We start from the raw sequence: 72089 nt of genomic DNA on the forward strand, positions 1-72089 counted from the left end.
ATCATTGCAGTGGCAGGTGTTGGCATTTAGGAGAAAAGTTTTAAGTTTGGATTTAAAAGGATTATGTTAGAAATGATTTATATGTTAAGGGGGAGTTAGTCCCATATGTGGGAAATAGGATCTATATTGGAACATCGAAGTTTCAAAACTTTGAATGTTCTAATATCAAACCCTATTCAGCAAAAGCTGAAAACATCTAAGATACAGAACAGTGAATTTTTCTTAGGGAAAAATTTCACTGTTCCAAAACACATACACACAACACAAACACACCAAACAAACAGCAATCCACACACATATACCTAAAATCTTACACCTAACCCTACACTAAACTATACACACACCATTAACTATCCACTTACCTTAACCCAAACCCTAACCCTAACCCTAAGGTCCATCACTATCGCACACTCACCTCACCCGCGCCCTAACCCTAACTCACCAACCCCGCCCTAACCCTCACATCCACACAATCGCACACTTACCTGACCCATGCCCTAACCCTAACTCACCTAACCCGCCCTAACCCTCATGTCCACACAATCGCACACATACCTAACCCGCACCCTAACCCTTACTAACCTAACCCGAACTCAATCGCACATTTACCTGAACCCAATCCGTAACTTTCCACCACAGCGCTGAAAATACCGAAGTAACAGAAACGGACAAACAAATTCTTTCCCTGGATAAAAATTTGGTTTTCTGTTGCTTTAATATTTTCAGCTTTCGCTGAATAAGGTTCGATATTAGAACATTCAAAGGTTTGAAACTTCGATGTTCTAAAATAGACCCTGGGAAATACTATATTTGTAAAGAAGTTTACCAATGCTTTTGTTTGGTTTATAAGTGTCCAGAAGGAGCTGCTCAGGGCTGTGGAGAGTTCTGGGAGGGGTATAATGTGATATTAGTGAGGAAAGAGCAGGACAGCAAAGAGTAGAGTATGAGTCATTTGCAGCTGGGAGTGAAGCAGATGCTAGGGGAAGTCAAGCCACTGGAGTTGTTTTAGTGCATGGCAGTGATGAGATCTGTAGGGATGGTTACTAGCAAATCTTGCAACACTTTAGTATGATTGACAGAGTTTAGCCAAAAGGGTATGTTGTAGATATGAAAAGATGGGGGAGGCATAAAGTAGACATGGAAGGAGGAAGGCTTGAAATAGTTTCTGCCTAGAGTCAGGGGCTAGGTATTTTTTATGTCTATACAGTAGGCTGAGCTTTTGATTGGTATTTTTGATACAGTGCTGAATATGAGTATCAAATTTTGATTGGTCATCGATAACACCAAGAAATTTAGTATGTTGGTCAGGTTGTATGATGGTATTGTCGAGAGAAGAAATGTTGAAGGCTGTTTTGAGGTTAAGGAGGGTTTTTGGAAAAAAGATTAATAGTAGCTTTGTTTTGTGGGATTTAGAATTAGTTGGTTGTTGGTTAGCCATTTTTCTACAGATAGGAAGCTATGTTGAATAGTAGAGAGGAGGTTAGAGAAACTGTCAGAACAGGTAATAAAGGTAGAGTTCTCTGCATATTGTGTCAGGGAGGATGGTGTACAGAAAGTATGCAGTTGGTTTGTAAAAATAAAGAGTAGAGGGCCAAGAATTGAGCCTTGAGGTACCCCAGTTTGGACTGGTAAGTAAGGGAAGCGGGTAGCCTGCCATCTTACTGACTGTTGTCTATTAGCAAGATAGCTAGTGAACCATTTAATAGTAGAGGGAGATAAGTTGAGTTGCAATAGTTTATCAAGAAGTTTGGCGTGTGATACAGTATTGAATGCTTTAGAAAGGTCAAGAAAGAGGCAAGAAACCAGTAAATTTTTGTACATGGCTTTGGCAACTGTTTGAGTAAAGGACAGCAGGGCAGTAGATGTACTATGATGGGGTCTGAACCCATGTTGCATAGAGGTTAGGAGATTATTTTCTAGAAGGTACTTAAGCTGTCTGTGAATGGATTTTTCAACATGCAGGAAATTCTCCAGGAATAGATGCCATTCGGGTGGAAGTTTGGAAACACTGGAAACTAGGAGGGAAGAAAGTGATAAATATTTGAAGGGTTTTGTTTAACATTATTTTAAAAGAAAGAGCGGCATCAACATCCTAACAAAAAGCTTAGGTGGCTATACTACCTAAAGATGGTAAAAACCCATCAGATCCAACTTCATATAGGCCCATTTCAATTTTAAACCCTGATTATAAAGTGTTTATATCTAAAATGACTAAAAGAATGGCAAATTTGATGCCAAAATTGATAGATATGGATCAGTGTGGTTTTGTGGAGAAGCAGGAAACATTTGACATTAATAGAATAAAAATGATCCAGAGGGGAAGTAGAATGCAAGAGACTACTCTTGTTGTTTGTTGGTAGTGGGTTTTGATGCAAAGAAAGCATTCACAGAGTAAGCTGGGATTTTCTGAGTAGGACAACGGAAGGATTTGCATTTCTTGTTATGCTAATAAGGTTAATTAGAAGAATATATGAGGGATTGCAGGCAAAATTTAAAGTGAGAGGGTTCTAAGAAGTTGAGTCTCAAAAGAAGAACCAGGCAGGGGCATCCTCTTTCCCCTTTGCTGTTTGTTTCATATTCAAAACCACTGGAAAAGAAAATAAGGAACTCAGAAATTGAAGGATATAATTGGTATGGCATGCAAGAAAATTTGGCTTTAGTTTCAGTTGATATTTTTATACCCAATGGAACCAGCAAAGGACATCTCAGTGTTATGGAACATTCTGAGAATGGTCTGTTTTTTTTCAGGATATAAAATTAATGAAGATAAAGCAAAGGTTAAACTATAAACTATGTGCCCACAAATTAATATATTCAACAATAGCCATATTTATGAAGACATGATAAAATGAAGTATTTAAGAGTTTGGATTTAAAAGAATTCCATCATGGCAGCTAAGCTTATTTGGGAACAGACTAAAGAAAAGATAATACGGAAAACTGGAATATGTTGCCTGCGGATATGAATAGTAAGATGCAAGCAATAAAAATGCTTTTAGTTCCTTTAGGTTTGGTCAGGCATATTTTTATTAACTAGAGGAGACGCTGTGGATAATGATTAATAAATAATTGAAGGTTTTTATCTGAGAGGGTAAGAGGGCAAGTGTCATGTGGAATAAGCTGACCCTCCCAATAGAATGAGGTGATTCTGGATTACCTGATTTGAAAGATATTTTACAGCCACACGGTTAAGGCTCTTATACAGAACACAAGCAGAAAGTTACAATTCAAAGTGGAAAGGGATGATAATAAAGCAGGGGAGTAATTCAAGAAATAAGGAAAGAGTGGGATTTTAGACCCAGATCTTTAAGGAGAATAACAACAGCCATAGAGAATATTTTATTCATAAAGTAGCAGAAAGTATACTAAGAAGTAAGCCAAAAGAGGGAATGGACAGAGAAGATTCAACCAATAGGGATTAATTAGGGGTGCACAGGACAGGCAAGAGGGGGATGGAATTTACTGGACGAAGCTGGCAAAGAAACCAAGGTATTGGGAACAGATAATTAGAGTGGGAAAGTTAATAGAATGGGAAGAGGCCAAGAAGACATTTGAATCACAGGCTAGTGATTGCTTTTCTTACCAGGGGTTGATATTAGAGTATAGACAGAGAGAAAGGGATATGGGAACCCTAAATGAAAGACCTGCCCTGGCTGAGTTTTGAATGTAGAACAGAAACTGCTGTTAAAAAAAGGATAAGTAGGACGACATATAAAAAGCTGCATAATAATTACTTTATAGGACTTAATCAGAGGAGGTCAGAAAAGATTGGGAAGAGAAATTAGATAAACAATTCACAATGAAACAATGGGTAGACATATTTGTGGCTCCCAAATATACAACAAAGTCTACAAGATTTAGAATTTTTGTTTGGTAGTGTTTGCATAGATACTTTTATTCCCCAAGCAGACTTCACATAGAATTTTCCTCCAGAAGATGGAAAATGTTGGAGGTGTAATAGGGATGAAAAGGGTACCTGGGAGCATATGTTCTCAGAGTATAATCAGTTGGCAGACTGAAAATTCCTTACAGAGCAATCTGTCAGGAATAATGGGTGAACAAATGTGTAACTAAGTTAATGATTTCTTGAGCTGGGATACAGGATGTGAATTACCTAGACATAGAAAGGTGTTAAGTTTAATTCTGGTGGGTGACAATAAAGCAATTGCTAGAACATGGAAATCAAAATCTAACCTAACTATACTTAAAGTTGTGAATATTGTAACATAGACAAAAAGAACAGGAAGTGGGATCTTTAGAAAAGGATAGGAGTAAATTACACACAAAAATGGAAATTGTTGGAACAATACATGCAGAGAAATATTTTCTAGGAGGAATGAGGTTTAAGAGAAGGCAGTAATGATGATTATATAATATGGAACTTATATGTGATGTATGCACAATGTCTGTAAATGTGAACTTGTTAATAAGATTTGATTATTTTTATATAAATGTAAGCTCACCTATGTCACAAGTAACAATTCAATAAAGGTGTTTTTTTAAGAGATGAAGTATTTAAAAGTATGGATTAAAAAGGCTTTTGTTATGGCAGTTAAGGATATCTGGGAAGAGACTAAACAAAAGATAATACTAAAACAGAGAAACTGGGAGCTTTTGTTTATGGCTATGTCTAATAAGATATGAGCAGTGAAAATATGATTAATGCCTCTAGTTTTATAAACAGGTCAGGCATATTTTTATCAACCGGAGAAGTTATGGTAATAATTTATAAAGAGTTGAAGGAATTTATCTGGGAGGAGAAGAGGGTAAGAGTTAAGTGGGGGATAAGTTGATCCTCTGAATAAAACAAGGTGATTTACGTTTACCTGATTTGTAAGGATATTTTAGAGCTAGGAATTTAAGACTCATTTACACAACTCAAGCAGAAGATTATAATTCAAAGTGGAACAGGATGATGATGGGGGAAGGGTTCAAGAAATAAGGGAAAATGGGATTTTGGATCCAGATCCTTGAGAAGAATAACAACAACCATACAGAATATTATAGGTTTAGAAGTAAGTACTATGGTAGCTGCCCTTTTCAAGCCATTTTGAGCTTAGCCAGTTTCCCATTTTGTGCTCGAAATAACCTCTCCCATTTGGTATAGACTGGCCTTACTCATCCCTTGGTTGATAATTATATATTACCCCTAATGAGAATAAATGGGATCATGCTATAGATAATTGGAGTGAAACCATGCATGGGATAAAGCATTTAGGAGCTGTCTCTGTCTTTAGTACAGAGGGAAGTCCTAAGGTAAATTTTCTGTTTCCCTTCCAAAGATTCAAGTTGTGCTTAAATACAGATAGGGAGGAACTTTGTTTTATATTGATGGGGAATCTGTTCCACAGCAGCATTATCCTCTGTGAGATATACCTGGCCCTCCAAACCATTCTGTTGATGTTGTAGAAGAGGTTCAGATCTATAGACCAAGTATTCTGATGCCATACGACTAAGTCCATCAGTATCCATAAAGTTGCAGAAAGTATTGTAAGAACTAAGCCAACATGGGAATGGAGAAACACATTTTGCCAGTAAGGATGACTACAAGCAGAGGTACAAAAAATAGGCAAGAGAGAGCTGGAATTTACTGGAGAAAACTGGCAAAGAAACCAAGGTATTGGCAACAAATAACTAGGGATGGAAAGGTAATAGAAATGGATGAGGCCAAGCTGAAGTCTGGACTGAAGCTTAGAGACTGCCTTCCCTACTAGGGATTGATATTAGACTATAGGTATTGAAAAACAGATAGAGGCATCCTAAATGAAAGAACTGCTCTGGTACAGTTTTTAGTCAAGTCTACAACAAAAGCTTCTGTTATAATGGGATAATTAGCAGGACATGTAAATATTACACTATAACTGCATGAATCAGTCAGTAGAAGTTAGAGAAGACTGAGAAGAGAGACTGGAAAAGCAATTTACAAGAGAAGAATTGGAGGCCATATGTATGGCTCTTAAGCATGCAAAAAGTCCAGAAGGTTTAGGATTTTTACATGGAACTGTCTGCATAGGTATTTTTATACCCCCAGTAGAACTCAAAAGATTTTATCTTGGGTCGATAGCAAACGTTGGAAGTCAGACAGGGAAGAAACAGATAACTGGGAGCATGTTTTCTGGCAGTATAATGAGCTGGCAGATTTTCAAATTTCCCTACAGCATACTGTGCCAGAAACATTGGAGGACCAAATGGCTACAGTGAAGGAATAGATTCTTTTGAGCTGGGACATAGGATCTGAATTGCACAGACACAGTAAGTCCTTATTAAGTTTACTTATATTGGCTGCCAAAAAAGCAATTACCTGTACTAGAAAATGGAAATCAAAAATCTAAGCCAATTGTATTTGAAATGTTGGATATTTTGAAAGAGATAAACTTTAAATGGGATCTTTAGAAAAGGGAAGGAACAAATCACACAAATAAATTGAATTTGTGGGAACAATACATGCAAGATAATGTTCAGCAGGTATTGAGAAGTTTATGTAATGTTGGACTAAATGAGAGTTCTTAAAAAAAAGAAACATATATGTAATATATAATGTATTTAAATGAAAATGAAAAAAATATTAATATGATTTATTGTGTCTATGTCTCAAGTGATAATTAAAAAAAGCCGTTTAAACATAAATAAATATTACTGCCAAGCTCTAATGATAAAATTGGCTAAATGATGGAGTGCAAATGTTACACCAGACAATGCCATGGTGCTGACTGATCTTGCATTGCTATGGCATAAACTGAAAACAGTGTGGGTAGAGCCAACAAAGTTTAGTTGTGTAAGTAAACTTACCATAACAGTAGCTGTTCAAATGATCACTGCTGCAGTAGCCTTAGGTATATGGAGTCATATCCTGCCTAGGATTAACAGCCAGCCAGCTTCCAAAGCTTTAAGGCACCTTCCACATGCTCAAACAACTCAAGCTGAGCTGAGGAAAATGCCAGGTTTGGGCACCAAGCCCTTCAAAGCTTTAATGTCAATGGAGAAAGGGAGGCGGAGTCCTGAAAGGTCAATGCTAGGAACAAAGCATAAGTGTCTACAGCTTGCATCAACAACACAGCAAAAAAAATATAGTACATTTTCATGACAATCAATAAAAACACATATTCTTATTTAAAGTATACTTTCCTACACAGGAAAGTACGTTTAAACATTAAAAATTATACATGGAAGGTTATTTCCCACAGGAAACTTATTTGGCCAGCAATGGAACAGCACAAGTGACCATCAAACCTCAAAAGCCTGCAGAGGAGAGCTCTCTTTGGTGGCAGGAGAGCACTTGGGTGCTTGGCTGACAAACATTTCTTTTATTCAGCTCAACTCGAGTAGATTACCATAGCTTCAAACAACCTGGAGGAGGAAGGGGAAGGGTCCAGCACCACTGGAGAATGGTCCTAGCAATTTGGTTGACTTCTTTGAGAGGGTCACGAAAGATCTAGATGAGGGAAAGACAGTGCATACCGCCTACTTTGACCTAGCCAAGGCATTTGATACAATATGCCACTCAGTCCCATCTGGGACTTGTCCCTTACACCAAGAGAGGTATGGCCAGCTGGATCAATGACAGGACACATACTGTTAAAGTGGATGACTTCACCTCTAGCAATAGACCAGTCACCAGTGGTGTGCCGCATAGTTCTGTTTTGGCCCATTTGCTGTTTAGAATTTATTTTTCAGAAGTCCAAGCAAAAGTGGATGGCCTGTGGCTGACCAAGTTCATTGATGATTGCTAACTGGGAGCAATCACTGAGATCCTCAATGATGCTAATATACTGCAGAAAGGGATAACACAGACAAATGATTGGTGTGAAAGTTACAGATTAAAGTTAAATGCAAAAAAAAAATGCATAATTATTCACTCTGGGAAAGTTAACATCCCTGCTAATTACATTATAGACAGCACCCCTCTTAAATGTATACCCAGTGGTATGTGATCTGGGTACTCAGGTTGAAAGCAAACTGAACATTGACCACCATGTATCCACAGTGGTAAGGAAAGCCTTCTGTGTGGCACATCTCATAAGCAAAGGTATCATCCAGATCTAAGGATGTTATAATTCCATTATACTTGGCCCTCATCAGACCAATAACTGAGTACAATTCTCCCATTTGCATGCATCTCACCAGACACCTGCAACAGCTATAGAGATCATACAGGTTTCTCACCAAGAAAATACAAAGCACACAAAACAAGTCCTACACAGAAAGACTGAAAGCTCTGTCCCTTCATTCTGTCTCCTACAGGCTGCTAAGGGGTGACCTATGCCTGGCTTACAGAGCAGTCTCTGACCCGGCCCTGATGGAAAAGCTTCACATTTGTAAAAAAAAAAAAAAAATTTTGTGAGGGTCACTCGCTTCAGGGATCCTAACCTAGCCTCTAACATGAACGAATCATGCTGGAGAGATAGCTATATCTCCCAGTGACTACCCCTTCTTTGGAACAAGCTTCCAGTTCATGTAAAGCAGAGTTCCTCCCTGACCCTCTTCAAGAGCAATCTAGATCAATGGACGGGTGGCCATAAATTCATACCTGGGGTGGCATCTGTATCCCTCATGGACAGAGGCAGTCATTATTAATTATCATAGACTCACTCCTCTGCAAATTTCACTCACCACCTGCTGACAATTGGGGCAACTTGGAATAAATATGTGTAAGAGCTGCAGGGCTGTTAGCCTAGTAGTTTCCTATGAATCTATGACTCCAGCTGATAGAGCTTTCTAAATGTATGTACAGAGGACCACGTTGCTGCTTCTAAAATGCTTCTAGAGTCCAACCCTTTCCAAAAAAGCAATAGATGAAGCCAAGACCTTGGTAGAATGAGCCCTAACCCTGATTTAAATGCTTTTACTGTGATGGGAATAACAAAATGCAATAACCTGAGACAATCATTTGGAAATAGTCTGTTTTGACACACTTTGTCTCTTCTTACCTTCACAAGAAATGAACAACTGATCAGAAGATCTGAAAGATTTTATCCTATCAAGATAATATCCATCTTAAGTGTGGACATCCAAGACATAAAGTATCCTTTCTCTCTCTGTCATTTGTAGGCTCTGGAAAGAAAACAGAGAGATGGATAGTTTGGCTTAAAGTAAACTTGGATTCTATTTTAAGCATAAAAGAAGGACTAGTTCTCAGAAGAACCCTGTCAATGTAAAAGATGAGATAAGGCTGACACATAAAAAGAGCTTGCAACTCAGATACTCTTCTTGCAGAGGTCACAGCAAGCAGCAAAACTGTTGTCCATGTTAAGACCCTCAAGTCAGTCAGATGAGCTGCTTCAATGCATGTTCACTCGAGAATGCATCGAATGTGGAGAAACATGGGCAGACATGCTGAAATGACCTATAAATGAATTTTGATGGAGTAGTGAAAAGACCAAAGGATAGGAAGTAACTCACATAAATGTTGTATAACTAGAGAAACACTAGCCCTGAATGGGTGCTGGTCATGTATTTGCTACCAACTAGAAACCGTTTTCCATGTGCTAATATATGATTTTCTAGTCACAAGCTTTCTTGTCTACATTAGTACCTACTGCATGATGCAGCAAACAGGTGCCTAAAGGGAATTAGCACCCTATCATCCAAGCCGTCAGCTGAAGTTGACTGGAGTCAGGATGTATCAATCACCCCTAATTGTATGCACTGTTGGAGATGCTGGGTGAGTGGATTGGTGTGATGAGGGAGATGATTTTCCTGAGCTATGATACAGAATTGGAATTGCCTAGATATGGTAAGGCCTTGCTGTGTCTAATTATGGTGGCTGCCAAAAAAGCAATTACTAGAAAATAAAATCAAAATGTAAACCAACTATATTAGAAGTAGTGAATATAGTAACAGAGATAAAACAACTGGAACTGAGATCTGTAGAAAAGGGTAGGAGCAAACTACATAGGAAAAAAATGGGAATTCTGTGTACAATACATAGAGGGGAGGAATGAGGTTTAAAATAAGGCAGGACTTAAATGAGCTCTGTAAAGTTTGACTGAAAATGATCTGGTGGATTATAAGTGATGTATAATGTTTGCAACTGGGAGTGTGTCAGTATGATTTGTGATGTAAAATGCTTGCAACCAGGATTGCATCGGTGTGGTTTGTTTTCATTCATATAAACGTCTGATTGCTTATGTCATAAGTGATGGTTTAATAAAGATGTTTCTTGTTTAAAAAAGGGGTCAGGAATTGAATAATTCATGTAATGCTGCTTAGGTTATATGATAAATAGCAGTATATGTGAAGTATAATGTTTGTTAATGTTAATTTGTAAATACAGTTTGATTACTTTTGTATAAATGTATATTTGCCTATGTCACAAGTAATAATTCAGTAATGGTGTTTAAAAAAACACTGATGATTTACCGAAAAAAGAGAACCACTGTTGCCTGGTCCAGAAAGGAGTCACCACAATGATCTTGGGGAAGCCTTCTGACTTGTCAGAACTAGCTTGGATATCAGGAGAAAGGGTGGAAAGGCATGCAAAAACATTCATGTCCAAACAAAAGAAATGTCATCTGTCTTTCATATCTTCTCAAATGAAGTCTTGGAGCAGAATCTTGCCAGCTGATTGTTCAAAGAGGAGGCCAATAGGTCTACTTGAGGAACTCCCACAGATCCATCAAATCTTGCAAGACCCCCTGATGTAGTTTCCATTAGTGAAGGTCTTCCCTTGTCCTGCTCAGCTTGTCTGCCACAGTTTTACTGTCACAGAATGCAGTATGTCTGTAGAGTGAGACTGTGCTATGAAGCTACATCCCAAGCTAACATGGCTAATCTACAAAGGGAATATGATCTGATTTCCCCTTGATTGTTGGTGTACCACATGACTGTCTGTAACAACTTGAAGAGATCCTGATGACCAAATATGACTCAGACAGTTGAGTGTCTCAATCACTGCAAACATCTCTTTTATATTTTTGTGTTTGTGTCTGTCCTTGGTGACCCCCCACACCTTGCACTTTTATCCTTTTTATCTCCAAGCAAAGTCTGTCAATTCTGTGGTGACTAACTGATTTCAAACAGGGAGGGAGAAGGGGAGACCTGGATTTAGGGATATTCACTGTCTCCACCAAGTGATTTCTCTTCTGACAAATCCCAACACCAGGACTTGAAAAAACAATGGATGTTGGTGCAGGGACCAAAGAGGCTTCAGATATCCTTGTATCTTTCTCATGAGGAATCTTGCCACATGTATCATGAAAATCATAGATGCCATGAGACACAAAATCCTGAGGCATTCCCTTGCATTGAAGACTAAGTGGAAAATCTTAGAAACATATGTTAATGTAAATCAAGATTTACTTTTTCCTGTAGAAGAAAAGCTCTTTGAATCAAGGTGTCAAGCTGACATCCCAGGAACACAGTCTTGTGTGAAAGAGTCAAAAATACTTTTCTATGTTCTCCTGTAATTCCAGCTTGTGTAAGAGATCCTTCACCAAATGAGAGATTCTTGACAGTTTGAAAAAGACATTGCCAAGATAAGTAAGTTGCCTAAATATGGAAAAATGTGAATACCCTTTGGCCTGCAATAAGCTATATCTGGAATGAGACACTCAGTGAATATTCTTGGTTTTGTGGATAGTAAAACTATAAGGCAGAGAACTAATAATGGGATCCACGCGCACAAACCATAAGAAATGCCTGAAGGATGGCTGAATAGGGATGTGATGATAAACATATTGTAAATCTAGTGTTACCAGGAAACTTAAATAAGGAAGAAGAGATAACATTATGTAAAGTGACAGAATTTTGAACTTGGGCACTGTCACAAGCATGTTTAGGAAAGAAAGATTCAGAGCTGGTCTCCAAGCACTTTCTTTCTTTGGCACTAATAACATTCTTGAATAAAAACCTTTCCTAACCTGGGAAGAAGGAACCAGTGCTATCCATGAGACAGCATGTGTTGAAAGATAGAGGGAAATAAAGGAGCCTGGTCTGGTAGATGAGGAATTACTCCTCCATTGGAAAGGAGGGATTTCCTCCTACTGCAATCTATACCCTTGATGAATGATCTTAGGTACCCATTTTGCCTCAGATTATCTATTATCAATGAAAAAAGTAGAGATTCAGATGTTATGGAGGAGAAAAGGTCCCTTAAATAGTCCTTTTGACTTTTTGGACTGTCCTTGGTTTTGGAGGGGTTCCTAAATTCTTTTTGGACACCCTCTGCCATTTCTACTTAAAAGTCTAAATACCCACATTTTGTTGACACTATTTATTTTGTTTTCTGTCAAAACTGTAGGAAGGGTTAGAGAATCCCTTACAATTTTTGAAAAAGGAGGGCTGAAAAATCTTGGAAATTCCCTGTATAATCTTACCCCTTTCATCCTACTTTTTGATAACCTCTGCAGTAGCAGGGCCAAAAACTAAATCTCTATCGAAAGAAGCATTTAAAATATAACTGTTCATATCATCTGGGCGATTCTGAGAATGCAGCCAGGAAAACCTCCTCAAAACAGTGTCAGTGGCCATAGCCCTGGAAGAAGTGCTAAATTAGCCATAAATGTAAATAATCTGTAAATAATCAGTTGTGACTTGTAAAATGGAAGAAATTAAATTATTTATGTCAGATTTTTCTCACAAGGAGAAACTGAAGACAAAACATTCCTCATACTTTTCCAATTAGTCAGAATAAACTTTAACATATAAGCCTGACTATTCAAAATTCTGAATAACAAAGTTGCAGAAGCATACAATGTTTTCCAATACGTATCTTCACATTTTTGTCAAAAAGAGTAGGATTGGAGTTTTACAAAAGTTATGCACTTACCATAATGACAGATTTGTGTTGCCTGCTTCCATACTTCCTAAATGGATAGGTTATTAGTTCCATCCAGGATTTGTCTTCAGCTTTGGATCCAAAGCTCAGGCTCCTTCCCATACCCACAATCCTCTGCCAGTGGTGAATTACCTCAGATGGAGTTTGCCCATACCTTACAATAAAAATTTGTATACCTTCTTATAAAAAAAAAAAAAAAAAAAAAACACATCAAAGAAGAAAACTGTTATCTGACCTAAAGCTTGAAGAGTATCTGACCAAGCCATGGGAGCTATCAGTCCAGTCACTCCAGGAATAAAAAAAAAAAAACAATTGGATGGGGGGGAGGTGGGAGGGAAGTTGAGGAAGGATGGAAGCAGACAAATTAGAGCTATCTTCATGGTAAGTACATAACTTTCTTATCTCATGTTGTCTCTTACATCCATTCTTCATTGGATGGGTCAGAGACCCCAGCTACCATAAACCCTGGGCAGTTTCATAGAAGGATATTCTAGACAAACCAAAGGAAGCTCTAAACCTGGATTATAAATACAACATGTAATGAGATATGAAAGTATGGACATTAGACCAAGTAGATGCAGCAGAAATGTTGTCAAGTGATACCCTGGAGAAGAAGGCAGTGGAGTTAGTCACTGATCCAGCTGAATGAGATTTAGGTGGTTTAGGTAAAGATAATCCCTTCTCCTTATAGACATGTGAAATCCATTCAGATAACCAGTGAGAAAGAGTCATTTTAGACTCTTCCTTTCCTAATTTGGCTGGAGGAAAAGAGAGAAAGAACTAATCAGTCTTTCTAACTTTTTTTAGTGCAATACAAATAAAAATGAAGTTGACAGTGCACATCCAGTAGGTGCAACATGTGCTCTCCTTAACTGGCAAATCTTAGGAAGAAAACAGGAAGTCTGATAGACTGATCCACCTTAGGGAGAAAATAAGGACTTGATCTTAGAAGAACTCTGTTCTAAGGGAAGAACAAATATGGAGGTTTACAAGAAAGGACATAAACATACATTCATGATAACCTTCCAGCAGAGATGACTGCAACAAAAAAATTGAGTTTCTAAGCCAAATATTTTAAGTCAGCTGTAGCTGCCAGTTCAAAATGGGATCTGGTTAAGATCTTTAGAAAAATGGTAATATCCCAAGGGGACACAGGATCCCTAACGAGAGGCCAAAAAAGGACGGTACCCTTTAGGAAAGCCTTGAACAATCTAAGGGAAGTGATAAGTGACTGATTTTCCACAGCATGAAAACTGGAAATGGCTTCTTCTTGAACTTTGACAGTAAAGTAGCTAGCTCTGCAGTGGAAAAGAGAAGACAAGAAGTCTGTGATTGCTGCAAGAAGGATGGAAAAATGATCCAAATTCCTTCTGGAAGCCCAAACTGCAAAATCTCTTCCATTTACTCGTATAAATCTTCCTTGTAGATGATTTCTGTGCAGAAGAAAAAAAATGTGAAAGACTTGGAGTGAAAGCCTGGACTATCAAATCATCAATGGAACTGGAGAAAACATGCAGTCGACTTGAGGGTTTGTATGCCTGGGTGTGGCATTCCAACTGGGTGACAGAGAAAGCCTGAAGCAGGGTCCAACACCCAAGGTGGGTGGGGGGTGATTCAGATGAGACCAGAGGAAGAGAAACCACAAGATGAGGCCAAAAAGGAGCAATGAGGATTATCATAGCCTTCTTCACATTACCTTCTGCAGAGACTTAAGTATGATAGAGTGGGAGGATCTGCATAAAAGAGACAGGGATTATATCAAAGTATCTGCTGCATTTGGTGTTGGTGGGAAAGCAAAGAGATCACAGCATGATCGACCCCAGTGGCTGAAAATCTGACCCACTGTCGAAGTGAGGAACCACTCATGAGGGAGGAAGCTAAATCTGTTCAACCTGTCTGCCAAAACAGTGGCCATCCCCAGTATGTGTACTGTTATCAGAAAGGATTGAGAAGACATCGCCCATTGCCAAACTGTCATGGCTTCACCCCATAATAGGTAACAGTGTGTTCATACCTGTTTGCTGATGTACAAGACTAGTGACATACTGTCAGTCTAGATGGAGATCAGACCTCTGGGACGGAAGTCCTTGAAGGCCTGCAGTGCTAGGTTAACTGCCCTCATCTCCAAGATGATGATCTGAAAACAGGCCTCCTCAGAAAATTATCCCATCCCCCTAGTTGGGAAGCATCTGTAGTCACTATAACCTGGGGTGAAGGAAGAATAAAAGGTCATTCCTGAGATCCTTTTGGAGATTCTAGCCACCACTGAATATGTTTTGCAAATTTTTAAGAGACACTGGAAAACTGAGCTGTCAGAGTCCACTGAAGCACACTCACAGGAAATCTGGCTATGACAACAAAGATAATGGTGGATGTCATCAAGCTGAGAGTATGCAAAATTAACCTTGATGGTGGCTTCTGATGGGAAAGTACTGCTATTGTTTGTTGCTGAAGTGTGAAGATCCTGGGTTTAGTTAGCCTGACATCCTGCAACTTGATGTCCAGGTGTGCTGCGATAAACTTTATGGCTTGAACATGTTGAAGTTTGGAGTTGGTGGAGTTCACAGTTATCCCTAGTTATGACCAAAGATGGAGAAGAAGTCTATGGCTTGGATTGGCTAATGCTGCTGCCTTTTGCTGAGAGGGTGGAACATATGAGCAATTTTCTTGAACAAGGGTTATTAAGAAAAAAAGGGGACAGTGCAGCCTCTAGTTATAATTCTTTCCATCCAAGTATCTTGTGTGATGAGCATCCAGGCTGTAGGGTGCAGGAATAAGCATCCCCCAGCTGCCTCCATAGTGCTGTAGTCTGGCAACTGTTCAGGAGTACTTAAAAGGCCTATCAGATAAGGGACTCCAAAGCCTTGACTTTTCAGACCGCCTCTATTTCAGGGACAATGTCCACCATTATTGTTCCCCCCTCTACCTCTGGGGGTGCATATCACCGGGTTCAGGCACCTAGGCAGTGAGTCTTTTCCCTGTGGGACATTTGGTTGAGGATACACAGCTGAAGTGACATTCAGCTGCAGCAAACTATGGCTGTTTGCAAATTTCCTGTGGGAAAAGAGAAGAATGTAGTGCCAAGCCCACAACTTCAATAACCAAATCCACAGGGAGAAAATAATGTCCATGGCCCCAAGGTAACATGTGACAGCAGGCAGTATGGCAGGCATCAGCAGCAGGCTGGCCAGTGGGCATGTCAGTGGCAGCAAAATGCAGTGAACAATGGGCAACACCTTTATAATTGGTGTGTGTGGGCCGCTACCCCCTTCACAGTGTCTAGGGGAACATTATCTAGAATGCATGCTGGAGCATAAATGTGACTACAGTAGCATGGAAGATTTCCTCCATGCTGCAGCACACTTCTACATGTTGTAGTTACATAAGCATGTACTGTACACTGAGCACAACACGTGTTACTTCTTCTGCCCCATGCACTTGTTATTAAAGCTGTGGGTATGGTAGTGTGTGCTCCTCTTAGCCTATGTGGAGTTTGCAAACAGCCATACGTCTCTGCAGCTCAATGTCATTTTAGCCACATGTCCCCGACCAAATGTTTGCTGATGTGCCCAGGTGCCTGAACCCTATATCACCAGAAGTGTCAGGTGCAAAACCTTGGGATTTTCAGAAACATAGCTTTTTCCCTCCCTACAGCAGACAAGATTTTTCTTTCTTCCTCATTTCTGGATTGCATTTCTTTAACTTTCAATCTGAATAGAGAAAAACTATCATAGGAGGCATTAATAAAGGATGTTGTAAAGTGCTCCACAAAGTCCAATCATGCTGTCTAACCACTATTTCAGTCCCAGCAGATCTCAATGTGCCCTCTGTCCCATTATAAATGAGGCACATAGACACATTCAAAAGGGAATGAAGGATAGCCAATTGAGTGTCAACAGACTTTTCCTCCACAGATAAAGACCCTGAGAAGGATTTGGAATGCTCATTTCTCAAATCCCTCTGGAAGCAAGTAATGTGTGCCAAATAGTTCAGCACCTTAAGAACTAAGGTCACTGAAGCATAAATTCACTTCCAAAATCTGTCCAATGCTGTGGACTCCCTGTTAGCGAGATGGACAGAGGAGGTTTCCTCAGATAACTCCTTCTTTGTGGCTGCTGCCACCACCCTGGAATCTATGGCAAGATCCTTGCACCAAAAGGGGTGATCTTTAGAGGATACCAAAAACTTATACAGCTTGTGTATAATAGGTTTGGCTATGTTTGGTTCCTTAAATGCCTATTTAGAGAGCAAGTCTACCATCTTGTCTGCAGGAAGGACCACTCAAGAGGTAGATGATGCCAGTCCTGAAAGCCTCAAGAAATACTGAGTCCTCCTGGGAGGGGGCTTTGGTGGACCACCCCTATCTTTCTAAGTAGTTCCAGGATTTCACCAAACGAGACATTCTCAAAGCTTCAGAGTTGAGCAAGCCCCAACCCCTGGTCCAACACCAACATCTCAACTCCAACATCCATTAGGATACAAGCCACCTGAAGCTGATTGGAACAGAGATATGGACAGAGTTGATGAAGTCCAAGTCTTCGGATCCAGTGCAGACAAAATGCTGGGACATGCTCAATTCCAAAAGCCTAAAGTCTGAGGACTGGATTGGGGAAAGAGCAATGATATGATGAGGGGATGGACCCACACCTACAGCACCAAAAGGGGTCAGAGCTAGGAGAACCACCAACTATATTTGGGTCCAGATGAGCTTCCTCATCATCCTATCCCCATCTGCCTTGGAAAGTATCCTGTAGAACTGCAAGAATTGAAGAGAAGCAGTGGAACAGGGTCCAGTTAAGCAAAGCTCTTTCCTGAAAGAAAGGGGATCTTAGCCTTGCTCTGGGGAGAAGCATGGTTCCAGCAAGTGATGAGTGCTGGATCCAAGTAAAATAGGATATGACAGTGGAGCTGGATCTGAAAGTTTTGGAATCAACAGTGCTGGAGCTGAAAATGCTGAACTGTGCAGGGACTAGACCCTTAGCCCTTTCTTTTTCTTCTCTTTTGGCTTTACTGAACTCTTCTCTTCCTTGGTTTTGTAAGAAGACTTCTTCAGAGCAGGGGAGGTAGCAGAAGTATCATATGGGAGGGAAACCTCTCCCTTAGTGGCAGTGAGAAGTCCCTTAATGACCAACGTATTCCTCCTTTCTACTAAAGTCCAGAGAGCCAGAGGCAGTACAGATAGGGCACTGTTCATCTAGCTGAGCAGTCCCTAGACAGTAAGTGCACTTGACATATATATTGGAATTATGAATCTTATGGCCATAGGCCACACATATTTTGAATCCAAAATGCTCTTCTGCCATGCTGTCAATAAAAAGTGAAACAATACACAAGCAAACACAGTGAAAGGGGAAAAAAACTACTTCATCTAGAAAAACTAATACAACAATAACTGCCAAAAATCATGACAAAGTTAAGCAGCTACAACAGAAAGCTACATTCAAAAATTACATTTTTTTCTTTTTTCTTTTGACTAAAAGGAGAAAAAACAGGTAACAAGAATACAGTGAAAAATACAGGAAGAGGATAACCCTTACAAATCTACAAAATATTAGAAAATATTAGAAAAAAACTATCACTTAGCTGAAAACCAGCCTGAGTAAAAGAGATTGTTTCCAATGCAAATAACCGGAAACAAAATCTGAGATAATTCATTAGTGACCAGGGATTATGGAGAAGGGGAGGAGTCTGAACTTTGGGTCTAAAGTCTTGAGAGTGGCTGAAGTCAGGTCTTAGACAAATCCCATATCAAATCCACTGAGGAAAGGATGGAAAAGGCAACATCAGATCTAAGTCTTTAGCAACAATAGGCTTAACTAAAACTACAGCTGCTGGGTTAGATTTTGGAAGAGTATATAAAAACATAAAAGACTGAGGAACTTTATACATTCTATCTGTTCTTTTAGGTCAGCAGGCTGACTATCAGGAAAAATAAAAGTTATGTGCTCACCATAACTATGCATATCTGTGTTGTCCATTTTCATTCTTCCTCAACGAATGGGTCTCAGATCTGACCCTAGATCTGGCTCAGCTGCACATCTTTTAGACTTCTGGATCTGACAATCAAGCTCCTCCCTTTACCCATAATTCCTCAGAATCCTGTAATACCTCAGACCGAGTTTTCTGCTAAAACGGAAAGATTTTTTTTATAGCCCACATAAAAGATAAAGGAAGAATAGAGGCTCAAACATGAACAGTGGTTCCAATATTTCTATCAGGTCACTCCCAGAAGAAAGGGAGAAGGGGGAAAGGGGGGTTGAGGAAAAAATGAAAATGGACAATACAGATGCATTGTTATGGTGACTACATAACTTTTATATCTGATGTTGTCATTTTCATTCTTTCCTTAATGATTGGAACAGAGTCCTTAGCTGTGATACCCTTGGGTGACCTCCATGGAAGAATATTCTGGAGTACTGCAGAACCAAAGGCAGCTGTGCTTCTGGAAATGAGATCCAACTTTTAATGAGCAATAACAGTATGGGCATTGGACCAAAATACAGCAGTGCAGATATCATCAGTAGAAGCTCTGGACCAGAAAGCAGATGAAGTAGACATGGATCTAGTGGAATGAGCTTTTGGAGGTCTCAGCAAAGGCAAACCTCATTGAGAATAAACAAATGAAATGAAATTTGTTAACCATTTTGCTAAGGTAACTTTGAAAACTGGTTTTCCCATTCTGTTGGAGTTAAAGGAGATGAACAACTGATCAGTTTTCCTAAAAACCTTTGTCATATGAAGATAAAAACAAAGCTGTCTATGCACATCTAAGAGATGAAGCATGTATTCACCTTTATTAGAAAAACTTGGAAAGAACACAGGTAAATTGATGACTTGATTGATGTTCAGCTCTGAGGCTACTTTTGGCAGAAAGGGTGAATTAGTACATAAAGTGACTCTATCTTTGTGGAAAATCAAGTGAGGTGATTTTGAGGAGAGTGCCAGAAGGTAGAGTTCAGAAACTATACTTGCTGAAGTGATGGCCACTAGAAAGATTGACTTCCAAGAAAGAAACTTGAGATCCGACTTGGCCAAAGACTCAAAGGGAGGCTGAGTCAACTCCGCAATCACAGAATAAGATCACAGGGTGGAGTATGGTCTTAAATTGGATAATCAGATCTGGACTGAGGTCCAATGTCCAAGGAGGACATAGAAGATAAGACCAAAGGAAAGAGAACCACACTTGATAAGGCCAAATAAAGGGCAATGAAAATAATCTTGCTCTTCAACCAAAGTGCTTTCTGAAGAAATTTGAGGATTAGAGGCAAGGGGGAATAAGCATAAAGAAGGAGCGCCAAACCTGAACTAGACCATTTCTCTGTGATACTCAGGGGGGAGGGATTAGGGAAAAGAACTTGCCGCACTTGTTGTTGAGGGGAGAGGCAAATATATTGCAGCGCTAAGCACCCCATGAAAATGAGGGTGTCAGGCATGACTTCTGAAGATTTGACTTGAACCTTTAGTGGGAGAGTAAGGTCGAGACCTTCTCTAGCTATTCCAAACATCTAGATACAAACACTCCACAGATCAGTAAATCATCCAAGTAAGGAAATATGTGAATGTCAAGAGTCCAGCAGTGAGCCACTACCAGAGAAAAGTATTTGGTAAACCCTTGAGGTGCAGTGGATAGCCCAAAGGGCAATGCAGAGAACTGATAGTGTGAGCCAGACATAACATATCTCAGATATTTCCTGAAGCTGTCAGTAATGGGGATATGGTGATACACATCCTTCAAGCCTAGGGTCACCATGAAGCAGCAGTGCGACAAAAGAGGAAGCACTGCCTGCAGGGTGAGCACACTCTGAATTTCTGAAACACTTTTTAATGCAAAGACTCATTCAATAAAGGAGAATTGCAAGCTTTCATAGAAACATCCTCCAATGTTGGGATGAGCGGAGAGAAGGTCACCACATCTGTGGCCTCATCATCCAAAAGATCATATACCCTGCTCACCTACGGAGCAGATGAAGATTGCTCTCAATTGACTACATCTCTAAATCTAGCCAGCATTTTAAAAAAATAAAACATCTGTTTGGTTTTGTGCACCTGTTTGCCCTCAGCGGGAGCCGACTGATCATATTCTGACTCTTCTGAAATGTCAGATTCCAAATCCCTTTTGAAATCAAGATCCCTGAATAGCTGAACAGAGGTGTGAACCCTAATATTACTCATAACCCAGGTTTGCTCCACCATCAACTGCCTGAACAATGGATCTAGCCATAGACACCATCTCAGGTGGAAACCCAGTCAGAAACTGTTGCCCTGCAATATGGTGGGTCTTCTTTCTCTTTTTTGCATGCATAACACTAGTGGGAGAATCCTGAGGGGGTGGAGTATCAACACTACCAACAGATTTTCCACCCCTAACTTCTTCTACACCTTAAAAGTTTGGTTCTCCCTGTCACTGGTACAGTCCAGGAGACATGTCTGACTATCGTGTTATGCACAGTTGTGGTACTAGCACCACACCAAGGAACATGGAGGCAAAGGGAGGTGAATGGTTTGATAGCCTGCTTAAGGCTACTGTGGATTTACAAGCCATAGGCTGACACATATTTCCTGACTTATTTCTGTGTTTTCTAGGTGCACAAAGGGTAGATGGTAGGGAGGGGGGCACTGTATCTGAATCCATCAATTTAGGGGACAAGAAACTATCCAGCTCAATACCAAATATTGGCTGCAGAGTCAGCCCAGTAAAAGGATGGAGAAATCCCACTATTCTCCATCGAAAATAGCAATCTAAAGACTATTTCTGTAAGGTTACTATTCTGATCACCACACCAAGAAAATGGCAGCATTTTCAGTAACACAGTTCAAAGCACAACATGCATTACACAAAACTTCCCCAATTTTAACAAATAACTCAGTTTCAGTATAAATGGTTAAAGAAAACAGCCTAAAATAGTATTAGGAAGAAATAAATCCTACACTGATGACAAATTCCTGCCAGAAATGTTTGACATACAAAAAGGCACCAAAAGCAATACAAAATCTATTTCTACAGGGGTTACTTTTCTAAAGACTGCACTGAAGAAAACAACAGTTTCATAACATAGTTCCAGGCAGAAAATACATGCACAAAATTCCCTTAATTTTGTAAAAAAATGCTAGTTTCAGTCAAAATGAATGGAAACAGCCTAAAGCAGTATTAGACAAGAAATACATCATAAACTGATGAAAGATTCATGCCAGAAATGTTTAACATACAGAATGGTACCAAAATTACAATTTAAAAGAAAAAGATGTTTAAAATGCTGTAATCCTGATAAACCACCTCAGAAATCATGAATCCAAAGAAAACAATAATAAAATAGTTTTTTTGGGTGACGAAAGCCAAGAAACCTTTTTGGCTATGCTTATATAGGCCCCAGGGCCGATAGCCTAGTACCTACCTATGAACAATGCCATATCAGCATGTCTTCCTGTCAAAACTTCCAGAAGCTTTTAATCAACTGCACAGGCATTACTACACTAATCAAAGTAAAAACAGAAACATGCATAAAATTTCTAATAAGAAAAAAAAGTCAAAACAGCAGAATATGCTATTCAAGCACTAATAGTAAAAGGCACAGGGATGAAATAAAAACCTAAATACTTTCTTATCTGAACTCAGCAGCTGAAATTTCAGAGGAATAAGCAGTCTTCCCAGAGATCCTTTTCTTACTGTGGCACTAGAAAAGTAAAAGGGTCCTGTCAGTAAGTCTAACAGGCAGTCCTTGTATTCTCAGGTGTCTGGGCCGTCATACTCACAGACAGGCAGGGGAAGTAGCTCTGTCTGAGCTTTGCTAGACTGCTAGAATAAGGGTAGCAGTGCTACCCACAGGCCAGTAGTGCAGTGTGTTTGTTTAAAATCCATGATTAAGGAAAGAAATTCAGTCTTACTCTTCAACTTTGTTTTATCCTGCATTTTTTCAACAAACCTGACTGACAAAGACTGTAATGTAATAACTAAATTAAGCTGGGCACATTGGAACTGCTATGTACCCAGAAACCATTGGATTTCAGATGCTCTGATGTGCATTTTAAAGCTTTTTTCCCCAACCATTAGATCTAATGATGGCCTGAGCAAAAATTATATGTAAAGAAAGGAAATTCAGTCTTAATGCTTTGTGCTAATAAAACACCAGTTCACAATAAACTGAGAAGACAATGTTTGTGGGGACCCATCAATCATATCCAGGAATAGTACTGGCCTCCCTACCTAGTTTCAAAAAAGGTAGCCGCTTTCTGTGTATTCCCTTTTGATATTAAATGGGGATGAAAATGAATGCACAAATGCCCACACTTGTGTATTTCAAGCTGCTGCTGTTTTACATATAAATATACAGCATACCTCCTCATCCACTATTTCTGAAAGACAGACACCTTCTGTGTACCCTTCTGAAGTCAGACTGGGACAAAACTGAAAAAAAAGAAAACAAATAGAGCAGAATATATTTGCTGTCAGACACACACACACACATATACACACACACACACACATATATATATATATATATATATATATATATATATATATATATATATACCTCATGCTTCTTAACTCCCCTAAATATGGTCACCTGCATATGTATTACATGTCTAATTGTGAGTACAATGAAGAAAAATAAATAAATATTGATTACAGCAGTGTTTCCAATGTGTTACTTCTAGACAGTGCAGTGCTCATGTATAAGCTATAGTGACACTCTGTGCACCCCTCTGAAATGTCTGTAGGGAAAGTTAAAGAAATAATGACCACAATGTCTGCAGCCTAACACCAGGTATGGTGACCTCTGAGGTTTGGGAATAATGTAAAGAAATAAGGACATCATCCCCAGACCCCCCACACACACACAGACACGTAGAGAAATATTAAAGAAATAATGACAGTGTCCTCAGCACCACCACACACACAAGTTTAACAATATTCTGTGTACATCTATGAGCAGGGCTAGTTTTAGATTAGGTGGGATTCAGGGCAGAGGGAACTACTAAATCAATTTCAAATGCCATGTGCACTGCCTTGGTGTGGGGGGTCCACCAGTCCCTACAAGCTCTGAAGCACTGGTTTTCTATGATGCATTCCATCCCATTTTTTGAGTGATGACTAAAACTGAGCAGGTGACAAGAGGGTCAGTTACTTTCATCAAGACAACCCCCACCAAGCAGTTACAGCCACTTCTGTGTACAATGTAGACACCTGATTGTGATAAAGGGGTATGGCTGTGTACTATATTTCACCTTTGTTCCAAACAGTTGCCACATATTAAAATATTACATGTTGCTTCATATAAATCACATTAGTCCTCCAAAGTGAGAATAATAAACAGAAGCAGGCAGTTAGTCATTTTCATCCACAGACAGCTCTAAGTATACCTACTCTGTACATATCGGGTATCCACATAAGTCTATCTTACTTCTCACAAAGACACACTAGTCCAGTAAAGCCAGGCAGTGACTATTTAATTTGTGCAAACAACAAGAGGGTAAGTTATTTCATCCAGTCAACCCCAACTCCCACCTAACAGTTAAGTAATATTATTTCATCTCCACATAAACAACACATGTTAAAGTATTCCATGTTTCTCCACACAAATCACAAAGCCAGAAATATTGCTAAAAAATATCTGGTTGATCACTGTAAATCACATCATTGTAAAAAAAAAAAACAGTAACAGCTCACTGATTCTGTCATCAATCTCATTGTGCCATTCCTATCATCTCAACTGTCCAGAATTCTACATAATGTCCCTGATTGTGTTGCTTACTGTTGACCTTTACTCCTTGTAAAAATTTAGATTTTCTGGTAAATTGCTGATTATTACAGTCAGACAGTCAGCAAACCAGGCATTAGAGATTCCTGCTTCTTATTGTTAACTCCTTCAAGTGACTTCACACCTATATTTGAACTTTGTGAGGTTTCTTATCCATGACTTCCAAATACTCAAGTCTAATGTGATGTAACTTGACTTGAATGGTCAAGTCAATTAGCACCCCCCCCGGCCACCTGTCACACTGCAAGTGCATTTTGTTTTAATAGGGTGATATATTTATTTATTAATCAGAGCAAAGAAATTACATATTTCATTGTTCTTAAAATGAATGAATGAATGAATGAATGAATAAATAAATATGTAACAGGTACCCTGCCAGTGGTACATAGATGATGAAAAGATACAATGCTCAAGAGTATTGGAGGAATGTAAGACTTCATCCAACAAATTGTATAATTTATATAAAAGGCAATCTTGGAAAATACTATAGTATGACAAAAGCTAGGCAGGCTGCCTACCTAGTGAAATGTAGTACCAGAACCAGCACAAGTTTTACAATCAGTTAAAAGATGTGTATTTTGCATCTGATGAATTCTGAAACACAGAAAGTGATGCTGTCCACGGCATCTTTTCACATTAAAGCACACATCCCAAAAATTTAAAATGAAACCTTGAACTGAGTAGAGGATTGTGAAAAAGACAGTAAGAATCTGGGAATCCACAAATGGAGATGAAACACTGTCACCAAATAAGGGGGGCTAAGTACCTTTTGTCCAAAATCAGGTACTAGAAGTCAAAGCTTCTGACACCCCTGGCATAGAAGGAAGTGAACTTCCATCTACCCCCAAAAGAAGTAAACAAGGTAAGAGTATAAAACCTGCACAGGCTCATACATAGGCTCAGCTATAAGATACTGCAAATTCCACTGTAATTCAACAAATGCCTCCTGCCCTACAGCTTCTTGTGTAGTTACCTCAGCAGTCCAGTCTGTACAAAGGTTATATCAGAAGGTTAGATAGATACAATAACAGGTGGGGAACTAAAAAGCACTGCTATAAAGTTTCTGGAATTAAAAGACCTCACTGTCTCATGGCTTTCCGCCTCCTGCAGCTGTGCCACTTACTCTTCTATTCTTACTGAAAACAGTCAATCCAATAGCCAGTGACTAGGTCCTTCTGCCTCCATGTTATCTGCCAAGATAAATGATTATGATATGGTTACTGAATTCAAAGAAATAGGTGCATTAAAGGCAACAGAAAACACAGTCTTAAAGTTTCCATGGAAACTCCTAACATATTAATTGCTGGTACTGCTATTACCGCCTTGTTGGAAAAGATTCTACCTGAGAAACTTAATCCCCAAGGAAAATACACAGATAACTTCTCCTTTGAAATAAATGTGGAAAAAGCTTAAATTCTGGGGAGTTAACAGAGTCACAAGCTGAAGTGATTCTAATTTTAAAACAGTTCTATGATAATCGCACCAGGCCGAAGGTTTTAAGAGACTGAAAATCCTGCCTGATTGATTTTTAGGTTACATCCTTCATGTGAAGTGAACAATCAACCTTAGGTACGGTATGGCTAAAACTAAAGCTTAGAAAACTGTAAATTACCCATAGAGTACATTGGTTCATATGTTCATAGGTATATACTACTGTAATAACCATCAGGACATTTATAAGCCTAGCCATGTAACCCAGCCCAAGTGTAAAATATGCATCTTAACTGGGAGGGGTGCGTGTTTGTTAGGAGGAGTGTGTTAGTTAGTAGTTAGGAGGTTGCTAAAATGCATGGGTTGGGGGAATGTTACTTAGGGAATGTTTACTGTTGGCTTCTATCTATAAGAGACATGGAGGACAGACCGGGGATGAATTTATGACTTCCCATCCAATGGTCAACATTACTTTTGGATAGGGTTAGGGATGGACTCAGCTTCACATGGATGGAAGCCTATTTCAGAGCAGGGGGATTCTTTGAGTCACACATCTGTTTTGCCAGCACATGAAGAAGCATGTGACATTCACATGTAGACTACAGTGAATGTGACAAGTAAGTCAGGGAATTATTTTTTTGACTGGCAATGATCTACTCAGAAGGGTCAGGCCTACTTTTGACTACTTTAATGAGGTCTTGTGGTCAGAGAATAAAATAAGCCTATTCTTTTTGGAAAACATTTAAAAATTCCTAAGCAAGCAGAGCTGATCTGTCTGGAAAAAACATGAATTTATTATTAAGCAAATTATTGCAAGGTTTGATGTACCACTTGTGTCTGTATTAAGAAACTCCCAAATCAGATCTCACAGAGGAACATGGTACATGTGGAATGCCTATCAAAACAGGATCAAGTAAAGTCTGAGACAAATACCATACCTTTGATATTCTTACTAAAGAAGTAAACCCTGTTATCTCAGAAAGCAATTTAAATGCTAACATAGCAGTGTAACATGTTCAGAACCCCACTTCCCACAAAGATAGTGCAAAAGGAAGCTAACTAGCTCATGGTGCATTTATTTGTAAAATAAGGACAAAGGAAAATGAGATATATGAGTGTGATTGTGTCAAAGAAAATGTTTGCAGTTGCCAAAATGGATTTTGTGCCTAGGTTATGAACTATGTTATGTTATAATAGGCTAAAGAAACAAAGGCACAGTCTGATATTTCTTAAAAAAGTAAGAACATCTCAACGGTATTCCAAACCATAAAAAAAACTTAAAGACAATAGGAGTCTGTGCTTTAACCATTCATAGGTTCATAGGTTCATAGGTTTATACTAGGCTATCTGCCCTAAGGCATTTATAAGCCTAGCCCAAAGTTTTGTGGCTTACGCCACCCCTTATATGAAAAAATACTGTGCCCATTAGTTTGTTGTGCCTCTGTCCAGCAGTGACACAGAGATGATTCCCGGGGTAAACCTACGATCTCCCATCCACAGGTCAAGATTTCTCTTGAACAGAGCCAGCGAGGTGCTTTGCCTCACATGGACCAGGATTTTATTCCACAGCATAGGGAGTCTCTGAGTGATAAATCTATCCCTCCAGCACGTCCTATTTATATCCGTGCTAAGGTTTAAGTTGCTTGCTCTAGTGGTTCTGGTGGATTTGGATTTTTTGAGGTGGAGCATGTCCATTAATTCCGGGATGGACATGGCCTTGTATGTCAGGCACATGTCACCTCTGAGCAGACGGTATGCGACTGAATAGAGCTGGAGTTTCTTCAATCTGGCAGCATATGACAGATTTTGGAGTCCCTTTATCCTTTTGGTGAGGAACTTTTGGGGTCTCTCCAATTGCTGCAGATGTCGGGTGAGATACATCCCGAATGGGGCATTGTACTCGATCATTGGTCTGATAAGTGAAGAGTACAGGGAACAATGACCTCACTAGATCTGGATGTGAATCCCTTCATGATCAGGTGGGCAATGTAGAAGGTCTTTCTAACCACTTTAGCAACGTGAGTGTCAAAAGAAAGGCCACTGTCAACTTGGGTCCCCAGGTCCCTGATAACCTCTTCTGTGCTTAGTGGATTGCCACCTATATGGTAGCTTGGGGTTACCTTGTTTTTCCCGAAGGGTATGACTATACATTTTTTGGCGTTTAACTTTAGGCCATGGCTCTGGCACCAGCTATCAGTTTCCGTGAGTCCCCTCTGAAGGATATCCGTGTCCGATGCACTTTCCACTATGGCGCCCAGTTTGCAGTCATCTGCAAACTTTGTCAGCCAAAGTCCTCCCATGTTGGCCTGTACTTCTGAGAAGTAGATGCCAAACAATAGGGGCCAAGGACCAACCCTGTGGGACACCACTTGTGACCGGCTTGGAGTCTGACATAGCGCCAGCAACTCTAACCCTGTGGGTTCTGTCCTTAAGCCAGTTTGCAACCCATCTTGTGACATATGGGTTTACATTTAAGCTGGTAAGTTTTTCTACAATACCCGAGTGGGGTATTGTGTCGAAAGCCTTTGCAAGGTCAAGGTAGGCTGTATGGACTGCCTTTCCCTCATCAATGGCCTTGGTGACTGTTTTGAAGAAGTCGAGCAAGTTCAAAAGGCATGATCTGCCCTTGACAAAGCCAAACTGGGTCAGGTCCAATGTCTGCAAGTCCCCTATATCTTTGTTTATGAGTTCCATTATGATCCTCTCCATAGCTTTGCAGACTAGACTTGTTAAGCTTATGGGGGTAATTACCAGGGTCCGTAGAGGCACCGCCTTTGTGGAGTGGGACCACAGTTGCCGTACGCCACTCCTTGGGCACGTATCCTGTGGTAAGGCTGAGATTAAACAGCTGCCTTATGTGTGGGTTTAGTTCCTCATTGAGCTCGTGTAGCACACAGCCGGGGACACCATCCAGTCCCATTGATGCCGTGTTTTTAGCTTTAGAGAGAGCAGCTTTCACCTGCGCATTTGAGATGTCTGGGAGGCTACACTCTGCTGGGATAGTTATCTCTCCTTTAGGGGGGGAGAGGGGGGTGAAGTTAGCACTGAACCTGTCTGCCAGTATGTTGGCAATGTCTGTGGGTTCAGTGATTTTTGTATCATTTTGGACTAATTCTGAGCATATCTGGGAGTTTCCACCCAGGTTCCTAACATAGCTGAAAAAGGCCTTATGATTGTCTTTTGAATCCATGGCAATTTTTCTCTCAAAATTGGCCTTAGCTGATTTTATGAGTGCTCGTATTTTTTTACTAATAATGATCAGGGGTGACTTCCCTTTTATGGATTTTGTTCTATCATGTAATAGCTTTCTCCTCTTATTGTAAAGTTTGTTAATGGCTGGGGTCCACCAGACTGGACGTTTGCCCTTGGTGGAAAGAGTCTTGATTTTATTTGGGATTGCCTGATCCATGCAGTCCTGGAGGTGTTCATAGAAGGCATTTGTAAGGGCTTCCACAGCTTGGGTTGTGGTTTCCACTGGCTCAGTGGCCTTGAAGGATACCACACCAGTCTTGAGTAGTGTGAAGTTTGCTTTAGAGAAGTTCTTCACTGTGGTCTCTTTTGTTTGGGGTGGGGGATGTGGATTTGCAGTGAGATTAGTTTATGATCAGATCTCACCAATGAGGGATATACTTCCGTGTGGAGCATTTTGTCCCCATGTTTGTGATAATGAGATCTAGTATATTTTCTCCTCTCGTGGGAACAGTGACTAGTTGTTCCATGGCATTTGAATTTATGAACTCCAGGAACCGTTGGGCTAGAAAGTTAGGGCTTGAGTAATGTTCCCAGTCTATATTCGAGTAGTTGAAGTCACCCAATATGATGGTGTTTGGAGATACATTTATACCCTCCAGTGTCTTCAGGAAGGCTGTGTGGGGTTCCTGAGTTTGAGAGGGTGGCCTGTAGCATGCTACAAATTGTAGAGCAGTTTTGCCTACGGTTAGTTGCACCTGGATGGTTTCCGAAGCTGCGTGCGTTGCCACCAACCTGGAGGTGTGGGTATCCTTTATGAATATGGATATACCCCCTCCTTTTGTGGTGTAGTCCGGGTTTTGGGGCCAGAACGCATGATATGAGGTAAAACCTGATAGTGCCGGGGTGCTCTCAGGAGCCTTGAACCAGGTTTCAGTTACAGCACAGACATCGATGTTCTCCATACTGAGAAGGGCCTCGAGTGTGCGCATTTTGAGATTTAGACTTCTGGCATTGAGCAGCATTGCCCTCAGATTCTTCCCATTTTTGTTTTCTAGGGTGGTAGGTTTAGAATTTGAGCCTTGCCTAAAAAAGGCACTATGGGGGTGGCAAGAGCCTTAGCCAATATCCGGAATCCCAGGGTGACAGGTGCAAGCCGTCCCTTGCGAAGCAGCGTGGCTTGTCAAGCATGTCATCCCAGGCAGACAGACACTGGATCCCCTTTGAATGACACCAGAAATTAAGCCAATTGTTAAAGCTGATCATCTTGTCTTTATATTGTGGCATCATTCTTGGTGAAGGAAGGATACTGCTCAGGGTCAGGGTCATACCTGCCTGGGCTACATAATCAGAGAGCTCCTCTATGTCTCTTTTCATGTAGTCCAGGGAGGTATGTCTCAGGTCGTTCACACCAGCATGGACAATGACTGTGTCATATTTGTACTTGCCGTGGAGTGATCAGAGTGCTTGTGTTATGTGGTGGATTCTAGCGCCCGATAGGCAGCTTACTGTGACCCTCTCCTTGTTCAGCCTGGTGAGTGAGACGTCAGTGTGTCTGACTATGGAGTCACCTATGACAAGTATGTTTGGTGTTGTATTTGGCCTTAAGGGCTGTGACTGCTTTGCACACTGATTTTGTGGTTTATGTGTTGCTTGTGGGGTATCTTGAGGTAGCAGTTGCTTGGGTGTCTGCTTTGGAGGCCTCTGCTGTTTAGGTAAATTTTTACTTAGAGCCTCTGATTCAGATGGGGCAAAGGACCTTTCAGTACCATCTGCAGTTAATGACAGGTCCAAAGTCAGGCATGCATCTAGCTCTAGGTATCCTGGTAAACTTGGGAGAGTATCTAAATATTGTTAGTGACATTTTTCTGGATATCCTGGTACACAAGGCTATATCTCTAGATCTTATCACTGAGAATTTTTGTTCACCAACAAGGAGGAATCCATGTCTTCATAAGTGTAATTTCACAAGGATTAAAGTCAAGGTAGATCACACTCCAGATAGGCCAGATAGTGTTTGAGATCACTACAATAGTGTTTGAGATCACTATAGTACTTCCTCATAATGTCAGAGAATTCTCTGTGAGGATTAACATAACAAAAGGCAAAGAAATGTCTGACAAATTCCAGTATTTGTTCTTAGCAAACATCTGAGAGACATGGTGTAAAAAGTATACTCCAAACCATGCCTGGATATGTGCAGAAGATTAATGCATATTTTAATGCATAATCAGTAGAAAAAACCACTACTCTTATTACTAATGAGTTATCAGATATTTTCATGAGATGACTGAAGAAACTACACTGCTAATTGCCTTAATACCACTAGAGGAGATGTGTTACACTGTTGAGAAGGGAATACAGTGATGTGAAGTTAATGGTGAGATCCCTGTGCTGTTTCACACTGTAATTGACGTAGTACAGCCTACAGAAGTATGCACAGTTTTTCCTGGTAATGTTTCTAACACACATGAGGAAAAATTAGAATTTGGTAGTAAGCTACCTTCTTCCAGATTTTCAGAATCAGGCTGATCAGGCTATCTAGACATCACAGTTCTGATACAGTAAAAACACAATGAAACAGTGCATAAAATGTGTAGACATTTTAAGGATGTGCTTGGAAAAGAGGCTTATGAGTGAGGTAACTGACTTTCACGTTACTCACATGCCAACTTTCTCTAAGGGTCCAGTGTATATATATATATATATATATATATATATATATATATATATATATATATATATATATATATATATATCTGGGTCTACTTTGACCCATCAAAATAACACTTCAGCGAAACTCAGTTTCGCCAGTCCAGTTTCATGAAAGTGCATTTCTCCGGAAATGCACTTTCACGAAACTACAGTTCACTGAACTTGTTGCTGAAGATCGCAGTACAATGGGGCTAAGGGAATTTTCCCTATTCCCCACTCTAGTGCGATTTTGGAGTTGGTATATATTGGTAGTGGGGGTGTGGGGGCACAGCCCCCACATGGGAGGGTGCAGGGGGTGCATGCCCCCCCTGCATAATTTACTGTAGTGTACTTTTTTTTATAATGCTTTGGTGATCTGCAGTTTCGCGAAAGCACATTTCTGGAGAAAAGCACTTTTGTGAAACCGGACTAGCGAAACTCAGTTGCGCTGAAGTGTAATTTCAATGGGTGAAAGCAGACCCATCTATGTATCGATCTATATATATATATATATATATATATATATATATATATATATATGTGTGTGTGTGTGTGTGTGTGTGTGTACACATAATCTCAATGGCATAGTAAGAGTATAGCCAAGAAATTCTAGACACCTTGATAGAGGGGGGAATTATATAAATGTAAATGTGTATACCTCTCCCATTTGGCCTTGTCTAAAGCCCACAGGTAAGGGGAGGCTGACTACAGATTGCAGGAAGCTAAATCAACAGGTACACTTAACTTGCTGGTCCATGACGTAGCTGAACCAGCACTTGAGTAGGCCTGAGAGTGCAAATTAGTTTACAGCCATAGACTTTGACATTGAATTCTGAGTCATAGAGGTAGATCCTCAAGACCAGTACAAACTGGGCTTCACACTATGGGAAAACAACAAACTTGGAACAGATGTCCTTTTGGGTAGCTAATCTCTCCAGATTTCAATATCTTCCAGAACAAGGCCAAGTCTGATGTAAAAAGCAGAAGGAATATGATTAACATGGATGATGTACTTATCAGAAGACATGCATTTCAGGAATGTATTACAAAGTAACCTATGTGCTAAATCAGATTGAAATGCCGAAATGCCCCACATAAAAGAAGAGTAGTTCTTAAAGCAAAATACCTCAACTACAGAGATGGATTAAATTGGTTACACCCACCAAATATCAAAATAGAGGCCACTCGACATATTATCCTTCCAAAAACCTTGATATCTGTCCACAATGTCCTGGGCGTCTACAATTACTGTTGACAGTTTATTTGGGATTATGCAGAGGTAGCATATTCTCCTCACAAACCTTCTGAAAATGGACAATCTCAGGGTAAGGGGAAGAAGAACATCAAAACTTCATGCAAGCTTTAAAGGACAGTCTAAGTCAGGTCCCATACCTGGCATATCCACAGATGGATATAGATTTCTGTTCAGAAATTATGTAAACTGGCAGTAGCATCAGTGCTATCCTAAATCAGAAGCATGGTTCTGAACATCTTTTTATAGTTTATGCTAGTAATGCACTAAGTGAGATAAACTGTATATACTGTGCAGCTAATCTGTGGTCATTGTGTTACTTTAAACTGTGATTGCTTATAGACACTAGACACTTATTTAATTCTTATGTATTTTAAAACCCTGGAAGGTGGTGTATAGTGTGCACAGATGACAGAAGTATTGCTCCTGTAAACTCAGATAGTTGCTAGAATAACAGGTTTTGCATTATTATGTTTTTTTCTTCCTGAGGAATATGAAGTCTGAAATTCAAATGTCTGACAATATTTATTATTATTCGGTGACTTCAGTCTTCATGTTGGTGTCTCACAATTCCACTGAGGTGGGTGGGGTTATATGATAATCTATGTAAATGTTATGTTAATCGGCATCCCAATTTTTGGCCAGTTGTACCTATGTTGCATGAGCCTTGTCCAGATTTTTTTATGTTTCCATGTTGAGAGGTATGAATTTGTCCAGCAGCCTGATTATAGCTTGGACCCTAACACTGCAAAACCAGTCTTTGGAAATTAAAATAATAAAAAAAAATCTGAGTAAGGCTGTGCAAGTTAACAAATGCACCACAATGTGAAATCTGAGGCATTAAGTCAGTGTCAGTAGCTTAGTGAAACTCGCACAGCAACAAGTAGCACACTTGCCTTTGATGCTGGAAGATCCGAAGGCTGTAGGCTCTATTCCTACTCCAAAAGATTGGCCTAATTTTTCAAATTAATAAACCATAATGTGAACAGTCCAGCCCTCGATGCGATGTAAAAAAGTTTAATCTACAATAAATTTCAATGAAAGCACGACAAATAAGGGCTTTTGTCTTGAAACACAAGACTTCATCAGATTTTGGTCTTTTTATCACTAATTTTTCAAATTGGTTGCTGCATTCCTGAATGTTTCACCCTTATTATGAGACTATAAAGTGAGGTCCCACCTGGTTGAGTTAGTCATAGTTCAGGTGAAGGTCAAAGATCTTATAGCACTTAACAAAAAAAAAAAAAAGAGCAGGGGAAGTTTCCCATTGCCCTGGCCTGGACAAATGTCCTCTAGTATAAATATCACATCATGTATTTCCTGAAAAGAGGCCACTTGCCTAGCAGGTCTAGCCCAGTCAACAAAGGAAGGATGGCTAGATAGACAGACAGATAGATAAATAAATGAATGCACCAACCCTAGGCAGCAACATCAACAGGACTCAGCATTAGACCTTATCCAGCAGTAAATGAGACACAATTATTACAATGAAAACATGTACTGAAAACTTCCTAAAGCTGCTATTTTATCCAAGATGGATATAAGCATTGTGTCTTGAAAGGAGTCTGGCATGAACAAAAACTATGCCCTTCTACAGTACAAGCTTGGGCCTAAAACATACAGAATTGGATGGTGTACATGTAGCAGTACAAGCACCACTCTAGTTAATTTTATATAACATTGTGATATGTAGTGTAGCTGAATATTTTAGACATAACTTGCCCACACATTTCTCAGGCTGGAAGGTAAATAACATGATTCTCTGTAAGGGGAATGGAGTTTTGCATGCACAGCTAATCTTATATTTTAAAACAACAAAAAGGTGAAGAAGACCATGTCTACAGTTAGTGGAGCCTTTTTCATTTTGGCCGGAATGTTTATAGGTTCATAGGTTCATAAGTAGGTACTAGGCTATATAAGCCTAGCCAAAGGTACCCTGGCTTTTGCCACCCAAGAAAATTATTTTCCTTTGCCATTGTCGAACAGAGCCACAGAAGTGATCCCTGGGGTGAATTTCCTAACTCCCATCCAATCATCAAAATTTTTCTTGAAGAGTGCTAATGAGGAGCTTTGTTTGATATAGATAGGTAGTTTGTTCCAGAGTATGGGAAGTCTCTGGGATAGGAATCTATCCCTCCAGCATGTTCTGTTTATTATGGTGACAAGGTTTAGGTCCCTAGAGCATGTAGCTCGGAGGGATTGGGATTTCTTTAAGTGGAACATGTCCAGAAGCTCTGGGTTTGATATAGCTTTGTGTGTTAGGCAGTGATCACCTCTGAGTAGGCAATATGCGACGGAGTAAAGCTGCAGTTTTTTGAGATGGTCTGCATAGGGCATCTGTGTGAGGCTGATAATCCTCTTTCTGAGGTATTTCTGCTGCCTTTCCAGTTGTTGTAGATGTCTTGTGAGGTAGATACCAAAAGGGGCATTGTACTCTATAATGTGTCTAATGAGTGACGAGTAGAGGTGAACAATGACCTCTTTTTTCCTGGATGAGAAACCTTTTGTGATGAGGTGTGCCACATAGAAGGATTTCCTAACTACTATGGCGATGTGATTATCAATGGAGAGACTACTGTCCACCTGTGTCCCAAGGTCTCTTATCACACTTTCGGTGTTAAGTAGACTACCGACTATGTGGTAGTTCATAGGTACAGAGTTTTTACCAAAAGGGATGACAATTTTGGCATTGAGCTTGAGTCCATGGCTTTGACACCAGGCATCTGTCTCAGTGAGGCCCTTTTGTAGGATGTCCACATCCTTTGGAGTTTTGATTATGGCTCCTAGTTTGCAGTCATCTGCGAACTTCATTAGTCAAAGACCTTCTGTGTTAGCCTGTACTTCAGAGAAGTAGATACGAAACAGGAAAGGACCCAGGGCTGAACCTTGTGATACTCCACATGTCATTGATCTGAAGTTGGATTTGGAGTCTGCTACTTTCACAGTGTGGGTTCTGTCAGTGAGCCAGTTGGCAACCCATCTTGTGACATAGGGATTTATACCTAGTTTAGTAAGTTTATCTATAATTCCAAAGTGGGGGATGGTGTTGAAAACCTTGGCAAGATCTAGATAGGCTGAGTGAACCACCTTACCCTCATCTACGGCTTTGGTGACCGCGTCAAAGAAGTATGTCAGGTTTAAGAGACATGATATGCCTTTTACAAACCTGAACTGAGTGGGGTCCTGAGTTTGGAGATTACCAATGTAATTGTTTATAAGTTCCATGATGATACATTCCATAGCCTTGCAGACCAGGCTCATCAGGCTAATGGGGCGGTAGTTTCCGGGGTCTGTGGTGGCTCCCACTTTGTGGAGTGGGATAACCGTCACTGTGCGCCATTCAGTGGGCATATAGCCTGAGGTGAAGCTATGACTGAACATGGTACTTAGGTGGGGTGCCATTTCGTTCTGTAGTTCATGTAGAACGCAGCCTGGGATGTTGTCTGGTCCCATGGATGCTGTGTTCTTGGCTTTGGAGAGTGTGTTTTTTACCTGTGCAGTCGTGATTACAGGAACTTTGCATCCTTCCAGTATAGTGATGGGCCCTTTAGGGGATGAGAGGGGGGTAAAGTTAGCACTGAACCTATCTGCCAGGATGTTGACAATATCAGTTGGTTCTGTATATTTAGTGCCATTGTGCTGTAACTTGGAGCAGAGTTGAGTGTTCCCATTGAGATTCTTGACATAGCTATAGAATTCTTTGTGGTTGTCTTTAGAGTCAGTGGTAATTTTGTTTTCGTAACTAGCTTTGGAGGATTTTATGAGGGATTTCAGCTTCTTATTGAGGCTGACCAGGGAGTTCCTCCAATCACGGGATTTTACTCTTCTGTGCAACAGTTTCTTTCTTCTGTTGCAGAGTTTGTTTATGGCAGGGGACCACCAGATTGGCTTCCTTTTTTTGGAGGATAGCATCTTGGTTCTGTTAGGGATTGCACAATCCATGCACTCATTTAAGTGCTTATAAAGTGCATTTGTGTAGGATTCAGCAGTCATACCTCTATTGTCTGTCAACATGGGTGTCGTGAAGTTTGCCACTTCTGTCTTAAGAAGCGTGAAGTTGGCCGTGGAGACATTTTTTACAGTGGCTTCCCTAATGGGGGGTGGGGGAGATCAGCGCATGTATTACTAAAGACCAGTAAAATAAGTAAAGGGTCGTTGTACACTTACAAGTCAGGCACATTAATGGAAGATTTAATTATGTAAAGGTTACAGGAAAATGAGACTTGTCAATTAAAGGCTAATACAGGAAGAAGATATAAAAACAGTGATATGTATATAACCAATCAACAGGGAAGTCTCCAGGAACAGATGGTATTCCTATTGAAGTTTTGAAGAGATTCATAGGTTGTATTAGGCTAACAACCACTGGGGCCTTTTAAGCCTAGCCATGCATCCCAAATCTCTGACAAGTTCTGTTACCATTGGTAGTGCAAGCAGGGGCTTGGGAGATGAAACATTTACAAACGGGGCCTGGGAGATGAAACGTTTACATGGCGCCTGTATCCATTAGAGACATAGGTGCCAAACCAGGGGTGAATTTCTGGTTCCCCATCCAGTTGTCCAAATTATACTTAAATTGGTTTAAGGGAGGTAAGTGCAGTTGTGTTAAGACATACTTACCTGTAACAGTAGATGTTTGAATTCTTCACTGCCTCAGTGGCATTTTGGGTTATCTGCCAAGTTAACCTAGTACTGGACAGATTTCAAAAGCTTAGACTCCCCTCCCTCTCACTTCCTCTGACAGCTGATTGGCTGGTCCTGAGAGGGAAGCCTTTAGCTGTCACCAGAAGTGAGCGTTCATGCTTTTCCGCTTCCACAAAGGAGGAGAGGAAAACATCTGAAGCCAGAATCATCTATCAAAAGTAAATACACAGCCAATCTCAATACCATATAAAAGTCAAATCAAATAACAACCAAATCAAAGAGGTTGAAACCCACTTCAGCTAAGCACAATCTGAGGATGGCAGGTCGATGTTGTCACCAAGACAGAAAGCAATTTGAATATCTGATGTTACAGGTAAGTGCAGCCGTACTGTTTTCATCATTCCCACTAAGTGACATTTTGTGTAGATTCCCAAAGCCTACCTTAACTGGGAGGTGGAAGGGTAAGGATCCAGGAGTCCCTGGAGAATGGTCCTAACAAAGCCTGTTATGGACCTTGAAAATGAATCCATTTGTAGTGCTTTGTGAAGGTATGAACAGACGACTAGGTTGCTGCCTCTGGAATGCTTCTAAACCCCCCCCCTTTCCAATTTGCCATTGAACTGGAAAATGCCTAGTTCAGTGACCCTTAACCTCACCTGCAAGAGCTTTACCATGCTGGGAGTAACAAAAAACAATAACAGTGGGCAACCATTTTGCAATACTTTGCTTTGAGACATGTTGACTTTAATTAGCCCCATACACGAGACAAGCAGCTCTTTAGCATTCCTAAAGGGCTTTGTTCTGTCATTGTAGTACCTGAGTTGATACCTTTCAACCTGTTATAGCAAGAAATCTGGACAAAGCAATAAATAATGGGGGGGGGGGTCAAATGCCAAAAAATAGGTACACTTTTTAAATATTGCTCTTATAAACTTAGAAACTAGATAGAACAGGGTTTTGCATTAGTATGAATTTTCTGAAGGGTATGAAGTCTGACACTCAATTGGTTGTCATTTTCTGACTTCAACCCTCAGTGATTTGCCAGAAAAACCACAATTTTATGAGAAACAAACTAAAACTATGAGGCAAAAACCTGCACATTCTGCAAAAATCTGTACAGTTGAGAGGTATGCCTGAGCTGCCTGTGTGCATCCAAGATATGCAGAATCATTTCTCCCTTGTTTTTTTTTTTTGGGGGTCAGGATTGAACACTGGAAGATTTATGGTTTGACTTAAGGTAAAATCAGAAACAACTTTAGGCATGAATGATGACTTACTGTGTAACACAAACCTGTCCTGGTTAAAAAATCAGACATTGTTAGCCCCACTGTGAGAGCTTGCAGCTCAGAGACTAGCCTGGCAGATGCCAGAACATTGAGTAAAACAGTCTTCTAAGTAATTAATCATAAATCAGACTGAGAGGCAGGTGGAAAAGAAGGGAAGGTCAATTTTTCAAGAACAAAGATGAGATCCCATTGAGGAAGATTTTGCTTTTGAGGGGATCTCAAGTGCAACACTCCTTTCATAAACCATTTCACCACAAAAAAAAGATAAACGAGAGGGATCCATAGGCAGACAAGTTGAGATGGGTGCAAGATGCACTCTGTAGAAGCATATTACAAACTCTGTAACTCACACACATATTTCATAACCAGAGGGGTCAAAACCCTTTGGGTGCCTTGGTTATTGGCTAGGGACCACCAAGAACACGTCTCCCACTTGTAGGCACAAGATTGTCTAGTTGTAGGTTTTCTCGCCTCCTTAATACCTGCTGCATATCCTCATGGAACAAGTGCCTAAAGGTTATCAAAAGAGAAGTATCCATGTGAATTTGACAAAGATAGTATTTCAGAATGTATATTCAGCAGAATATCAGGACAGAGGAAAGGGAGAGTAATCCTACTAATTGCTAGAGGGGCTCCAATAGTGATAGATGAGGAAAAAGACAAAATGGTAGATTTATGATACTAAGGGACTATTGGCAAAGGTGGAATATTACAATAACATATTCATATTCCAACAAAATCTGCTGTTTTAAAGCTTAAAAAAATTTGGGGAGAAATAATTAGCTTTCAGCAAAGAATATTATTTTTAGGTGGCGGTTGTAATTTGACTTGCAATAGTGAGGATGTATCAGGTAGAGGGACAATATAACAAAGGAGGGTAGATTTCTTAAGAAATTTTTGAAAATATTTGGTAGTAGGAACTTGGATAGAATGTATATATTATTCCCCAAGGTACAATAGCTGGGCTAGACAAGACAAAAATTATATTTCACAGGAATATGTATTTAATTGAAAGCCTTTACATACATCTTAGAACTATTTCTGATTATGCACCAATAAAAACTAAGATAAACATGCAGATTAATGAAGTAAAATTAAGACACTGCTACTTTCCTAAGTGCCTGTTAAAAAGAGGAATTAAAGGAATGGATATTGTAAATTATTTGAGAGTTATTAGGGAAGACAGAAATATCTTCAGAAGTTATAGCTAGTGATTGGGATACAATAAAAATGGAGCATAAAAGATAGGGGTCAAAATAAAACAGAAATATTTATGCTTAAGCAGTAACAAAAATTACTTATAGGGTCTGACAAAGATTAAAGTGTTACAGAATAAGTGAAATCTCACAGAGGATGAGCAAATACAGAGTGCTAAAGGGGAAATAAGGGAGTATCTGGATAATATGTTTGCATTTAGAAAGATTGCAGTCAAGCAACTATTTTTGATAGAAACTCCAGAGCACAACAATTTTTAGCACAACACCTTAAGCAACAGAACATTGAAAGAGTTGTCGTCAAACATATGGAACCTATAGCAAGAAAAATAAAAGATCCTGTACAGGTTTTAGAGATAGTTCAGAAATGTTACAAACATACAAACATTTGTATAAAACAAAGAAATGTGGAAATCAAGAAAGAGTACAAATGGAAATATTTATGGAAGACTTAATGATGCCAAGGTTAGGGGCAGGCAAGGCTCAGTAACTAACAGTTACGATAGGAGGTGATGAGATGACAGTAATGTACAATCAATCTTAAGGAAAGATTCCAGGAACGGATGGTATTCCTGTGGAAGTTTGGAAATTAGGAGGGATGGAATTGATAAAGATCTGGAAGAATAACAATATTTTACAAGGAGGGGAAGCACCAACATCTTGGTGGATTTGTTCCCTAAAGATTTCAAAGACCCTTCAGACCCAGCTTCATACAGACCTATTTCAATTTTAAACCACAATTGCAAAGTTTTGATGTCTGTACTAGAAAAAAGAACGGCAAAGGGGCTGCCTAATTGACAGGTATGGGTCAGTGTGGTTTTGTGAGGGGAGGCAAATATTTAGCAACATTAATAGAACAATGATGACCCAGAGGGAAGCTAAAATTAAAAAAATTCTTCCCTTGTCAGAGGGTCTTGCACAGCAAGCATTTGACAGAGTGAGCTGGGATTTTTATGAGTAGGGCATTGAAAGCATTTGCATTCCTTGATGCAATAATAAGGATAATTAAAAGGATATAGGAATAATCACAGGCAAGAATTAAATTGGCAGGGTAACTCTTCGATAAGTTGTGTTTGAATAGAGGAACCCAGCAGGAGTGTCCTCTTTCCCCTTTGTTATTTGCTTTATATTTAGAGCCATTGGTAAAGAAAATTAGGGACTCAGAAATACAAGGATAAAATTGGTGTGGCAATCAAGAAAAGCTGGATTTATTTGCAGATGATATTATTTTGTACCTGATAAATCCACAAAAGGGCATCTCAATGTTGTAGAACATTGCAAGATAGTTTCAAGTTTTTTCAGGATATAAAATTAATGAAGATTAAACAGCCACTATAGCTGTAAATTATGTACCCACATCCGAATTAGTTTAGCAATACGGGTCTATATTATGTGATTGAAGAATCTCTTCTTTGATCACATAATAATCGGCACATATACAGTGAACGCTGTAAACTGCAAACAGCCATGTCCTCAAATTTTTTCCTTGGGGAAAAAATTCAGTTGGCCATTATTGGGAATTGCCCTTTTCTTCAATGTAGATTGATCCCGGAGTTGGTATATTTAGTTAGGGGGTGTGGGGGGGTGCACAGCCTCCCACCTAATTAGTGTTTTAAAGTTTATTTTTTACGGCCACGTGAATGTTTTCCCGAGGAAAATATTTGAGGATGTGGCCATTCGCGGTTTACAGCATTCGCTGTATGTGTGTCAATTATGTGTTCGAAGAAGAGATTCTTCGATCAAATAATAAAGACCCCCAGCAATACCCATATTTATGGGGACACAATAAGATGAAGTATTTAGGAGTGAGGATTAAAAAGGCTTCTGTTATGGCAGCTAAGGATATATGGGAATAGACTAAACAAAAGATAATGCAAAAACTGAGAAACTGAAAACTCCTATTTATGGATACAGATATTAAGATACAAGCAGTGAAAATGTTTTAGTCTCTTTAGTCTTGTATACGGGTGTAGTAAGAGTAGAGAACAGGTGGCAGAGACCCTGGAGTGGTGGAGATATGCTCTAGAGAGAAGAGGAATGAAGGTCAGCAGGACTAAGACAGAATATATGTGTGTGAATGAGAGGGAGGATAGAGGAATGGTGAGGATGCAGGGAGTAGAGGTGTTGAGGGTGGATGAGTTTAAGTACTTGGGATCAACAGTTCAGAGTAATGGTGAGTGTGGAAGAGAGGTGAAGATTAGAGTACAGGCAGGATGGAGTGGGTGGAGAAGAGTGTAAGGAGTGATTTGTGACAGACGAGTACCAGTAAGAGTGAAAGGGAAGGTCTACAAGAGGGTAGTGAGACCAGCTATGTTATATGGGTTGGAGACAGTGGCATTGACAAAAAGGCAGGAGTCAGAGCTTGACGTGGCAGAGTTGAAGATGTTAAGATTTGCACTGGGTGTGACGAGGATGGACAGGATTGGGAATAAGTATATTAGAGGGTCAGCCCAGGTTGGAAGGTTTGCAGACAGAGAGGCAAGATTACATTGGTTTGGACATGTGCTGAGGAGGGATGCAGAGTATATTGGGAAAAAGATACTAAGGATGAAGCTGCCAGGTAACAGGAAAAGAGGGAGGCCTAAGATAAGGTTTATGGATGTGGTGAGAGAGGACATGCAGGTGGTTGGTGTGACAGAGCAAGATGCAGAGGACAGGAAGAAATGGAAACAGTTGATCTGCTGTGGCGACCCCTAACGGGAGCAGCCAAAAGAAGAAGAAGAAGTCTTGTATACAGGTCAGGCATACTTTTATCAACCCGAGGAAAAGTTGTGGGCAATAATTAACAAAGAATTGAAGGAACATTTCTGAGAGGGAAAGAGGGCAAGAGTTAAGTGGGATAAGCTGATCCTTCTAATACAGCAAGGTGCTTTCGGTTTACCCAATTTGAAGGGATATTTTTACAGTTACACAGTTAAGGCTCATATAAATAACACAAGCTGAAGGTTATGATTAAAAGTGGAAAATGACAATGCTGAAAGAAGGAGGAAGTTTAAGAAATAGAGAGAGAGACAGGGATTTTGGATGCAGATCCTTACAGAGAATAGTAACAACCATAGAGAATATTATATTCATAAAGTAGCAGAAAGTATTATAAGAGCTAAGCAAATATGAGAATGGAGACAGGAGATTTTGCCAGTAAGGATGACTGCAAGTAGGGGTACAAAAATAGACAAGAGGGGATTGGAATTTAAGGGAGAAACCTAGCAAAGGAACCAAGATACTGGCAGCAAATAACTCAGCTAGGAAAGGTAATAGAGTGGGATGAGGCCAAGAAGACATTTGGATTGCATGCTATAGACTGCCTTCCCTACCAGGGTTCATCTCAGAGTACAGGCAAAGAGAAAGAGACAGAAGGATTTTAAGTTAAAGACTTGCTTTTGCTAGATTTTTTAGTCTAATCTAGAAAAGAAACAGCTGTTAAAAAGGGATATTTCGTAGTGCATATAAATACTGCATGATAACTAAGAATCAGTCAGAGGAAGTTAGAAAACACTGGAAGAGAGACTTGAAAAACAATTTGCAAAAAACAGTGGGGAGACATATGTATGGTTCCCAAATGTGTAACCAAATCCAGAAGGCTTAGGATTTTTGCTTGGAAGTGTTTGCAGGGGTATTTTTATACCCCAAGCACACTTCAAAGAATGTTTCCTCAGGTAGATAGCAAATGTTGGAGGTGTGATGGAGAAGAAAAAAGGTAATTGAGAGCTTATGTTTTGGGAGTGTAATGAGTTGGCAGATTTTAAAAATTCCCTACAGAGTACTCTATCAGAAATATTGGGTGAGGAAATGGTTGTAAGTAAGCAAATAATTATATTGTGCCGGGATACAGAATCTGAATTGCCTAGACACAATAAGATCTTATTAAGTTTAATTCTGTTGGCTGCCAAAAAACATTACTAGCAAATGGAAATCAAAGTGTACAGCAACTGTATTTGAGGTATTGAGTTTTATAAAAAAAGATAAAAGAACTAGAAGAGTGATCTTTAAAAAAAGGAAGGAGCAAATTACATATAAGTAAATGGAGATTGTGGAAATAAAATATGCATAATAATGTCGAGGAAGATGAGGAGTGAGACTTAAGAGAAGCAGGAATTCAGCAATTTGTTGTCATGTTGGACTGATGGTACAAATAAAATATGTGTGATGTATATTGTATTTAAATTTAAAAATGTTAAAATGGTTTGTTTTCTTTTCTGTTAATGTATGTTTGCTTATGTCTTAAGTTATAATTTGCTAAAGGTGTTAAAAAATAGAAGTATCCAGGTTGTCAATTGCAATTGCATTAAGTTGGGGTCTACCAGTTTATCCCTGATGGTGTGTGAGCAGATCCAGTCTGTGAGAAAGCTTGCGGTAATTGCCTTAGCAATTCCATTAAAGGGGCAAAGCAACTTTGCCTTGGCCAGAAAGGAATTACTACAATGATCTTTAATGATTGTTTCTGAATCTTTAGAAGTACCTTGGGGATAACTGGAAAGTGAGGATATTCAACCAGGGGGAATGATAGGTACGTCTGTCTTCCAAGCATGGCCGCAAGGGTGTCTTGAACACAATTTTTTCAGTTGCCTGTTTTGAAACAAAGTAAACAGATCTGCCTGAAGTGTTCCCCACATCTAAATCAAGTCCTGAAAGACACCTACATAGAGCTTCCACTCATGAGGGTCTGTCCAGCATCTGCTTTGTCTGTCTGCCACTGTGTTTTGCTGTGATAAAATGCACAAGGCTAAAGAGTCAGAGAATGCTGTAGAACCAGCTCCTAGGCCATCACTGCCAACTAGCAAAGAGGGTATGACCTTCTACCCCTTTGTTAATTCAGGTACCATATCACAGTAGTGTTGTCTGTGACCACTAGAAGAGGGTCCAGAGCCCATATGTGGTGAAGAACTTTTAAGCCATTAATCACTGCCAACATTTCTTTTATATTTATGTGCTCTGGCATGTCTTAAGGACCCCAAAAGTCTTGCATTGAACTCCCACAGACACTGCTCTCCATGTAAAATCTGAAGATTCCATCTGGACAGATTGGTCTGGGGTCTGAAGACAGAAATGGAGTCCTGGATTCAGAGACAGTTGATTCCTCCATCACTGCAGTTCCTGTTTCACCAATCTCAGTATTAGTCGGTACCTCAAAATCCAAGGTACAAAGGTGTTGGCTCCAACAATTCTTCAAGTACCACTGGATTTTTCTCATGTGTAGTCTGTCTAGTGGTATAATGAGGATCATTGATGCCATGAGGCCTAGAATTTTGAGGCACTCTCTTGCTGAGGCCACATCTATAAGAATGAAATCCAAGAAAATGCCCTGGTAAGTCAGAACTTTTTCTTCTGGCAGGAAGGCCCTCCTTTTTACTGTGTCTTTCCAATACACCAGGAAAACAATTCATTGAGACGGTGTGAGGAAGGACTTTTGAAGGTTCAATTTGAAGCCCAGATCTGAAAGAAGGGATGCAACCTTATCTAAGAGCTTCAAGCACCTGGATACAGAATTTGCACAAATTAGCAAGTCATCTAAATAAGGAAAAATGTATATGCCTAGGGTTCTGCAACAGGCAGTCATTAGGGTCAAACACTTTGTAAACACTTGAGGTAGAGTAGATAGCCCAAATGGTAATGCAGAAAACTGATAATGTAAGGCACACATAACAAATTTCAAAAATAAAACAGTGGTCTGGAAGTTACTCCATAACCAACTCTAAGGTGAGTATTTTGAATTCTTGGACTTTTTAAAAAGGTGATTAGGAAGGACAAATCTGGGATGGATATCCAACAGTGCTCCTTTTGTTGGTACCAAAAAGTTTTTGGAGTAAAATCCTTTGCCTTTGTGTATGGCAGGCACTGGTTCTATGACCCCTGCTTCCACTATGTGAGGGAGTACTAGAGGAAAGAGCTCTGTCTGGTCTGGTAGGTGTGGGGGAATTCCCTTGAGAGGGGGGAGGATTTTCTGTCCATTTCCTAGTGTGATCTCTCCAAGTTTATTCTTAGAACCCTTTTGTCTTCGGCTATTTGTGGCCAGTGTGCAGGACTGAAAGAGAGCTTAGAAGAAGGAGGAAGAGAAGGAAGGGAGAGGAGGGGTACTCTGTGACTTTGCAGAGTTATTCCTTTACAGCGGGTTGATCCTTTTTTCAGAAAAGAACCCCTCTTGTTTGGTTTTGAAGAATTATCCTCCTTCTCTTTCCTTTTGGATCCCTTACTTTTGTTTGGCTGGGATTTCTGTTTGTTTTGCACCATGAAGGAAGATGCATTGTTTGGGAAGAAGTTGGGTACATTAAACATCCTAGATACCCCATGCATTAATTAGCTCCAATCGTAGGTTCATCGAGGGTTACTAGGCTAGAGCCCTTAGAAGCCTAGTGATATTTATCCAGAGTTGCCCCAATTGTCGTTGGTTAGGTGAGTGAAGTTCACAGAGGTAAGGGTCTAAAGTAGTTAATACCAACTGCCTCTGTTCAAGAGGGATATGGGTGCCACCCCAGGAATCAATTTGCGGTCACCCTTCCCTTCATTTAGGTTACGTCTGAAGAGGGTCAGGGAGGGGCTCTGTTTTATGTGAACTGGAAGCTTGTTCCAGAGAAGTGGCAGTTTCTAGGAGATGTATCTATCTCTCCAGCATAACCTGCTTATGTCAAAGGCTGGGTTAAGATCACTGGAGCAAGTGACCCTCATGCATTTTGATTTACGAATGTGTAGTATTTCCATCAGGGCCAGGTCAGAGACTGCCCTGTAAGCCAGGCACAGGTCACCCCTTAGCAACTTATAGGAGACAGAATGCAGTGACAGCACTTTCAGTCTTTCTGCTTAAGACTTGTTTTACGTACCCTGTCATTTTTGTTGCTGAGAAACCTCTGTGGTATCTCCAATTGTTGCAGGTGTTTGATGAGGTACATGCAAAAGGTACCATTGTACTCATTTATTGGTCTGATGACGGCCAAGTATAATGGTATTATAACATACTTAGATCTAGAAGTGATACCTTTACTTATAAGATGTGCCACACACAAGGTTTCCCTTACTACTGTGGATACATGTTGGTCAAAGTTCATATTGCTATCAACCTGAGTACCCAGATCATATACAATTGGGTCTACAGTTGGGGGGGCTATCTATAATGTAATTAGCATGGATGTTAGCTTTCCTAAAGAGAATAATAATAATACATTTTTTGCATTTAGCTTGAATCCGTGGCTTTGGCACCAGTCATTTGTATGCATTAAGCCTGTCTGCAGTATATTAACATCGTTGGGGGACTCAGTGATTGCTCCCAATTCACAATTGTCAGTGAACTTGGTCAGCCACCAGCTGCCAAGTTTGCCTGGACTTCTGACAGATAAATTCTGAACAGTAAGGGCCCTGGCACAGAACTCTGTGGTATGCCACTGGTGACTGGACTTTTGCTATAGGTGAAGTCACCCACTTTTACGTATGTGTCCTGTCGGTGAGCCAGTTGGCTACCCATCTGGCAATGTAGGGGTAATTCTCAATTGCAAGAGTTCTCTATAATACCTGAGTGGGGGACTATGTTAAATGCCTTAGCTAGGTCAAGATAGGCAGCCTGCATTGTCTATCCCTCACCCAGGTCATTGATGGCTTTCTCAAAGAAGTCAACCATGTTTAACAGGCATGATCTACCTTTAATGAATCCCAGCTGGGTTGGGTCCAGAGTTGGAGATTAACTATGTCCTTGTTAAAGTCCATAATGATTCTTTCCATGGCTTTGCAGATGACATCAGTCAAGCCTGTGGGCATATAATTCACAGGGTCAGTTGATGGTCCCCCTTTGTACAGAGGGATTACTGTTGCTGTCCTCCATTTCAACAGAACATAGTGTTCACAGGCTGTGGTTAAACAGGGATCCAAATGGGTCTGCTAGGTCATGTTTTAAATTGTTTAAAAGGCAGCCTGGGATGTTGCCTGGTCCCATTGATGATGTGTCTTTTGCCTTGGAGGGCACCAAGATGACCTGTTCTTTTGAGATAATAGGCTGAGGAATGGTGGCAGGTATACTTGGGAGATGAATGGAGGGGACAGGGGAGGGTGACGTTTGCTCCAAATCTGTCAGCTAGCAGGTTGGATATTACCTCCAGTTGAATTTGGGTGGTGCCATCCACAACCAGTTCAGCACGTAGCTGGGTATTCCCTTTTAGATTTCAGATGTAGTTAAAGAATGTCTTGTGATTATCCTTAGCTAGGGGAGGCTATTTTTGCTTCATAATTAGCTTTGGAGGACTTGACAAGATCCCTAATTTGTTTGTTTAAGCTAGAAAGGGATTTCTTCCTCTGCTGAGCCAGTTCCCTCTTGTTCTTGGACATTAGTTTATACTGTGGGTCCACCAGGGTGTCTTGTTGTTTCGGCAAGACCTGGTTTTAATCCTTCAGGTACAGCCAATTGTATACAATTGCTTAAGTGGTTATAGAGGGCACTGGTGTACACCTATGCATAGGAGTCTATGTTATCTGAGTTCGAGAGGGCTTTCAAACTTCTTCTACCATCACTTAGTAAGAGGTAAGTTGTCTTTGAAAACTTCTTAAGCGGTTTTGAGCTTGATGGGTGTCTGGTCTTATAATTACATTTGAACCTGTTATGGGTGTGCTAACTAGCTGTTCCAGAGCATTTGCACTGACAAAGTCCAAGAACATCTGAGCCAGCATGTTTGTGGTCATGTATGTTAGTTGATGGTAGGATAATTAAAATCACCCGTGGGTAAGATGTTGGTCTGTATGGCAAGTGACTCCAATAAGCCCAGGTATGCGGTGTTCTTTTCCTGTTTCATGTTGGGGAATCTATAAGTAGCTATCATGTGGTCAGGGGCTTTGCCTATTGTTAATTGGACATGAAGTAGCTCAAGAGAGTCATAGTCTTGAGGTGTACTTATCCTTGATGAAGATGGATACACCTCCTCCTTTGTTTTTTTCATGTTCAGTTTGTGGTCTGAACATATGGAAGGTATTGTAGCCCTGCACCACCAGGGTGCTATCTGCACCTTTGAACCATGTCTCGGTGACTGCATAGACATCAGCATCTTCCAAAGTGAGGAGTGCTTCCAGGGAATGCAGTTTCTTGTTTAGACTTCTAGCATTAAGCAGCAGTACCTTGAGTTTATCTACAGATGATTTTCTTATGTTGGCAGATTGGTTATTTTGACACTACCTAAAAAGGCACAATAGGGGTGGCTAATGCTTTTGCCTATATCTGAAAGCCTAGAAGAGACAAGTGCAGACCATCTCTGGCAAAGCGGTGTGGCATGTCGACCATGTCTTCACAGGTTGACAGATACTGGATTCCCTTAGAGTGACACCAGAAGCTAGGCCAATTGTTAAAGTCAATCATTTTTTTGTTTGTATTGTGGCATCATCCTTGGAGAAGGTAGAATGTTGCTTAAGGCTAGGCTTATACCTGCCTGTGACACATAATATGAGAGCTCAGTCATGTCTCTATTCATATATTACAGTGAGGTACGTCTCAGGTCATTCACATCCAGATGGACTAACAAGAAGTCATACCAGTACATGTGGTTGAGTGACTTGAGTGCTTGAGTGGGTTTACTATCAAAATCTTGACGTTGAAAAAAAAAAAGTATTTAACATCAAAAGTTAACATCAAATTCTTGCATATTAAGTAGGTGCAAATGTCGAATCTGATGAACAAATTCAGCAGATTCGACATTTATGTCGAATGTCAAATGTGATATCAGTATAGGTGCAAAGGTAAGTTTAAGTCAAACACTGGAAGTCACATTTTAGCAGGGGGGGTAAGTTCCCCCTGCACTCCCCACAACCCCTGCAAACTATATATTCCAACTCTGAGATCTCACTACAGTGAGGAAAGGGATAAATTTCCCAATCCGCACTGTACCGTGATCTCTATTCATAACATTGTGCACATATCAGCGAATGCGCAGTGACATTCACTGATATGGACTCTCACTCAATTAACATTTGGAAACACAGGAATCGGGCAACTGCCATTCGGCACTCCTGTGTTCCCCAAACGTTAATTCTAAATTTTGATAGTAAACTGCTTGAGTGACTTGCCTGATCCTGGCACTTTTAACCCACTGCATATCCAGCCTGGTGAGGGCAATATCTGTGTGTGTCACAGTGGAGTCACCTATGACCAATACATTAGCTTTTGTGGTACTATGCCTTATGGGCTTATTTGTTGAGACACTGGTGTGTATGTTATTATGTGTTGTAGGTTGTTTTTTGCATTGTTATGTGTGTAAGTGATTTCCATTTGGAAGGCCGCTGTTCTTTTTATAGGTTCATAGGTTTATAGAGTAATACTAGCCTAACTGCCCTTGTGAGTCATTTTAAGCCTAGCCAATTACCATATTTGAGATTCGTACCCGCTCAGTGTGTCTGTAAGGTAAACACCTTAACCATTATGCCAACCTTCCACCCCAAAAAAGTCAACACTCTACCCCATGAGCTATAAGGCTAGTAACTCACTAGTGAGTACCTCTGCATATGTGTGTTTATGTGTCAGGTCCTTATTTAGTGTGGAAAGTGTGTATGTGCTGACAACCTGCTTGGCATTGGATTTATCCTTATGTGAGAGTCTTGCCTCCAATTTCATGGTGTAACTCCATCTCTCACATAAAGTATTTGTTTGTTTCAGGAGTAAGTGGTTGTCAGTATACATAGGACACTTGCTACATTGCCTCAGGATGCCCATGTCTATCAGGCTGGTCAAAGAGATGATGGGAAACTGTTCGTCCATGACAGTGGACTCTTACTGTATGTCTTATTGGGAAGGGAATAGGTTAATTTGAGAGGACTGTGCTGGTAGCACCGAGACTATAAGAGGGACCTATTCTTTGTGTGGGTTAAGGTTGATCAATAAAGCAACACTGCTCAGTGCACAACTGAGTTAATGCAAGAGCAGCAGAAATGTTTGGAAGAGTTTCATTGACTTTTGTGTCTATACAGGGCACTGCTAACAACTGCTGTGTGAAGAGCAGCACCATGCAAATATGAGCCTTAAATACAAGCAAAGAAAAATAAGTTTTAAGTTAGCTACCAATCAGGAAAGCACACAATAAACCTTCCACCAGCAATCCCCAAGGCAGACAGGTTAGGTCAGCACACTTCTGCCACAAGGGGGCAGAAAAAGACCTTCTTAATGTAGAATAGCTGGTTTGAGCCAAGTGTAACAAGACCACACAAATTACCTGCAACAGCCCTACAACAAACAGATACAATGTAATAAAGTGCACTTAACCACTTAAAGCAACAACAGACAGTACAGCTTTTTTTCTGAAACTGTTAAACTAGTCTCAGTATATAACATAAGTGCAAAAAAAAATACTTAGAGCCCTTTTGTGTGCTTGTCAGGTCAGATGGACCAGGTCAATACCTACTGTCACTAGATGAATAATCCCAGTCTTCCTAAAGGAGTTTATGGAGTGAAATGATACCACAAACAGACTTAAAAGATATGAAATGCTACCACAAAGCAACTTAAAGTTATGGATACCGCATTGCACTTTATAAAAGTGTGATTATTCAATAAAAGCACTTTGATTTGCATAAATGAGCCAACTGTCACTCAACTATACAGAATTTATAAAGGCACAAAAACAAGATAAGCTGACTAATAATCCCTTCACCTAATAAAACTGCATGCAGATATCTCAAGTGTTCCCCAACCTAAACAGACCAGAATACCTCCCAGTGCACTAGATGGAAAATCCACTGAACTTTTGATGTAAAAACAAGTGCTTGCTAGAGTGTAAAAGTACACTACTTTGCCCAACAGGTAGCTAGATAAAGAATTCTGAATAACTAAATCAACAGAACAGACAATGAGAGGCAAAATGTACTTTTTCAATATAAGCACAAAGAAAGCCAAACAAATTATTTATTTATTTTACATTTGTTTACCAGAAAAGTCCGACTGGATATATGTCAATTTTCAGCAGAGGCCCAGGGAGAAAAGCTCTAGTAAGCAGAGTACAATTACATTAGGAAGAATAGAAACATTTAGAGGCAAGTATAATTTGCAGTTTTCAGTAAGATTACAAACATAGATAAAACGTAGTTGACAAAATCAGAATCATACAGCTTAAGTTTCAGACAATAATACACACAGTTACAGGCTAAGTCACTTCAAGAATTCATACACTTCTTAGAGTATATGACTGAAATGCTTAGGGAGAGTTTGCAGAATCAGCGGGTGGTGATTAGTCAGGGTTTAAGTAGGGACATTGCCAGTGCTGTTGGAAGTGTAGTTTGAGACTTTTTTGGAACTGGGTTAAGGAGGATTGGTGAGTAAGTTCGGCAGGTAGCATATTCCGAGTTTTGCCTACTGAGCTGGTGAATAGAGAGTCCCAGCCACATTTAGGCTCTTAGTTGTTTGTAGCAGCAGTTTGTCAGCAGACCGTAGTGACCTCAGGTTGCTGTATGGTTTGATGATCTTATTTAGTGCTGGTGTTTTTTCAGGTTGGTATAGGATTTTGTAGTTTATTATCAGTTGGTTGTATCGGAGAAGACAGAGCCACTCAAGCCATCCTAGTTGAGTTAGGTTGATACAATGGTGGGTCCGAGAGGTAGCATCTGTGTCAAATCTAGCAATTTGGTTGTAACAGCTAGCAAATTTGGTAAGGGTGGCTTGATTCAAGTTAGTGAAGTGGGGGGAGGCATAGAGGAGTGTAGATAATAGGTGGGACCAAGTGATAGTTCTTGCAAAAGGATTGAGGAAAGGTTTGATCTTGTATAGAGAGCCTAGTTTTTTGTTGACAGATTTGATGGTTTAATTGACATGGATATCATATTTTAGGGTGTTGTCGACTGTGATGCCTAGGAGTTTTGTGTGAGTATCTGGAGATATAACTGTGCCATTGTTGGAACGTATAGTGAAGAATCGTGAGGAGGATTTACAGGTGGGGGAAAAGATGAGCAGTTTAGTTTTGTTGGGGTTTAACAGAAGCTGACGGTTTGCAAACCATTTTTCTACATCATTGAAAGAATTCTGGGTTAGGGTCATAAGCTCAGTTAAGGAGAAGGCGGTACAGATTAAAGTAGAGTCATCCACATATAGCTGCAGGTGACCTTGGGAGTGATGGTGGGTAGGTCATTGATAAAGACTAAGAAGAGCAGTGGTCCTAACATGGAGCCTTGCGGAACTCCTAGAGTAATGGGTAGATGAGTGGATAGGGTATTCCGCCATAAAACTGCTTGTTGTCTATCAGACAGGTAAGATTGGAACTATTTAATTGAGCTACTGTTCAGTGACAGTTCCTTCAGGGTACGGAGAAACAGTTGGTGATTGACCATATCAAAGGCCTTAAAGAGATCTAGGAAAGCTGAGGTAAGTTTGTTAATGTTTCGGTTGATGTTGATAGAGTAAAAGAAGGATAGGAGAGCTGATGTGGTGCTGTAGTGTGGCCTAAAATCATGCTGAGAGTTGGCCAGTAGTTTATTTTGGGTGACATAGTGCATTAACTGGTTGTGGATGCATTTTTCCATAATTTTGTGCAGTGGTGATAGTATGGTTATTGGTCGGAAGTTTGAGAGGTCTAAAGAATTCCCTCCTTTACGAAGGGGAATGACATGGGGAACTTTCCAGAGAGAGGGGATAGTGGCTTCAGTCAAGGTGCAGTTTATTATGATTGAGACAGGGTATGCAATGGCATCTGCCACTTTTTGTAAATATTCTGGTGGGAGGAGATCAGCTGCTAGGGTTGCGGGCTTTAGTTTGTTAATTAGAGATCAGATGGTAGATGTAGATACAGGCTGCAAAGTAAAAGGGAGTGGGGTAGTGGTTGTGGAGGAATTCTGAAAGGAGCTGGTGGGGAGGTAGTTGGCTAGCTAGTGATTGGATGGTTTTGGTAAAAAATTGTTAATGATGTTTGCAGTTTCCTCAGGAGATTTAATGTTACAAGCTGAGGTGGTGGGGGTGGTGGTTTGGCCAGGGTGGAGCAGTTTGTTTATACCTGCCCAAAATTTTTGAAGCTTGTTCTGGTGTTTTTGCTGAAGGTGTTGACAGAGGTGTTTTTGTCTAACAATGTGGCTTTCTTGGTATCATTCCTTAGTTGTCGGAATTTAATATAGTAGAGTAGGTCTTTGGAGGTGCACCGTTTGTCCCATGCTTTGTTTCTTGCTATGATTTTGGTCTTGGTTACTTTAGAGAGCCAGGGGGCGGTCTTAGTTTTGGCTCTGAGGGTGTGGATAGGAGCTTGGGAATCTAGAATGGAGAGGAATTTAGAATTGAAATAGGCTACAGCACCATCTAGTGGAAGTTCTTTTATTATGGCCCAATTACATGCTCTGAGGTCATTTTGAAAGTCAGTGGAGTTAAAGTTCTTTCTGTTTTTGACAGATTTATAGAGAACTTGGTGGTGCTTATCTACTTTATGCTTAATGATGTAAGTGAGTAGGTGGTCACTTATATCATCTGGGAGGGTACCTGTGTTATACAGGTCTGGGTGATTGTTGATAAGAATCCAGTCCAGGATACTGCCTTTGTAGTTGGATTTATTTATTCTGGTGGGTGAGGATACAAATTGGGTATATCTGTGAAGGTTTATGTGGGTGGTGGGAGATTCAGACGAACAATTGTTCCAGTCAGTATTAATGTCTCCTAACACCATGGTTTCATGGGGTATGTGTTGGAAAGCCATTGGAGGAAGTCTTCTAGGGTATTTGCATTGTTGCCTGGGGGGATATAAATGCAGGCAATGAATATAGATTTACTTTTGTCAAGCTCTAGTTTGCTAACTAGGGCTTCTGCATTATTGAACAAGGGGGGTTATTGTGGGGCTAGTGTGACATCTATTGTGTTTTTAAACAGAACTGCTACTCCTCCACATTTCCTAGTGTTATGGTCTAGTCTAAGTATGTTGTACCGTGGTGGGATAACCTCATCATTTTAGTCCCTGGTTTTATCCAGGTTTCTGTAAGACATAGCACATCAGGTGAGTAGGTAGTTAGGAGGGCATAAAAATGATGGACCTTCTGGTTAATACTCCTGATGTTTAGGTGACAGGTCAGAAGAGAGTTAGGGGACCTTGTATTTGGCCATATGTTGAAGGTGGTAGTGGGTTGGGAGCTTGTGGGAAGAGTGGGTCCAGGGTTAGGGTGGATGTCTCCATCCCTCACCAGAGTAAGTTGTACAGTGATTATTAGTTTCAGGGCTTTACTTATTATTTTATGATAATATCTAGTTTTGGGGGAGATGGACCACGGTCTAGTTAGTTGGTGATCTTTAAAAGTGGAGAAGACATTTTTGTAGTGAGTTAAGGGTTGGTCTGATTCATTCAAGGTGGGAGCAGAGATGGCTTGAGATAAGTGGTGGAGAAAGCCAAGATAGGGCTGATTTTCATAGCTGGTGAGGAGATATAGCACAAGCAATATAACTGAGAGGAACATAATTGGTCTCATCTTGATAGTTGGTGTAGTACTTGGTAAGGAATGTGGGTGGAGAATTAAGAGGGTTATTGGCAGAAAGGGGTGATGTATGGGGGGTGGTGTATGGAGGTGTGGGTTATCTGTGATAGGTTGTAGGAGGGGGGATGGGTTATTGGGCTTAAAATTAACACTAGTGGGGGCGGGTGGCATTTGGGGGCATGGTGGGGCGTGGAGTGAGCCAGAGCAAACCGGAACTATACCAAGCTACAAGGATTTCCAGGGTCTGTGAGTACGCAGGCTTAAAGAATATGACTTTACAGTACTTTTACTCAATTCTTTTTAAAGTGAGCTGTGATTTCCATAACATAACACCATGCAAACAGTATTATACATTCAGGCAGGGCATTCATATATACTAGTAGTACCACAGCTTCTGCAATTCTCTATACACAATTCTGACTATCAGTCAGAGCAGTAGTTTACAGCACAGGCAAGTTCAGAGAATTTTACACAGTTTTTCCTATGTGGTATTATGCTATCAGTAGTTACAGCAGTAAAGCAGTGCAGGTAAATCCACTTGCTAATGCTAGGAATCTGTTCTTGAGTCTTGAACTAGCATAATAGTATATCACAACAAACTATGTTTAAAACATTAAAATTACCACATGTAAATAAATGTGCTTAGAAAATCACTCCTGGCTAACAAACTTTACAGGTAATTCCACTTGCTCTTTTTAAATCATTCTGCTGCTTTGGCAAATTAGAAAATCATTGCTGTGCACGCCACTTAGCTTTTTAAGTTACTTTTTTTTTTTACCACACAATCAATGAAAAGCATAAAAAACAGTTCTAGCATACCGTGTTTGTTTAGAAAAAATGCTGACTGGGTCCTTAGGCACTAGGGGATTGAATATGGCGGCCACAGTAGTCCTAGAAGTAAGCTCGCCTACGTAGCTAGTCATGGGGTGGGAAACCAAGCTTTTGATTGGCTATACCAAGCTACAAGCATTTCCAGGGTCTGTGAGTATGCAGGCTTAAAGAATACGACTTTACAGTACCTTTACTCAGTTCTTTTTAAAGTGAGCTGCAATTTACTCAGTTTTACTCAATTCTTTTTAAAGTGAGCTGCATTTTACTCAATTTTGTATTAAACTAAGTTAATAGTTAGCCAGACAATTTTACTGACTGTTGTAAGTAAACAGTTCAGCCAAGCAATTTATTAGCACAACAGTTACACTTAAGATATAGACCTTGCAGTCCTTTTCCTTAGCGAGGGACAGTGCAGGAATGCTTTTCTTTTAGTTTTCAGGTTGATTGTTTCTTTTCAGCACAGTTTGAGCCATTCGAGTTAAGGACAGGTGGGATGGAAAGACCTTGCAGTCCTTTTCCTTAGCGAGGAACAATGCAGGAATACTTTTCTTTTAGTTTTCAGGTTGATTGTTTCTTTTCAGCACAGTTTGAGCCATTCGAGGTAAGGACAGGTGGGGTGGAAAGACCTTGCAGTCCTTTTCCTTAGCGAGGAACAATGCAGGAATACTTTTCTTTTAGTTTTCAGATTGATAGTTTCCTTTCAGCACAGTTTGAGCCATTCGAGGTAAGGACAGATGGGGTGGAAAGACTGTGTTTGTTTAGAAAAAACGCCGACTGGGTCCTTAGGCACTAGGGGTTTCAGTATATCATCAACAGTGCAGAAAGGGATGACCTTATTACACTCAATTTACAGTAGGGCTAGGCAGCTTAAAATCACCAGGGGGACAGGTAACAATATCAGGGAATCACCAGCAGTAATAAACTACATTTTATTCTTCGATTACTGGTCTGTGATACTTACAACTTGGATTGCTGCTAGTATTGTTCTGACTCAGGTATTATTTGCTACTGGTATTTTATGCCATACTGAAGGGAAAGCACTTATACTGCTTCTACACCTCTGCTGTGTTTCTGCTGGGATTTTTGGTGACCAATGAAAAAAAAAACATGCAAAATATGCAGCCTAGATAAATTAAGTATATATCGCTCACACAGAAGAAAACACCAGGCCAAGCAGATTTCGTAAAACAAAAAACAAAAATGGAGCAAGCAAAACAGAAAGCAGCTCTAGAAAGCACTCACAGACAAAAAAATATAAGTTTGCTTTCCTTACCTAGCAGGGAATCTCCAGCAGTGCTTTAGTTTATGCAGGCTTGAAATCTTTTCGGACAAAGACAAAGGCCCAGAAACTGACTGTGCATTTAAGTATCACTCAAAAAACAATTTAACCAGTGAAAAAACATGTGAAATGTGCGTCCTAGATATTTTTTAAGTATCTATCTCACACACAGAAAAAAAAAAACACCAGATCAAGCAGATTTGTTAAAACATGAAATAAAATGCAGTAAATAAAATAGAAAGTAGCTCTGTCACTCACAAACAAAAAAATATAGGTTTAATTTCTTCATCTAGCAGGTAATCACCAGCAGTGCTTTAGTGTAACAGATGGCTCAAATACCAATTCAGAACTTAAAGGTGCATTCACAATTTCAGTTTTTAAATAATCAGAGAAGTTCTGTTTACGTGACCACGTATGCCAACTTAATGCAACAGAAGTAGCATTTCTCGAGACTATATCTGCACGTTCAAGCACATCTCTCAAAGGATGTTTTGAAACCTGAGTCAAATTAATAGCAATTTCATTCATATAAAACTTTTGCTCTGTAGGTAAAGATGCAGCAAAATAGTGTAAACTATATACACACTGTAAAATAAATTTCCACATACAGCGTTGATAATTTAACATTCTGAAAGCTAGATAAACAGAGCCATTGGTTTGCCTTGAAGATCTAACCATCTACCTTCTTCATTAGGGGCCACTGGATTACATTAAGCCAAGGACTTTTTTTATTTCAGCAGGCAGCTGGAGGATAGCAGCTAGGTCAACAGTCAAATGAGAAAAGAATACAGTCATATCTGAGGATATCCTATATTTTGTCTGAGCATTTTAAGGGACTGCTGGAATAGACACTGATGCCCTGCAGGCAGTTTTATAAACATCTTACAAGACCAGTAAAGGTTGGAGGGTAGCCACAGAAATGGGTATCTCATCCCCTATAAGGTTATGCACCCTGTGCAGCTCTGGGGTAGTTCCCAACTGCTATAAAGAAAAAAAAACACCACTATATCCAACAATCATATAACGAAAAATTAACACTTGTTTAAACTTAACTCAGGTTCATCTTCCAAAGAATCAGACTAACTGGCCTCAGTGTCAATTAGGAAATCACTATTGTCCCCATCAGAGTCTTCATCATTTCCTGAAGCAATGGTAAGGTCTCTAGCCAAGCTTGCACTAGAGCCATGTATGGGAACACAACCACCAGAATTAGCTGCCTTGAGAACACTCTTAGCAAAGGAAAGCATATCAGCCTCATAAATGGCTGTAATCTGATTATTAGCTACTTGATGAAGCTTCAATGTATTTTTTTTGTGAACTTTCCTAATAGATACAATTTCTGGGGACAGAATTATGTCTGGAAAGTGACGTCTTACTCTGGACTACTCCTGTTCCTAAAGCGTTTGGTTCTCCCATATCTGAGCCAGGTACTGGAATAACCCCAGAGTATGTGTCTAGCCCCTGTTCCATTGTCTGGCAAGGCTACACTACAGGGAGATAGGGCAACAACTAAGTGATCTGCAGACCAAGAAGTGGCCCTGACAGAATCACTAACCATTAGTTGGAGATATTTTTTTTTTGCTTTTTATTTCTTTTTAGGTGCAATCATATTTGATGGGGAGGGGACAGAGTCAGGATCCATCAAGTCACGGGAGAGAACAACAGCTTGAATGATAAACTGACAATACAAGATTATGTATCACAATAAGCACTTAAAGTTTCTAGTAAGACATATGTCTCCACGTGCGCAGCAAAGTGGTGCAATGGACAGTGTTGTTACTTCACAGCAAGAAGTTCTCCAGGTGGATTCTCATAGGTTCATAAGTTTATAGATGATTACTAGGTTAATGGTACAAGACCCTTTACAAGCCTAGCCAATAATACTCAGGATATGACAATATTATATCTTAATTCCCCAGATATGGGATGGGGTAGTATCAGCGTAGTAGGTCTTTGGGTTTTGGAGTCCTAAGTCATTTTACAGACTGCCTCTGTCCATAGGGGACATGGGTAGTACTCCTCAAGTGAAGTTATGGTTCCCCATCCTTTCATCCATATTCTTTTTGAAGAACGTGAGGGATGGGCTTTGCTTTGTTTTATGAAAATGGGAAGTTTATTCCATAGATGAGGTAGCCTTTGGGACATGAATCAGTCTCTCCAGCAAGTTCTGTTAGAGTCATAAATAAGGTTCAGGTCCATGGTATGTATAAACTTTGTATATTTTTTCTTCTGATTATGCTGCATTTTCATCAGGGCTGGATCAGAGAGTGCCTTGTAGGTCAGGCACAAGTCATCTCTCAATAAATGATATGAAGTGGAGTAAAGGGATAGGGCCTTTAGTCAGTCTGAATAAGACATGTCTGTTATGCTTTACACTATTTTAGTGAGAAAATTCGGGGGTCACTCCAATTGGAAGTTCCTGGATGCCATCAGTGTGGAGTTTGCATGTCCTTCCTATGTTCACGTGGGTTTCTCCGGGTGCTCCAGTTTCCTCCTATATTTCAAAGACATGCAGTAGGTGTATTGGACACTCTAAATTGGCCATAGGTGTGAATGTGTGTTATGGAAGAACAGCCACATCAGGGCTAGCCACCTGGCAGTGCGAACCTTGGCTCTAGATGTTTGTCACTGGTAAAGTGCAAACAATGGGAAAAAGGGTCCTTGGATGGATAGATGGATCTCCCCACACAACTAAACTTTCCCAGATTGTGCAGAAAAACAGTTTTAAACGTGTTCAGAATTCTTTTATATCTGAAAGAAGTTAAAAAATGTGAAAAGTACACAATCTTCAAACACCAAAGTAACTAATGTGCCAAACCAGTGTTAAAAACTAGCTCCACATTCTTTAACCATATTAAACTGTCATAAAACATTTAATAGCAATTTAATCTATATCTTCTTGTCAAAGTAAAATCTCCACAGTGCATTCAAATAACTTAATTTGCAAATGTGATCATAAGTTAAAAAAATTTCTTGTCAAAGTAAAATCTCCACAGTGCATTCAAATAACTTAATTTGCAAATGTGATCATAAGTTAAAAAACACAGAGCAATCATACCTATAGTAAATGTATAAATGTTGAAAAATCCATGTTCTGCAACATTTTGCAATAATAAGCTGAACATAAAGCATAATAATAATATTAAACACAGGTCTCTAGTGTATAACAGCACACATGCACACTGCACTTCTGAAAGAAATAGTGAAAGTTTCCTTAGGAATATAAAAACAAGCATTTGTCAAAGAAGGATGCCAAGTAAATACTGCTGCAAGAAGAAATTCCCACAGGAGTTACTGTAAACACTGACAGAAAAAAATCATAAAAATAGAAATAGAATAATAGAATAATAAGTATAATAATAAAATGAAAAGAAAGAACACTGACAGAAATAAAGTCATTAAAATATCAACAGAATCAAAATCATAAATGTAATAATAAAATTAATAAACAAAATAATAAAATAAGAAGAAAGAGGTTCTCAAATGGGTCTTATCTGTGCAGTAAGCTGGAAAAATCCTCACTGGATCCTGTGAAGAGTCAGAGAACTTTGTTCTTTTGATGGCAGAAAAAAGACCAAACACTCATTTCCTGTGATAACTGTAGGGTTCCCTCTCTGGGTATGCTCAGACAATCAGGTGACACAGGAAGAGATTGGAAGGAGAGTCTGAGCTTTTGAAAGTTGGTCAGTACTACCTTACCTTGGCAGATTACTCAAAATGCCATTGAGGCAGTGGGAATGATGAACATCAAGTGCTACTGCAGGCCCTCTGCACACATGAAATACACCTGCTGGGCAACACTGCTGCAGACAAACATTATTGGAATCAGATTTTAAAGAGAATGGTGCAGGACGTGAAAGCTGTAGGTGGCCATAATAGGCATTTGCAATAGGTTCAACAGAGCATTACTAATAAAATGTTCATACAAAGGAAAAGGCATAGAAAATTACAACAGGCAGGTCCATAGCAGGGGTGGTCCACCAACACTAAATTGCATCATTGAGGCTGAGGAGTTTTTGATCTCATTTGTGGGCAGGGGAGTGGCTTGAATATGTGAGCTGGGCTGGCACTGACCACCCATGCATCAAACAATTAATAGCCATTACACACTACTGCATTCAAAGGGAAGGCCTGACCAAGGCCCATCACCATATATATCTTTCCAGGCACTTCTGATCTACAACTGCAACAACCTGCATGAGAAGGTATGTATATAAAAGTATATAAAAGTATGCATAGCTGCAATGTACTCTACCCTCCCTCTGCCTCAGTTGTGGCACTGCTGCTCTGTTTCTTAACTGACTCTCCACTTTTTGTGCTGCTCGTACAACAGGTATAGAAGTCTATGGCAAGATGCTGCTCCAACTATTTGTGCAATAGCAAGTTGTGCAATACTAAACACATAGCAACAATCTTGCTGCAGATCTCTGGACGTAGGGCATCTGTTTGAGGCCAGTAATCCTCTTTGTGAGACCATAAAGACCACAATTACAAACACTGAACTATTCTGATGTATCTCAATGATCAAAGTATCCCCTGAGTAGGCCTAATACTCATTCTAATACATTATGAATTTCAGCATGCACACAGTTGTAGGCCATATCTTGCAGGGGGTTATTGATGGTAATCTCAACCATGGCTCTAAGGCATATCCAGCATCATCTGCAACACACACAACAATAAGCAACCTATTAATAATGTGGCCACTGTAAGGCTGGGTCCAGCACATAGTGACCTAGGCAGCTGCCTGGAGCCCAGTGCTGGCTTGGGACCTAGTCAGGCCATATTAAATGAAGTTATTTACTCACCATGATGTTCCATCTGTGTTGTCCATTTTCATTCTTCCTCAATGAATGAGTTTGGATCCAATCCTTGGATCTGACTCGGCCACTTCTAAAGATTCCAGGATCTGAATCTTGAGCTTCTCCCTTACCCATAATGCCCCTGACTCCAACAAACCCTCAGATCGAGTTTGCTTCTATAATATACATATGTTTATAAACCTAAATATAAAACAATGCTATGACAGGAAAGTGATAGCTGATTGATCAGGAGCTCAAAGAAGAGGTATGACTACTAACAACACTTTTGTTACGTCTCTCCCAAAGTCCGGGACAAGGGAAAGTGGGAGGGAAGTTGAAGAAGAATGAAAATGGACAACATAGATAGAAAGTTATGGTGAGCGCATAACTTCTTTATCTGATGTCATTTTCATTCATTCCTCAATGAATGGGACAGAGTCCTCCGCTTCAGTAAACTTTGGTGGCCCTAGGGTTGCCAGTTGTCCAGTTTTTGACCGGACTGTCCGGTTTTCAGATAAACTGTCCGGTTAAAAAAATTCATCAAAACCGGACTCATGAAGTCCGTTTTTTTTTTTTTTGTGCCGCCAGAGCGAGGACGGAGAGGAGAAAGTAAATGTATCCAGCTCGCTGCTCGAACGTGAGCATTTTTTGTGAAGAGAATGTTATGACAGACTGTTAGTACATGATAACATGAATGATCATATAATACATACATAATTACAGTTACAGTGACAAGAAATTGTTACAAAATTCTTTTACATCTGGAAAATGCATCTTAATATATATGCTATCTAATGCTGTTAGCTTTCTAAGTCAATAGTACCGATATTTAAAAATTAACCATAATTTGGGGTCTTTACCCCTGTACTGATTATCGAGTGCTGAAGTTTCAGACATACGCCGCATACCGTCTGAAGTGCAGTTATTCAGCATTCAGTAATGCGTGGTGGTAGGTAGTACTCTTTGTATTACTAAAAAAAAAGAAAATGCTAAAAACTGTAACTTTATACACTATTATAAGGAAACAACAACAGAATATAGTTGATATCAAAAGGCAGTAGGCACTTATACTAAATTTAAGCTGAACTGTCTTTCTACAGTGGTTATGAGGACTGAAAACTGAAAACATACTTAATGCAGACAGTGCAATTACCGCCGCCCGTGTTCTCTCCCCTTTTCCTTTAAGTACGGCTTAGTCATCAATCAACTCATCATGCCTGCATGTTTATTTCACTCTCACCGGGGTGGAATGGAAATAATCGCGCGGAAATTTTAAGCAGCACAGTTCCAGTGTGACTGAAGAGCAAGAGCCAAGACTAGGGGGTGTGTCACCACCACGTACGGACTGGATAGTGTAAAAACGTTCAGACTAAGTCTACGGCATAAATAACTAGATAGCCAGCCTAGGTCAGGTGAGGACCAGATAGCAGTGTGTTATTCTCTCTTTTTTGTTTCTAATTCATAATCATAGCAGCCTTTTATGCATGACATCATTATATTAGGCCAATGTTCTCCTGCTAGTCTCTGTCTCTGAGGAAAGGGAAAGTCTGTGCTGTGTCAGTACAGTAGAGGATGATGACAGCAGTGAGTCTGACATATATATATATATATATATATATATATATATATATATACATATATATATATATATATATATATACACAAGTACGTATGTATATATTTTGTTAGCATATGCCTGCCTCTGTGTGATGGAGGGAAGGATCTGTGTGGAACACTTAGCAGGATCAAGGAGATGATGAGGGTTTGAGAGTCAGGGCCCAGCCCAGGGGTCAGTATAATTTCTGTATGGTATATATTGAGTATTAAGTGTGTGTGAGAGAGAGAGGGAAACAATAATAATAATAATAATAATAATAATAATAATAATAATAATAGTAATAATAATGTAGGGCATCAGATTCAGTTTTGGTGTTGAGGGCAGCCAACGCAACTACTCACATTCTTCTTCTTCTTTCAGCTGCTCCCATTAGGGGTCGCCACACAGCAGATCATCTGTTTCCATTTCTTCCTGTCCTCTGCATCTTGCTCTGTCACACCAACCACCTGCATGTCCTCTCTCACCACATCCATAAACCTTATCTTAGGCCTTCCTCTTTTCCTCAGAATAAAACAATATGATGACTCAAAAGGCAAAACAATAAATCACAAAATGGTGCTGCCACTTCCTCTTTTCCTGTTACCTGGCAGCTTCATCCTTAGCATCTTTTTCACAATATACTCTGCATCCCTCCTCAGCACATGTCCAAACCAATGTAATCTTGCCACTCTGGCTTTGTCTCTAAACCTTCCAACCTGGGCTGACCCTCTAATATACTTATTCCTAATCCTGTCCACCCTCGTCACACCCAGTGAAAATCTTAACATCTTTAACTCTGCCACATCCAGCTTTGACTCCTGCCTTTTTGTCAGTGCCACCATCTCCAACCCATATAACATACATAGCTAATCTCACTACCCTCTTGTAGACCTTCCCTTTCACTCTTACTGATACTCGTCTTTCACAAATCACTCCTGACACTTCTCCACACACTCCACCCTCCCTGTACTCTCTTCTTCACCTCTCTTCCACACTCACCATTACTCTGAACTGTTGATCCCAAGTATTTAAACTCATCCACCTTCACCACCTCTACTCCCTGCATCCTCACCATTCCTCAGTCCTCCCTCTCATTCCACACATGTATTCTGTCTTAGTCCTGCTGACCTTCATTCTTCTTCTGTCTAGAGCATATCTCCACCTCTCCAGGTTCTCCTCCACCTGTTCCCTACTCTCACTACAGATCACAATGTCATCTGCAAACATTAGCAACTTCTCACATTATGGTATGAAATAAAATATTTATATATATATATATATATATATATATATATTATTTATATATATTAAAAATAAAATAATTAATTTTACGACATATCTGTAATAATTCATTTTATGACGAATCTCGTCAAAGCCGAATGGCTCTCCATGAAGTACCCAGCTAAGGAAAGTGTTAGAATCCTGGCCAGTGACAATAAAAGTACACACTGCCTGCTACTAACAAGAAGTTAAAATACTCCACAAAGACACCTCTTACAGCCTTCACCGAAAAGCGTTCTGAAAAAGTTTTGCTTTGTGGTTTGATGGCCTTCACCGAAAACTTGCACCTGAATCGCAGACATTAGGTTTCTGAAACTAAAAGCGCCTGGAGATAAAGAAGTAGGAAAAGAAAATCTTTTAGAGAATGAGCCAGAACCTTCTAACCAATGAAGGTTAAAAACTAAAACAAAAATAGTATCACTTCACTAGTGTGGTTGTAGCCCACAGACACAGATTACAGCTTAACTTTCAAAGGGTACCTTTAGGAAGCACACCTACCTTGAATATTATTAAGGTAAAGCAAATTAACCTTACAGGGGGCTAATCTAACAATATACATTTTTATTTAATGTCTTAGCTACTAATCTACACCATGGCTTAGTTCCAACTTCAGATAATTAGCAATCCTTAAACGAGGCAGCAATGAATTTACCTTTGAGTAGTTTGCATGAAACAGAATACAGTGACAGTGATTTCAAACAATCCCCATAGGAGAGACGGTGAAGACCTTGAATGTTCCTTGTGGTTTCTTTAAACCTAGCTAAATTTCCCATTCCAAACTGTGTACCTTGTGTCTATGAGGTAAATATCTTAAACAGTATGCTAACCCCTGACTTTCCACTTCTTTTCAAGAGTTTTGGTAAAAGGCAAAAATAAAAGGATTGTTTATTAAATATAACTGTAATTCACTTAAAAAGTTAAAATAAAAGAAAGTTTGCATCAAAAGCATTTTTGAGCAAATAATAAGTATGACATTACAATGCCTAACATTGCTAATTGGGAAATCCACGATAATTTACCAGAAAGGTTAGCGATTATACAAGGAGCAGGCAGAATATAAGGCAAAATCGGGGACATCCTACAAAATCAGGGCACTTGAGAAGTACGTTTGTCTTCACAGCATCGGTTACCTAATGCATGCTGGTTTTGTTAACAGAAATGGTCTGTCTGGAGAAAAGGTGGTCCATTAAACTTAAATAATGATAATAATTAGTATTATGGACTTTATTTCAGAAAATATATATTAATTCACATTAAAAAAAACTTTGCCAGGATCTCCTTGTGTTCTGACTGAGTGTTCTTCTCAAACAATCTGGAAATATAGAGCTGATAAATATTTTATGGCACTTTTTAACTATTCAACATTGAATAAAACAATAATTGAATTCAGTTCACAATACAGTTGGAATAAATTGCATTTATTTAAACTGTATTTGTTTTAATATTGCTACACACTCAAGTGTGCTAGCTCGCACTGCACAGTGAGCACTTAAATTGTTTTTACTGCTGTTTTAGCTGCTTTTCTGTAAAAAAAAAAAAAAAAAAAGTTCTAATCTTGTTTCCTGCCTTTCCTGTAACTAGTCTAGTCCAGATAGATATTTGCTGTATCCAGGATTGTTTGTAAGCTCCCCAAGTCTTTCTGTGTTGGAGGGAAGCCTTCTAGCTTATCAGTGGGACTGTGGGACACCATGGTGTGGGAATAGCCGATGCTACTAGACAGTAGACTCTGTCAGTATAGTCTTGCACCAGTCTGGGGACACACACACTAACAAGCAGATGTTCCTTTCATAAGAAACAAATACTTCAGTGATGCAAAAGTAGTTGCACAGTATTTGTGTAGACGTTTTTTGTCTTTAAGTTTAACTAACTCATTATATGCCTGCAGGTACTTTACTTATTAATACTGTTATTATGGAAGACAGGAATAACGGTGTCTGTGTCAACGATAATGAGAGTTTTGGCAGCCCAACTACACGGTCAGACAGGTCTACCCCACCAAAGAAGCGAAAGCAAAACATCTGTTAGTATAATGCAGAGTGGGAAAGGGAATTTTCATGGATACAAAAATGCACAGAAGATACAAAAGCTAGATGCAAGCTTTGTGCAACATCATTCACTGTTGCATATGATGGAAAAAAAGCAGTTACAGCACACCAAAGCACCAAAAAGCATACTACTTCTTCCCAAGCTAGTGCATCATCTCAACGACTGAAGGCATTTTCCATATCGCCAAACAGTATGGCATCTCACAAAGTATCCCTAGCGAAAATTGCTGAAGTGTATCATGGAATTAGATATCATATTTCATATAATGCACAGGACTGTGGTATCAAAGTTATGAAGTCTGTAATTGATGACTCGGAAATCGTTAAAAAGATGACCTGCGGCCGAACAAAAGTTTCCGCCATAGTCAACAATATTTTGTACCCATTTTCACTAGAAGTCGTCCTTGATAAGCTACATGCTGGTTTGCCATTTTCCATTGCTACTGATGCATCTAACAAAGGGAACCGTAAATTCTATCCGGTTGGTGTTCAGTTCTTCATCCCGCAGAACGGAATTTCTTTCCGTGTTATTGACTTTTACGAGGATGCATTCGAAGACTCTAAGTCCATTAAGAATCAACTCTGTCGTGTTTTAACTGAATGTAAATTGTCTTGGCAAAATGTTACCACTTATGTCGCAGATAATGCATCGGTAAACTATGGCATAAACAACTCCGTTTATCAGAAGTTAGTTTCAGTGGAGAATCCTAAAATTATTGCAGCACACTGCAATGACCACATTATGCATAACTGTGTGAAAAATGCTTTAAAGGTCATGTCATTTGATGGTGAAAATTTTGTCATGAATGTGTTTGCTGAATTCAGTAACTCTGCATTGAGGCGAGCAGAACTGAAGAGCTGCTTTAATTTCTATGAGTCTGAATACCACGAGATAATCAGACATGTTCCAACCCACTGGTTGAGTTTGTTCAAGACTCTTGACTGAATTCTGTTGTGCTGGATGCCTTTGAAAATGTGTTTCTTGTCTCAAGGAGAAGCTGATTGTCCGAAAGTGATATGGAAAATGTTGAAGGACCAGGAAAACGAACTGGCACCAGATGACAGCCCAACAAAGTCGGAGCTGTATCTATATTTTACAGACTTCTTTATGTCATCCTTTCAAGAGACAATTTTAAAGCTTGAGAACAAATCAACAACAGCTTGTGAACTGTACGGTATAATGGAACAGTTTAAGCTGCAGCATAGGACTGATGATAATTTTTTTGGTATGAAGGTAGCATTTGCTCTGCGCAGAAGTTATCTACCACAGCAGTTCATTGAGAAGTTCATAACTGAAGCTCTGAATGTGTACAAGCGAGCAATGACATATTTGAACAAATGGTTTGCATTCGAACATTCCCCGTATCATCACTTCAAGTCACTGTCTTTGACCAGTGTCACAAGATCACCTTCGCTTGATGAAGTGATTGACATTTGGATGCAAACACCTCTGTCCATCCACCGTCCATCCGACAGCCTGCACGATGAAGTGCGAGCTCTTAGTGAAGCGTCCAACGTTATCCATAGCTGTGCAAGCACATCTGAGGCTTGGTGTAAGTTTTTTGAGCACGAGTCTGCAACAAATATGTTGAAACTTGTTCAGCACATTCTGTCTGTTCCAGTCTCGAATGCATCCGTTGAGCGTGTGTTTAGCATTATGAATAGCATTTGGACGGATGAATGAAACAGATTTACGCCAGAATCAGTTAAAAGTGAACTGTCAGTTTTCTTTAACCTGCCATATTCCTGCTCCGAGTTTAAGTCTGTTATTTCACAGAACAAGCGCCTGATCAGGGCTGCTCAATCGGACTCCAAATACCACAAATGTGGAACTTCAACTGAACTATGCACTATTCCTAACAGACTCTAAAAATGGACACTCCTACACACAGTGCCCAAACTGTGACCACATTCCAACTATGAATGTACAGTACAAGTGCATGCAAAGTATGGCTGTACAACTCCCTGACCATCACCACAGACACAGACCAGAGCTGCTCCACAAGAGTCCAGACAGAATGAAAGAACAGGTTTTTGAGAGCATAATCTGTTGTCCACCCTCAGTCCATATAGGTGAGGGATGCTCTCAAGTCACAAAGTTTGAAAGTAATGATCAAAAAAATTCCACAGGCACAGTAGCACAGAGTGACAGCGGTTAAGACTGTTTCAAACCCTCAGGTCTACGCAGTTCAGTCCCATCCACTGGTTACTGTATAAAGTCTGAATGTTCTGAGTGAGATTTTTTTGTCTACTTCAGTCTGTTCCTGCCCTCCAAAAATAAATTAGCTGATTGACTATTTTAGTCTCTGTATATATTTAATTTTCCTTGCTCTTGTGGCCTGGGTCATGGTTGAAAAGGGTCAAAGGACCAGTTCATTTACTCAGCAAATGAATAATGCACAGAAGTTAGCCTACTCCAACGCAAACATTAGGCTGCATAATTGACAGATTTCTAACAACATGTATTTACATCAGGAAGCAGCAAACACAGCAAAGCAGGCCAAACTGAACTGAGTCTAATGGATTTGTTGTCAAGATTAGCTCTGAATAGGTTTTCCTACAAGTTTGCAAAGGACAACTGGCCATTTTATGAACGGCCAAATGTCTTTGCCCAACACGGTTCAGTTTCTGAATGAAAATTCGGCAAACTGACCTGTGTGAAGGAAGGAGGAGGTACAATGAGGAAGAAGTAGAAGGATTGAGGAGGTTACTAGGGTGCAAGAGGAGAAGTTAAGGGGTGAGAGTGAAAAAAAAGATATCTAAAATGGCACTTAACCACCAGTGGAATCTGGGGAGATGCTTTAGACACTGATTAATGTGAATGAACGACTCGTAAGAAGCCAATGTTTGAGTTGCTTATTTACATTTTTTATAGGACATTGCTCATGTACAAGGAACACTTTTTAAAATATTAGCGATGTTAACCTGAGATGTTGACAAAATAACTGGATGTGTGAGCTGCACCTATCTCTTTGGCATGTACTTGATCAGACACATACAACAGCTGGAACATATTTAAAGCTTCCTTACTAGAAGAATCCAGTGTCTGAACTCATTGTCTTATACAGATCTCCTTAAAGCCCTATCACTATACTGGGTCTCCTACACGTTACTGATAGAGAATGTCTGGCATACAAGGCATCCTTGGATCCAGCACTGATTGATGGACCTTTTGGACATCCACAAAACGAACAGTATCAGAACCATTAGATCCATGGATTTAAATTTTGCTTGTGACATAAATAGGCCATGTGATGTTGATGAGACACAAATGTGTCTCGGAGAGGGTCCCCATGCACTGGAACAAGCTTCCCATCCATGTGAAGCAGAGTCCATCCCTAGGCCATCCCTATTTAAGCATAACTTTGAGTCTTTGAACAATAGATGGAAAATTGGAAATCACCCTGTTGCCATTGCCAATGTGCAATGCCACCTATCTGTTTTTTTCTGGACTATCCACACAAATCAAATCAATTCTCTGCTCTGGTAGTCAGGAAAACACTGTACAAACTCCATTTTTCTGTTTCACAAAAGGAAACAGACTATCAGTGTTTGTTACAATTGGCTGATTTACTATGCTTTTTTACAGAAAAGCATAGTAAATCGGCTGAAAGCAGGCATCCAGAACAGAAAAAGAGGGCGTTCCCATCAGCTGATGCCACCGTGGTGTCACAAATGGGCGTGGTATTGATGGGAGAGTGGGTGGGAATGAGTGGAGTTATGGGTGATGCGAGGGGGCTGACCTTAGTCCGGTTTTAGCCACAAAGAAACCTGGCAACCCTAGCTAGCCCTCATGAAAGGATGTTCCAAAGCACAGCGGAACCAAAGGCAGCTCTTTTTCTGGAAATAATGTCCAATTTTTAATAAACAACAAAGATAAAGATATGAGTATTAGACCAAGTGGCAGCTGCACAAATATCACCAATATAGGCTCTAGCCCAAAAGGCTGCCGATGTAGACATCAACCTGGTTGAATGTGCTTTTGGTTGTTTTGTCCTGTGAACATAAAAACAAAGTTGTCTATGCACATCAGGAAGATGAAGGCTTTCAGTTTCATGGAAGAAAACTGGCAAATTGATGACCCGGCTGATATTGGCTTCAGAGGCAACTTTTGCTAGGAAAAAAGGATTTGTGCATAAAATAATCCTGTCCTTGTGTACTATCAAATATGGAGGTTTGGAAGACAATGCCTGGAATGCAGATACTCATTTTGTAGAAGTCATAGCTAACACAAAAGCAATTATCCAGGAAAGAAACTTGAGATCTACTTTAGCTGATGGTTCAAAGGGAGAAAGTACTAAGGTTTGCAAAACTGTAGTAATGTTCCCAAGGTGGAGTAGCTTCCATTTTTGGAGGTCTAAGTAAGAAGTTACCCTTAAGGAAGGCCTTACATAATTTGGATGATGCTAACGGAGAAACACTATCTCCAATGTGATAGTTTGAGATGGCTGCTAACTGAACCTTTATAGTGGAAAAACTTGCCCCATCCTGAAAAATTGCGGCTAAGGAAATCTAAAACAGTTGGAAGCAAAGTGGTAAAGGGATCTATTTCTCTCTGATGAGCTCAAAAAGAAAATCTTTTCCATTTACATTTGTAAATTTTTCGCGCTGAAGGTTTAGGAGAAGAGAG

The sequence above is a fragment of the Protopterus annectens genome, chromosome 7.part0 (genome assembly GCF_019279795.1).
Source record: "Protopterus annectens isolate FY-2018-M chromosome 7.part0, PAN1.0, whole genome shotgun sequence".
NCBI classification, from domain to species: Eukaryota; Metazoa; Chordata; order Ceratodontiformes; family Protopteridae; genus Protopterus; species Protopterus annectens.